General features: G+C 29.9%; 1 protein-coding gene and 1 pseudogene across 3 annotated transcripts; both read left to right on the forward strand.

Annotated features, from left to right (window-relative positions):
• Window positions 1–23,202: 23,202 nt before the first annotated feature.
• LOC112693886 (synaptic vesicle glycoprotein 2B) lies at window positions 23,203–52,845 on the forward strand. Of its 3 annotated transcripts, none has more exons than XM_025569141.1 (14): window positions 23,203–23,862; window positions 44,518–44,704; window positions 50,320–50,379; window positions 50,473–50,577; window positions 50,670–50,831; window positions 50,891–51,053; window positions 51,127–51,248; window positions 51,307–51,545; window positions 51,635–51,804; window positions 51,867–51,963; window positions 52,037–52,205; window positions 52,279–52,438; window positions 52,532–52,659; window positions 52,722–52,845. In XM_025569141.1, the coding sequence occupies exons 2-14, from the start codon at window positions 44,668–44,670 to the stop codon at window positions 52,775–52,777; spliced, it is 1,668 nt and encodes a 555-aa protein (XP_025424926.1). In that variant the 5' UTR covers window positions 23,203–23,862; window positions 44,518–44,667; the 3' UTR covers window positions 52,778–52,845. The 3 variants fall into 3 exon arrangements, with proteins under 3 accessions (XP_025424926.1, XP_025424927.1, XP_025424928.1); XM_025569142.1 differs by lacking the exon at window positions 23,203–23,862 and adding an exon at window positions 44,017–44,103; XM_025569143.1 differs by lacking the exons at window positions 23,203–23,862; window positions 44,518–44,704 and adding an exon at window positions 45,926–45,999.
• A 4,433-nt stretch (window positions 52,846–57,278) lies between these two features.
• Window positions 57,279–60,632, forward strand: LOC112693905 (annotated as a pseudogene).
• Window positions 60,633–60,948: the final 316 nt, after the last annotated feature.

The following is a 60,948-nucleotide window of genomic DNA, read 5'->3' on the forward strand; positions in this document are numbered from 1 at the left end:
TTAACAAACCAGGCATAATTCAAACGCTGTCGTCATTTTAAATCGGATACAGCAATAAAAAATCGTTGTATTCACTATTTGGTATTTTGACTAAAATAACATTTTAAATTTATTTCCGTCATTAAATTCGCATTATTTTCGACAAAAATAATTCTGCCTTGTAGAAGGCTAGAACTGAATTTAATCATTTATTTGGAAATATCAAATTTTATTTTCGCGTTTGAAAAATAAAATGATAAAACCACTTAGTTGAAAATTTGAAGCGTTATTTAAAAATGTAAAAATGAATTGCGTTAAATCTGTATAAATTCGATGCTGAACCATTGCATACAACTTTTTGGAATTATATTACTGCTCTTAAAGTGTGAATCGACTTATAATGGAATTCAGTAAGAGCTGCTGAATAAAGGTCAGGATGATGGTTGTCAATAACGAGGAACCCTTCAATCACATTATTCAATTTATGCGAATCAGTTGTAGCTGCTTGGTAAAGTGATTCCAAATTATGGGTAACGTAAAAGAATGTCCCTTGTGGTTTATATCGGTAATGCCTCAGTATTTAGGTATGTGGCAACATAATTAAGTATGATACACTATTGTTAGGTCGTTCATTGTAGAGATTGTTGTAGCGTAATATAGAAAAATTCTGCATACTGCCCACCATGGAACATAATATTTTATTTGTTTATGAATTATGAATCTAAATTTTTAAAAAAAAACGTTATCAACAACTTAAATGGCTTCGCATTTTAGAACTAACTGTATCTTAAACAAATATGTGGTATGTTAATAATAATAATAATAATAATATGCATTGTGCCCGTATATAATATTCTATTAAAAGCATAACACTGTGTATATTTTTATGAAATAATTGTATAATGTCATACATTAATGTCAGTTTGGGATAAAATAATATTAATTGAAATAACGTCAAACACGGTTTGGTATAAAACACCACCAACGTTTTTTGAACAAGGACAAAACAATTACATGCATTTGTCAACATAAGTATTAGATCTGCGAAGAATAATATATGCTAATATAAAAGATTAAAAAGTATGTGTTTACAACATTTAAAAGACTGTATTAAAAACCACTTGTACATTCATTCCTATTAAATGTTATATGAGTCCATTCTCACATTAAGGTGTTACTTCAATAGAAGGACAATCCAATCTAAATGTTTACTTTAATATGAGTTTAATAGCCTTAGGACACTCAAAATAATATACGCACTAACTCCTTTACTTATAGTTGCAAAGCTACACGGTATAATTGATATTATAGCTTCCAAGTGTATAATAAGTAATAACGGTAAACTACTAATTTCTATAATATTATATGGAAATTAATACTAATTAAGAATTTATTATTAAATGTATTTCACTTCATGTGCAAGCAATGATAGGCCCTTGATTATTGAACTAATTAAAAATCAATATAAAACATGTGGTACCACAGACCTCAACTATTTTTTATGTTATGCATACGGTAATTTTCTGCACTGACATAAAAAAAAACCCTGTAAAATAGTATGAGACTAAGATGATATATAATGGAGCTATAATTTAAATCTTCTAAAACATTTTGTATTATAAAATATATTTGTATGCATTACATATAATATTTATATGCCTACCAACACTTTTTCAAAGTGATTTTTATAAGGTCTTTCTTATTGATATAAGCAATCAAAATATAAATAATATATTTATTTATTAGGTATTAAATACTTACATTTGATAAAGTCCACATGTCCAAATATGTACAATATATAATTACAAACATATAATAAACAAGTGATACAAAAATATTTATATAAAAAATAAATAGTAATTATTACATTCACTTTTATAGAATTAGTTATACAATATTTATATTAATTGTTTGTTCAAATAAAAAAACTAATCTGGTGAAAAGTTTGTTAGTATATAGTATTATTTTCACAAAAGACTAAATCAAATAAAACAAATTTATAGTAATTTTTTATAATACATATTGTTATGATATTTTTATTGCAAAATAAATCAACAGTAATTGTTGATAATTTTTTTCTCGTTAATCAGTTCAATATTATTATAGAGGTCTTAACTTAATCGAAAGATGAAAAAAAAAAGCAAAACTAATCGTTTTAAAACATCATATTTGTTATCAGCTATCAAATATATGTATTATGAATTAAATTTTAGAACTCCATTTTAGGTAGATAACAACAGTTCTTGATAAGCAGTTCATTAAATATTTTCAACTTATGGGTTACTTATTTATGGGTACTCATTGGTATTTTTTTAAAAAAATGGAGTATTCATATTCTGGGTAACTTTTTGTGTTTATAAAAACTCATTTTGCACAATTTGAATTTATTTATTCACTATTATACATAGTTGCAACAAATTTTATTATTTTCAAATAGGAACATACATTTTTGGTATTCAGCAATTTTAATTGAATTTATAATATTAAACCAGAACCTATATACAAATTTTTAAGTATAAAAAGTTTTGATGAATTTTACGAAACATCTTCTGCTACTATATTCTGTTCATTTAGTTTTTGAATGTTTGTTATGTCAGTGATCTAATGGTTAGATTTATGATTTTTTTTTATCGATATTTTTCAAAAAAATATTTTATTTTAGAATTTGAAATTCAAAATATTTTTTGCTTTTTTAAAATAAGTTAGCATTTTAAAATTATTAATATAAAAAATAAATAAGTTATGCAAAAATATTGTGTTGTAATGATTTTAAATGTATAAAAGTATTATTTTTTCAAAATTATATCAATTGACGAAAAAAATGAGTATAAAAAACAACACTTGACGTATATATATAAAGTTATTATGTTAATGCTAAAATATTTAAGTAGGTTTTCGCTAGAATTTAGAGATGCACATCAGCAGTAAGTGGAAAAGTAAGTTTTGTAGTTTTTTGTTATAGAACATTTCATTTTTATAACCTTTATAATATTTCCTTAAATATTGTACGTCAGCAAATGAGTACCATTGTATTATATACCAACGTTACCGGGAATTTTCATGAGCACGAAATGTGATGATTCTTCCGGTATGACCCCGGGTACCCTTCTCCCTAACTACGAACAAGGGTTTCTTCTCCGTTGACCGCACAAGCAGCAACCGTGGGAACTAGGTCCACAACACTTTCCCTTCGCATCTCACACTGTTTACAAATCCTGAGTTTGTAGTCCTAGTACAACAAAATATTTTCGTATCGTTTATATATTTTTCTACATGCTATAATATTATATGTTTATGTATGTTAGTATAATATTCATAATTCAAAATTTAAAACGTTCAGCGTTTTTTTTTTGTTTTTTTATTTTATTTATTTATTTTTTTTTTTATGGTAACGTACATACGAATTTGGAATTCGAAAAGAAAAACATTTTTCTATGAAATCATCAATCTTGTTTTTCAACAAAAAACATGCACACCTTCAATCGTAATTGCATGCGCGCATTTGTGCGCCAAAGTAACAGCATCATATCTGGCCGTTAATAACACGGATATGTGTTATGCAATTCCTAAAGTCCAAACAACCACTAATAGTTAAGTATAACCAATAGTCGTCCAAGCAATAACTAGGTAGTACCACTAATTTCAAATGCTACTCACTGAGTATCCAAGTACTTATAATTAATGGTAATACTATAAATGCCACGGGCATACTATATTATATTCGTTTGCGGTTCAATCAATTTATTAATGTAAAATAATATTACACTTATAGAATTTGAATTAATGGCCCTTGATTGGTCAAGTGGGGTTGGTGTGCATGAAAGAGATGAACATGTGCATAAGTCGTCAAAAAATATAGTTTCTTTTTTTTTTATCGAAAATTATATAGCCTACCCTTATTTGGCTCATTGACTTTATCAATATGGTTAAAATCAAGGTCGTAATTAAGAGAGGAGATGAACAAGGCATGCTTCTGCACCTTTAAAGTACTTATCCATCCTGCAAAAAATATAACTTAATATAACTTTTTGGTAATACATTTTTTCTAACATTCGATTCCATTAAAACACTGATAAATAAATATATATAGTTTTAACTTCTACATTAATTTTTAATTTTTTTGCAGATTTATTTTAGAAAACTTGATCGAAATCTCATTTTATTTATTAAATATACATCAAATGAATTAGAATAATTAAAGGAAAATATTTTATTTTTTGTTTCTTAAGTGCCTAATAAAAATATTAATTAGTCTTTTTACTTTTATTTCTATGTCTACTTCGACCTAAAAAAATACATAAATTCGTAACCGATCATGTTTTAAGAAAATTAATTTCTAAAAGAAAAAAATAATAATAAAACAATTTTAAACTGCATTACAATATAATATATTATCACTTAACATTCCGACCGAATTATGAAACACACCTATCTTCTTGTACTCCTAATAACCTATAGATATATTATTTTTTACTAAAATATTTGCTACAGTCTCATACGTAAGATATTATTTTTATTTTTAATATTTACAACAGAGTAAGATAACATACAGGTATATTAAACTATTTTGACGACATTATTCAAACACAAATATGTTTTTTCTGTATCCCACTAAAATATTAAATATTATTAAATAATATTTTTTAAATACCTTATCTTACTGTCGACATTTTACGTATTCACGAATATTTTTATTTTAGATGAAAATCCTAATTTAAAAAATAATTTATTATATTATTCATGAAAATAATATATGACCCAGATTAAATTAATTACAAATTTTTAAGGTCATCGACCGAATATTTTATCAATCCGAAACCATAATTTTTATAAAAACATAAGCTATAGCCGCTATAGGTAGGTATTTAAATATTATCAAAACCTGTTTCATTAAACAATGACATCAGAAAACATGAATAAAGTTTATTTATTAATTATTTATTTATTTATTTATTTATTTATTAATTTTATTTATTATTATTATATTTGTTAATTATTTATACTGTACGAAATTGTACTTCCATCTAGATTTTCGTTTTTTACCGTTATATGTATTTTACACAATTTAAATACTGCTGAGACTCATTATTACAAGTATTGATTATTCATACACATAGCCGTTAGGTAAATACATCATAATATGATAATTTATTGTTAATAAAAACTTGTATTCGTTCAATAGTTAAATGAGATTTAGGTGAGATTCTATTCACATGAATTCAAGTTCACGGAAATATGGAAATTAAACTGTTGATAAAGTAAAAGGAGAATTTATATTTTTTACAAATAAATTGAGAAATGTATTTAATGTATTAAAATACTTATAAAATTACTTTAAACGTTTCCAGTACTTAAGTGTATATGGGTTGGGCATATCCCGTTTCCACCAAAATGTATTTTTGTGAAAAGACGTTTGGGAACCATGTACAATTTTTACATATTCTTTCATTATAAATTTTAATACAAGTATATAACAATAATATATTAGTCGAATATAGGCACATTTATATTAGAGTTTTTATAATATTACATATTTTCACATTATAATATGTCTATTCTATTTAACAAGTATAAACAAATATAAGTCAGATATTGTCTCGAAAGAGTTTTGAAAAAACACATATCGTCATTTTTAAATATTTAAAAATTTCATAAAAATATAAATTATAATACAAGTACATGTCAAATTTTAAAAAATTACATTTGTAAGTATAGGTCAGGTTTTAAAAAATCTTATAATTAAAGGAAACAGTTTTGACAAAAGTGTACCTACTAATTTCATTGGAATTTTTTTTTATAATTGCGTCTTCTGTAGTTTTTAAACAATTTAATATTTTTTTGTTTTTTGGAATTTTTTTTATATTATTTTGAACACTTAATTTTTATATATTTATATATAAATATATATATATATATATTTTGATAATATAATATTTAAACCGTTATTATGGACGATTATTATATATATTATATTATCGACATTACATTTATCGAAGATTATCAGTGTACTTATACATTACAAATATCTTTTACACATATCATAACATATATTAATATTGTTTAAAAATTAAAACCAATGGTTTCCAAACTTTTATTGACGAAAACCTTTTTCGTTTTTTGCAGAAAAAGGCTATGGCGGAAACGGTCAATATTATTTTGGCGGAAACGGGTAACTCCCTATGAGTTTAAGTAAGCTTTATCAAGAAAAAATAATCGTATATGTATGAAACTTTGATTATTAATAAAATTACACGTTTCACACGCATACGAGAAAGAAAGAATAAGAAAAAGCGTGATTCATATCATATAAGATTCTCGTATAATTAGTAAGTTGTATATTTATTTTTTATTTTTTTTTATTTATTTTATAGTTAAGAAAAATTAATTTGCCTGTGGTAAAATTATTCTTATAACTGCTTTCAACATGATCGTGTTTAATTCAGTGATAATTTCAGGGAGTGACCAAGAGGGGGGTATTATTTCGGGTATTACTTCCGAAGAAAAATGTATACTCCCTACTCCAAAAAAATATATTTATTTACTGATTTTTCATTCCTATGACATACCATAATTGTATGTAAACAAATAAATTAGACATAACACTTGAAAATATTACACTTCCATAGACTTGGTTTACTTTAAAAATTTAAAAATAATTTAAAGTTGACGTGTCCGTTAGAATATAATTATTTTTGTACGGTATATCTTAAAATTGAACGCAATACAGTTGAGAGAACATACTAGACATTTCAAATTTAACATTTATATAATAATACGTTCGTACATTTTATTAATACACGTGTAGTTAAAGTTTGTGTACACAGACGACAATGAACTTTAATGCCTTGGTACCTGTTTACTATTTAGCATGTAGTCATACCCAACGTTAGCACTTATCACTCATATTCCTAATGAATAAAAAATATATAATTAAAACAGTAACTTAGAATTTTGATTGGCACGCCACTGTTCATCTATCAATAAATTGCAACTGTTGGGTGATAAGTATACATAATGATCTGATAATAAACAGAATTAAAAACCTCATGTTATAATATTTTTTCGTTTTTTTTTCATCGTATTAATAAAAAAAACGAGAAAAATAATATTAATTTTCATGTTCAATTGATAGCCACTTAATTTATATATTATTATATGTATAATATATAATAATTAATTCATTGTATTCCATGCATTAGTTTTCTATGACTCGGAGTTGTTATAAGATATTAATCCAAGATTGTTTTATATAGTGGTAAAAGAATAGAATATTTAGTGCAGTAAATTTCTTATACAATGTATACATTATTTCTTCCGTAAGTATTAATAGTTAATTTAATCTTTATAATATTCAATACCTATTGTCTATACATACATAAATGTATGTTATATTATACTAACCTTGGCTTAAAATCGTTTTTGAAATATAATGATGAGGGCCTACACTTAGAAAAAGTATTTTACCGGTTTTTTCTCTTTGGTGGATGATTACACTTAAATAAATTATACTTGTGAGCAGTAATATAATACTATTCAGATACCAAGGCAATATACATTTTTCAATACCTTAAATTAATTCAGCTAACTAATATATTTATTTTTGTAATTTCCATCTCTATGAAGATTTATTAACCAAAAATATGGACCAACAGTACACACTAGCGATTCTTAAAGTGTGTTCCGTAGAACATAAGAGTTCCACAAGATATGAATGTGGTTATTGAGAGTAGTGGCGTGTGCAGAGGGGGGGATGATGGGGGATGTGCCCCCCTCTATGGGCTATTTTTAATCTTAAATGTTTAAAAACGTATTTAAGAAATACGATAGAGCAGTCACGGATACATGGATTAACATTAATGAACATACATCGAGACATTCCATTATCTATAGAAAAAATAATTGATGAATTTAGTGTAAAAGCCAAAAGAATGAATTTCCACCTAGATTTGATTTTTTTTTTTTGTATAATAATAAAGAATAAAGATTGAAAATAATACATTTTTATTTGACATCCCCCTCCTCCATACCGAATTCCTGCGCACGCCATTGATTGAGAACAGTATTTGTAGTAAACAATAATCATGAACTATCTTTAAAACATTTTTTGGAGTATTAGTTTTTCAGTAAATAATTGAAAAATTGGGATTAAGTAGGAGTCCGATACATTGGGGTTCCACGAAATACAATTTATTTGGTAAGTGTTCCGCAGTCACAAAAATATAGGAACCGCTGATAAACACTATGTGTAGAGAACATAATATTAGTGTTGACTTTTTTTCAACGGCTTTTTTTAAAAGATACTGTAACAATTTAAAATCGAATAAAAAATTTGATTACACATTTCTACACTTACTCTTACTTTAATATATTACTATAACGATGTAAACTTAAAACTCACATTATTGAAAGTATCATAGTCATTATTGAGAGTACATTATTATTGAAAGTACAATAATCATTATTGAGAGTACAATAATCATTATTGATAGTAATAATCATTATTGATCGTAAAATACAAATAACGAATTATACAGCTGTTGCGTCTATATTATGTAGGTAAATTTACAAAAAAAACAACAAAACGTCCTTTATATGAAGTTTATAAAATTATTGTTTCACGAAACTTATAAATGGGACTTAATTTCTAAGCTTTTTGAAAGCCCAGATTGTACTGATGCATTGGATATTTATAAAAACACAAACAAACCATAAAATATAATATGATTATTTTTCGTTGTATTCAAAGTTCTAGACATGATTTGATTTACTGTAACAATAATCTTTCGTCATCTGTGTAAAACTGCAGTAGAGTAGACACGGTTGACAAATATTTACTTTGTTGTTAAAATGCGTTGTAATGTTGAAATTTTAATAATTAATTAATTGTTTGCATATATAATCATCTATATTCTCTAAGGTATATTATTTAATATTTATTAATTATTTAGTTAATATTCATAAAGAATGATAGTATATAACTTTTGAATGTGTTTTATTATATATCTGTCGTTTTCAAGTAAATTGCAATATGTCTATATAGTGGCATGGCAATAAATAAAGGACAATGAAAAATATCTTTTATTTTTAATAAAAATGATCTGTTAGAGACCGAAACCTTCATGAATTCTACAGTTCCAGTTCCGGTTCGGTTCAAGAAAAAAAAAATCGGTTCCGGTTTTGATGCCGATTCTGAAATTACTAAAATTTTGGTTTCAGTTATTAAAATAACAAAAACTTAGGTTTCGGTTTATTTTCGGTTCTTAAAAAATGAAAAATTAGTTTCAAGTTTGGTAATATACTAATGTGAGAAAAATTTGGTTCTGTTTCGATTATTTTAAAAATATTACTAATGTAAATTAGCGTAAATTATAGCGGTTAATACCAATTTTCAACCAGATATCCTATCATCACTTAAGTGGACTTAGGACTAATTAAGTAAAAGTTTATTCATCACCGTCACGACTACCTTGTTTCAAATATCGTCTCATGTTTTTTCATAGTTTAAACATTGATTTGTGAATCACCACTTATTATATCATTATTCAGTATTGAAATTTTTAAAATATAGCTCAGGCGTGCTGTACATCAGATAAAGATAGTCACAATCATAACATGCCTACAAAAAAGTTATTTGTAGACATAATTTTAGAATTTCTCGTTATTATGGGAATTATAAAACACATATACATTAAATAATGACTAATTTTGTTGCAATATCTATTACCGTATTACATTATTATCAGTTGTTACATAGAACTATTGTATACTTTCATAATTTAATGACACGTCTAAACTCTGTAAGTACTTGCATGATTACTTTTTAATATTATTAATCCCGATAATAATTATAATAGATCTACGTATTTGTGTATTTCTTATTACCTATCAATGACAGATATAAATAAAAATAATACAATTATAACTATACCGAAATCAATCGTAAAAAACCTTTAAAAAAAATTATCGGTTCCGGTGAGGTTCCGATTTTCAAATAAATACAAATAAAGGTTCCAGTGGGGTTCCGGTTTTAAAATTAATTTTAATTAGGATTTCGGTGAGGTTTCGGTTCCCAATATTCAAAGGGTTTCGGTTCCAAAACCGGTTCTTTTAGGTACGGTTCTAGTCTCTGAGATCTGTACCATTTGTAATTATATTACCGACTAAATAATTATTTACCTAGATGATTGATAATAACGCGTGTACAAAATTGTGTCAACAAATCTCCGGTATTTTTAATTTTCATTAAACATTTTTAATAGTAATAATTAAATATGTAATTACTTGATAAAATACGATTATTTTTTTGTTTTTATTAAATACGAACAAGAATTTCTAAGTGTTTTGCTTTTTATATTTATTAGTGTTAAATATAATAAAAAATTTTATTAAACATGTGGTTTGTCAAAAAATTATGTTTAACACACGCGTTATTTACAATTTCATCAGTGTATAAACATAAAACTGCGTAAAGTATCTAAGAGAATCATTTTGATTATTTAATTTTTTATCAAAGTTTTAAGGAAAATTATACATTTTTATCGTTTGTATTTTAATTAAAATTAGTTAATGATTAAACTAAATCTTGAAAAAAATTAGTTTAGATTACATTTTTAATGAACTGAATCGTTATTATTCAGTAATCCTTGCTATTTTTAAAGAAAATAAAATCATTCAAAATACTTTGATAATTTTTTTATTTTTTTATTTTTATCGGAGTACATACAATCTGTAAATTTATTTTTACAATGAGCATGCTTGCTTTAATAGTATAATGACATGAATAATTTGAATAAAGGAGTTACCCAGTAGTAACATTTTGACTTGGTTTATATTTATTTTGTTTTGTTATATATTTTAGATCAAGTCCCGACACCAATTTCTCTTTAGCCTTCTCGGTGTGTTTCCTGGAATGGTATTTGAATTTAGGGTAAGTATTAGGGGATTTAGATGGTTTGCAAGGCGTGCACGAAAGAGTTTGTATGATGAATTGGCAGTTTCAGTAATTTTTGGTACGTTTAATACTGTATGTAATGTATAGTTTGTGACATAGAAGGGAGCTTTAGTAATGATTCGTAATGTAGTGGATTGGAAAGATAGTATTTTATAAATATTTGATTTTTTAGAGGCACCCCATTGCTGAATCCCGAAGGGTAGTTTACCCGGTTTCGGAATTAGGATTATAACTGATACTTTCCAGCGAAGAGGAAAATAGGAGAGTCTTAGAATAGAATTTATTATGTGATTGAGGTGTATTAGTACTTTATTTGATAGCTGTCGCGCCACTTTAGAGGTAATTAAGTCTAGTCCGGGTGATTTTTTGAGGGGGAAAGATTTTATAAGGTGTTGGATTTCACCTTGAGTGAATGGTTTAAGAGCAAGGTATAGCGGAAGTGAAGATGTAAGTGAGCTTTCTATATGATTGGAGAAATTTTGATTTCCAATATTTTAATGGGATTGGAAAAAATCCGAGAGATGAGATCGAAAGGTTTCTGCTTTTTCCAGATCAGATTTACACCAATTTCCATTGATATTTTTCAATGGTGATTGTGGAAACCTTTGCTTAAGGCAACTTCGTGTGGCTCTCCACAGGGAGCTGTCCTTTGTGGTGAATGATGAGATCCAGTCGTTGAAGGAATCGTTCCTAAGTTTGTTTAAGGTGCGTTTAAGAGAAGAGGTGAGATAGTTGTAAATGTTTTTGTCAGAAGGAAGTCTAGTGTGCTGCCATCGAGCCTTAGCACGACATTTTTGCGTGATTAGCTCATTAATATGAGCGGGAACTGTTAGGGAATTTATTTGGCGTTTGAGAGGCACAAATAATGATTTCCATGCTGCTGTTTGAACGATTTTGGTGAATTTTTGGACAGCGTCATCGATGCCGTTTTGGGTCTTTAAACGGGTGTTTAGATTTATGTTTTGGTCGATACTTTCACGAAATTGGTCCCAGTTCATAATGCCATTTGTAAGACTTGCTCTGTCAGATTGGAGAGTAGGTTGAGTGTTAAGAGACAAGAAAACTGGGGAGTGATCTGAACATGGGCCAAGAAGTTTTTTTTATCAGGTGGTCTAAGTTGGTTGAAATTTTTTAATAAATATATCTAATATGTCGGGTCGTTTACGTGGTGATGTTGGCCAGTAGGTTGGATTTTGGGGGGGGGGCAAGGATAGTATATTGTTTTTCATTTATTACTTGCAATAAGGGGTGACCTTTTGGATTTGTCGAGTAATAGCCCCAAATTTGATTTTTTGCATTCAGGTCGCAGCCTACAATGAAATTTTGGTTTAGAAAGTTAAAGAAGGCATTGTATTGGGTAGGTAAGATTTTATATTTAGGAAGACAATACATAGCTGCTATAGATATTGGTACTTGTTTAAGCTTAATGTTTATTATTGCTGCTTGGATGTAGTTTTCATTTACTGTGGGACATGGAGTAAATTGAAGTGATTATATAATAATGATCGCGGCGCCTGCATGAGAAGTGTTGTCAGGGTGGTAAGAGGGAAATATACTATATCCAGATTTTTGAAAATTTTGAATTAGGAGTAAAATGTGTCTCAGATATCAATGCGATGTCAATTCTTTTTTCAGTTAAGGTTGTAATAAGTTCATTTTTGTGGTTGATTAGACCATTTGCGTTCCATAAGAGGATGGCTAATGACTGTGTTGTAAACGAGTTATTTATCATTTTGAGCGAGAAGACGGTTGAGTACTGAAGTGAGGAGGGATAAATGGGGATTTATTAGTGCTTTAAAATCGTTTAGAAAATTTGCCAATGAGTTTTCGTTAGTTTGATTTGTTGAAATTGGATTTTGGTTAGATGCTGCTTGAGCATAATAACTAGGGAAGAGATTTGTTTTTGGTGGTTGCTCCTGGGTAACTTTACAGTAGTTATTATTTACATTGTTTATATGACTATCGTTATTGTTAAAACTATTATTGTTTACATTGTTTGTATGACTATCGTTGTTCTTATTAATATTATTATTGTTTAGATTAGTACCATGTTTTTTTGAGGTGGGCTTATGGAAGTTTTGAAGGTCCTTGTAGACTTGGCAGCCTTTATAATTTGAAGGGTGGTCACCTTTGCAGAGAGCACATTTGGCGGGCAAAGAGTTGGGCTTACTGCAAGTGGTGGATGGGTGGTTTTCTCCACAGCGGACGCATCTTGGTGTGTATGAGCAATATTTTTTTGTGTGGTCGTAGTCTTGGCAGTTAAGACACTGTAAAATGTCTTTGCGTCTATGTAGTTTTTCTACTTTAATTTTTGTATTGAGCAATGATATCAGTGTAAATACTTCCTTATTGATTATTGCTGGTTCAAGATCAATAAAAAATATTGGTAGCTTGTTTTTTGTTTCACGTTGAAGAACGTTTGCCACTTGGTGGACTGTGAATCCTTTGTCTTCTATTGCTACACCAATTTCTGCGGTTGGCGTAGACGAGTGAGATTGCGAATGACTACGCGAAAAGCTTTTTCTTCTTGCGGCTGGTATGTGTGATATTATTGATTTTTTAGAAAATGAATTACTTTACGGCAATATTCGGGCTTAATTGTTTGGACTTCAAATTATTCGTAGATGATTTGAATTGAAAATTGTTAAGCCCGATTAGATTTATCAATTCGTTTCGGAATCCTATGAAATCTAACATACCACGTACGATTATTGGCGGTGGTGGTTTTATTTTTATCTCGCTGTCTTCTTGTGAGTTGTTTTCATTGCAGGTAGATTCATAGTTTATGGCGACAGAGGAAAATCTGTTTATCGTCGTAAATACTGGTTTGGTTTTTTTTGATTCAAGTGTATCTGTTATAGAAAGATTACGTTTTGAAGTTATCTTTTGCTTTTACGTAACATAGTTAACGTCATTATCTTCCATTTCAATTGATGAATTAAATACATCGCTTGCTAAACTTAATGTGCGAGTTTCACGCAAATTATTTTGAGTGTTCGATGACCCAGATATCGATTGTTTTGATTTAGTGTTGGTGATTGTTACTGTTTCATTTTGTTATCTGTATGGATTGCGTTGCCGACTAATGACCCCACGCTGGCTGATAGTCGGGCCGTTCTAGTGGTGTGCACTTTTTCTTAATTAACAGTTTATTAATTAAATTTTAAGACTTTGTTTAAATAAGTATAAGATTTTAGTTTTTTTTTTGTTATAGTATATCAGCACTAGATGTGTTTTTTTTCTGCATACGATAGAATAAAAATTGAAAAAAAAATTGAACCATTTATAATAGATATATGTTATAACGTATAGCAGACGTATTACAGACGTGTGTTGGGGACGATGTTCGCGATGAGACTTAGTTTGATAATTTGAAAATAAATGAGACATGGAAGTTATTACATTAGTATGATAGTTCAACGTTTATTGTCCATAATTATATCAACACAACATAGACGAAATTTCAATTTTTCACTGAGGGAGCTTGAAAAATGTTTATCAAACATATCCGGGGGGGGCTTTATCCCCTACGCACCCTTATAAATCTTACTCCCATCATCATACAAAATATTTATGTTTTAAAATATAAAATTTTAAAATGTAATGTCTTGGATTTTGGGGATTGGGCTATGGCTAAGTTTTATGGGGCTAACCCCCCAAATCTCCCTGATACACGTTTAAGCAACGCAATCCGTATAATTTTTCAGTAGCCATTTCATTATATTGTTGATTAATTTAAATTCATTAAATTTCAAATAAATCATAGACAAATGTTTATTTATTATTCCTTGAATGAAATTCACAGTTAGTATATTCATCGTTAATTCACCATGTGAAAATAGTCTGTTCCATAGTTATGATTAGTTACGACCAACTGCTTCATAAAAAAGTATCATTACAAACACATAACAAGTCTATGCATTAAATGTGTCTTAACAGTCAGAGTATTCTTTTATTTACTAAGTATCAGGGACAAAAATGAGGTGCAATGCCAAAAAGCAATGATTTAAAAAATTACCAATGATATGAAGTAGTTTTTTCTAATTAAAAGTTGACTCAGGAAAAAAATTATATTTTAAACAAGTTGAAGCGAGGAATATATAGATTTTAGAAAATTAATTTTCTTTGTGCTTAAACTTTCAATTTTCTGTGTAAACTATTTCATATCTAAAAATGAATCGAATATGAGGACCTATGACCCGCAAAGAGAAAATGTAATAAAGTTGGTACTCTTATAAGTCATTTTTTTTAATTTCTTTTATATTTTTCTAAATGAGTAATAAAAATTAATCTTAAAATTACGGTAAAATGTACGGGCTACAATTTATTGACAAATTTGATTTTTATCTATTGTAGCTCAAAATATTACTATCGTAAGAACTTAAAATTGTTGGTATTATTTCCAAAAGATTTTAATTTAATTGTATTATGAGTAGATTTGAAATATTCATGTTTTTTTTATCTTTTTTATTGAAGTATATAAGGCTTGAAAATTGAATACAAGATTATTCATAAGTATATCTTTGTAGTTAACAAAAAATTTTTTTATTTAAATTACACAAAAAAAAAAAAAATATTGAAGTATAAAATTATTATAAAATATTAAATTATAACGAAATCCAATATTTTAAAGAAAATTGTTTTCCAATTATTCAAAAGAATTTCAAATAAAACCATATTAATTATTTTGTTGTTCAAAATATTAACAGTAGAAATTAAAAACATACACTGCAAAATATTTATATTAGTAATTTTAACTGTAAATATTAAATTAATTAAATCCAAAAGTTATCCTAAAATGTGATTTTTTTTTTTTTTAAGCAACCTAATACTGAAATGATTGAGTACTTTTACCCAGTTACCCAAAAAAATGTAGAATATCTTTAAATACAATGACCACCTGATTCAAATGTCCTTTGCTTAGTATCGTTTTAAAATATCAATGGTACGTTGATTTCAAATGTATGGTATAAGAAAAATTCACCCATATCAGTCACTCATTCATGTATCTCGTCCGATTCATGATAAAGTTCTTCGATTTGTAAATAATTTTATGTAGAATATGGGGCACATTATCTTTTCTGAAGAATAAAATAAAAATAAACAAAATAAATAAATAAATCTCAAATATATGTTTGCTGTTTATAAATGAGTTCCTATGATTCGAAATTATCTCCTCTTTGAAAATCATGATTTTCCCGTTTCCGCTTAACACCTTGAGAAAGAGACTAGAAATGGTAAATATTGAGTACTTATAATAGTGTAGCCGTAAAAATGATAAATTGTACTCTGAATTAATATTTGGATACACAATTTATTAACACTCCAGAATAATTTATTTACAATATTTCTGGGTATAGAAACTTTTTCTTCTCATTCAGTTGTTTATCAAAGTATTACAGTGTTTATGATATAACCATTTGCTATGTACCTATACAACATAATACGGAGATAAAATATTGTATAATATTGAAATTTATTTTTTACAAAAAAAGCTGTTATAGCAGTGAGACTATTTAATGTTCTTCACACTCCAGTAACCTATATCATATCAAATAATGTTTTACTAAATAAATAAATAAATATCGTAGTTTAGGTACTATACTTAGGTTTAGATAACTGTCAGACCTTGTTGGCTCAGTTTATGAGTCCTTTTTGTGATAAAGAATTTCTAAGCACTTCAGTTATTTAAGGCACTTTCGATTCGGTACACATCACTGTTTTGAGCTGTCTTGCTGTCCCTCAATTTTTCTCCACTCTATACTGGATCTCACAAGGATTCATTCCGTGATTTCAACTACATCATTTTTATTTGTCCTTCCATTTTTCCTAGCAGACTATTTCTTTTTAAATTCTTATCTTTCTTTGATTGTATCAGTCCTAAATCTAATCTTCTCCTTAACTCTCATCCCATTCCAATCATTCATTCCATTATCAATTTTATCAATTCCTCTGGCTTCCTTATTTAAATTTATATTTATATTTGTTGCATAATAGTTATGCTGCTTAAATTATTACACGTAAACTTAATCTAATCTCATTGGTGTAATGTTTAAAGACAAAGACAAAATAATTTTTAAAAAAATAAATAAATATAAATTTGTCTTGAACATATTTATTATTTAATATAAAAGAGCTAATACTAATCCCATTAGGTCACATCCACATGCATATAGGTGTGTATCGAAATAAATCCTTATGAAATATGCACGTATATTCGTGGTTTGCAATTTAACTCGCACTTATTATGTAATTGAGAACTGTATGTTTTATAAAAATGGAAGAATATGAAATGTAATGATTTTTATAACATTCATGAAACAAAATATGTCAATATATTAACTTACATTTTTTGGATATTTAATTTTGTAATTTGATTTTTCCAATGTTTCTCAAAATATAAAACTTTTATGTAATAACATAGAAAAATACTTTATAGTTCCGAAATAATATTTAACCGACAATACGAGATTTTTTTTAACTTGAAATTTTTTACTACAGCCGAATCCTTTTTTTTTTTAAGTCTTATTGCATAAATTATTTATTTTATTGGTTGAATTTAAAATATTTCTGTAATGTAAAATAGAGTAAAATAAAATAAAATAAAAAACATATCAAAATATAGGATGATTATAATGATTATATTTTATAATATAATATAATATAATTTTATTATAATAATTATATTTTTTTTTTTTTTAACTAAATAAGATATGTTAATATGTGTAATTTTAAGTAAGGTACTCAATAGTATTATTATATTTATGCAAAATATTAAAATTATATGACCATTGCAACAGTGAATAACCTAACAACTACAGTAAGAACCGATTAATTTGAGTACTATGTACGAAATATATATTATCGGTTTTCAATAATATTTAAATAAATCGATCAACAATAAATATTCCATATACCTATGTGTTCGGTCATGCGTTAACTATTAAGTACACATTAATAAGTATACAGAGAACATTTATTCAAATTATTTTTAATTCGCTTTGATATCATCGCAGTGTTTTAGTGCCATGCGTAGGAAAAATTATAATAAATGTGACCCAGAAAAAAAATCGTTCGAGTTTCGGATCTCGTTGAGCATGTTATAAACGTAAATGTGTGTGGAGAGCAGGATGAATAACCCAAAGAAAAGTTTGATACATAATAGCCAATCATAGTCTATTACACGTATACGTCACAACTATAACTCGGTCTCCCGGCTAAAGGGTTTCGTTAAATGGAGTGCACGTGGACCCCGCCGACTCCTCGTCCATGAGTGGTTCACCGGGTGAGCCCTAACAAACCGCTACGGTACCTACTGCACCGGGTTAACAAGCGTCCATTCATGACACCCTATACGCACAAATTACATCCGCTGACAATCAACATACATACTGTTGTTGAAATTACGATTACGCACGAAATACGACGACGGACTTGTAAAGAATACATTATTGTTTGTTCACGTTTAAATTACGTAGAATTTATAGTGTTTGTAATAACTGTTCAAAACGTTATAGAATTCAATTGGGGAGCAACAAAATACGTCCTATTTCTCAAAAATACAATCGCAAAAAAGAGCAGAATTCACGCAAAACATTATTTAAAAATATTTGAATATTCAACATCTGTATCATACATGGTCTCAAATTTGAACACGATTGTTTAAAATGATCTCTTTTTATAAACGTCAATAGAAATAGATCAGCAGAATATTTTATATATTACAATCAATTAAATCCGTTGAAACATATTGCGGTGTAATGATTTTATAATTTTGACGATTGTATACCTGCTCTATACACACGTCGCGGTGTACACGTTAATTTTCCCGTCGAAATGCAGACACCAAGTATTCTATTAGTCAAAAAAATCAAGATTTTCAAGTCCCAGAAGTCCGTCCCGGTCATGGGACCTGTTGGTCGGAAATGGATTCCGAGGACTAGTCGATAAGGTATTTTTTAATAATAAATTCTTACTGCACTAAAAAAAAATGAAAAAACCTCGTCGTAAAAATGTTATGTTTTTCAAATATTTATTGCTATTGAAGTTAAAAAAAAAAAACTACACTCGCTATTCGCTTCAGAATCGTATTCGAATAAAATCGTGTGCTGTTTATTTTGTTTACGGATCGTTTGCCGATGAAGTCTTCGAAACGTTTTGACAATTTGCAGGAACGAGTGGGTCATCAAACGCGCTACCGAAGATTCGAGTAAACTTAAACGGGGCAATGCGCACGGTACAGAATGCGCTTGAACGGTGTGGTCGGACAATGGTGCGCGATCGCAGCGGCTCTAATGTAGATTGATACCTAATCATTATAAAACATCAGAAAAATATTGAAAAATTGACGAATGATGGATGGATCTTGGTTCTTCCCTGCAATGGAATTGAAAAGGCAATAACTTATTTAAAATAAAAGCTTGATGATATCACGGATAGTTTCTCTGAAAAAATATTTTGCCTTAAAAATTTCGTTGACAAACAGAAAATCGATGAAGATTTGAATAAAAAACATACATGACAAACGGTTACATTTCTTTCGAAAAACTGGTACATTGAAAAAAAAACATATTTGATTTTGATGTGCCAATACTTATATGCCATTTCTGGCCATAACGCCAATCTTGAGAAAATATTTTCACAGATTATGGCCAAATGCACCGAATAACGCAACTTCAAGTATAAACTAAAGAAAGTAACATTCAATTCAAATTTAATTTCAGAATGACTTGTTCGGAATTGCATACGTATGTCACGGGGAAACCAGATTAAGAAACAGGTGAAAAAGTCAGAAAAATATTATATTTCAATCAATCGACCAAATGTATGCTTTATTTAATTCCTGTAAGAATGTGAACCTCAATCTTATAAAGACGCTGTAAAATAAGTATATAATCGTGTATAGTATATTATTACAATGTTCTGTCAGCGGTTCTCAAACTGTGTACAACGGTGCCCTAGGGGCACCACGACCACTTTCTAAGGGCATCGCCATCTACGGTTCATAACAAATAGTTTAAAATGTATAAAATTGTTTTATCTTATTGTTTTCGTAAAAACTTTATAGAAAATAATGTAATATTTTCTATTGTATAATCGGTTATTCTCATTTTAACCTTATAATATTTTTATATAATAATTATAATCAGTGACGTCATTGTGGGGAGGAGGGGGGCAAGTGTCCCCCTGACAATTTTTTGAGAGATAAAGGTATAATTTTGCCCCCCCCCCCCAGATAATCCAACAGTACAAACAGCACCTTTTATCAATGAACTCTTATGAGTATTATTTAACAATATTGGTACCTAGTACCTGCTACCTACAATTTATGTTAATCTAAACCACAAAATGAGTTAAAAACCTTATGTAAAATCAAACAATTAGATATACTGTGTAAAATACATACAATAAAAATATGTTTTAAATATTGAAGGGAGGGGTGTCAGGGTTTTGGTAATAATAAATATACTATATGGCCCCCCTAGATTTTTTCCCAGTTACGCCACTGATTATAATCATAATAACAATCATTTTTATTTATCTAATATTTAAGTTAAAAAATGCATTAATTTATAACCAAGTTAAATTTTATTATAATTAATAAAATCGGCTATCAATAGATCTTTTTTTGTTTCTGTCTTTAATGTTATTCACAGCCAGGGCACCGTGGCTAAATTAGGTCCAAAAAAAGTTTGGAAACCGCTGTTCTATGCTTTTATTATTTTTCTATGCAAATTACATTGTGTTCTGAATTTTATAATTCAAAATAATTTAATAAAAACAAAAATGTTGTAGATATTGTTTTAATAACTGTCCCGGTCAACACTTAAACTTCAATGGCAACCCTACGTTACGCGCGCACACGCCTAACGGTTCGCGCGTCTAACGGCGGCCACCGGATGGATTGAATTCGACGCCAAGGTCGGACACACGGAAACATTACGGGTGCACCCTCCTCCGCCGGCCCGTTCAGGTGCTATTCCCCTCTACCCTCAGGGGGGGGGGACACGACAGTTTTTTTCGTCGCGGTCGGCATTATTTCGTCGGTGCGCGTTCTCAGGTGTCCACCGTAAACGCAAATGCGCGCGCGTCAAACCGCACCGTGTACCAGGCACGTGGCAGAATTTTATTTCGGGAGGGGCTGATCGAAATTTATAAACAGTCATATAGTAAAACAAAAAAAAAAAAAATAAATAAAATTTAACGATTTAAATATATATTACAACCTACACAGTGTATGTATTAGCTATTAAGTACTAAATAATAAGTTTTAAACGTTTGGCTCGTCTACTATTAGCAAACCTGTCTAAAATCATATCATCAGTTATAAAAATATTTCTATGAATATTTAATAATGCTAAACCGACGAGACGATACTCTGATGTTGAGTCTTTCGAATACGCTTTTAATCTTCGCAGCATTGAAAAAATGCGTTCAGTATTCGACACAGGAAGTATGGCAAGTATTTTCAGCAGTTGGTAGAGATTAGGGTACAATGTTTTATCACAAGAAATTAAAGCGTCTGAGGAGGTAGAAGGTCTTGATGATGGTACTATTAAGGTCCATTTAGAAATCCATAAATCGTGTAATATTGTTTGTTGAACTGCAGCTCTATGCTGCTCGGTGATTGTTAGCGACAGGTTTATAAATAGTAGAGGAAGTTATTTATGTAATTATAATAATATGTTTAAGTGATGAGTGGAGTGACAAGAGAATATGGAATGAGGAACGAATATGTGAAATGTAGTATTGAAGTAGCGTCTAGAGTGGACAAGACGAGAAAAAGTAGACCGATATGGTTTGGGCATGTGATGGGACGAGAGGAGGATGTAGCGTGTTTTCAACTTTTCCTGTGGGGATTTTAAAATGTTTAATAGAACAACTGAATTATATTTTATTTTTTAGTATAAATCCAAGTTAAAATATGATATACGAAAAAAACATAGATGATTATATCAAACTCATAAAACCACGAAAGGGATTTTAAATAAAAAAATTTTCTAACTTACTAAATTTTGAACGAAAAATGTATTCATACATTTTCAAAAACGTAGATAAATCATTATTCCGATATAATGTTTTAAAAAAAAAAGGTATTTCTTAATTGATGTTTATTAATGAGATTTTATGAATAAGCAACAAACCGAGTTTTTCACTTTTAAATAAACCGTTTGCAGTGTCACGGACAATATCGGCAATAAAAATATAAATACATAAACAAACGATTGGAACACGATGTTTACACGAACTAGTGGAAAGCAATATTTTTCAGAACGCTTGTGTCTCGAAACGCAATATGTTTCCCATTAATTGGTCAGCGTCGACCGGTACGTAATACGTATTGCGTAAGACAAAACGTTTCTATTTCACGATTGTCAATTAGGGTTTTAACAACATAATGAATTAAGACACGCGTCCAAGTCGTCTCGCACAACACACACACACACACACACACGCGCATAGAATTGTTTTGTTATCAGCCAAACACACGCACACACACACACACACGCACGTATGCACAATGTTCAATCGTTATCTGAACGGCGAATGGTTACAATCGCAATTTTTTTCTGATACAATAATACTATTGTTCGTGCCGCGGTACGGCAATCGAAAACGGATCGTATTCGACCGGCGCACGTGTAGCGTTCACGGGTTACAATGCGGTCGCGTTCATCCCGTCGTCCGCGTTTCGCGCTTAAAAAATCACGTACGGCGGATTCCGTTGGTCTCTTTTGGCCGTTCGTTCGTTTATTTCCATCCATCGTTCCCCTCTCGGCCGACGACGGACCCGGGGGTTCGCGCTCGTCAACGAGTCGGCGGCCGATCCCTCGGACCCGACGGGGCACCGACGACTGACGGGAGGGGGCGGATGAAGCCGAAGATCGGCCGGTACCGAGTTCGTCTCGGTTTCGTGGAAAAACCGGCGGTCGCCGCGCGGAGAGGGGGCGATATCATTGTTACGGGTGGACGGAGGGGGCGGGCGAGCATGGTTTGGGGTTTTCGGGGAATTCCGACGGCCTAGGGTGCAAGCAGTTCACGACGGGGATATAAACAGACCGGGATGATGTGACGCGGCGACAGAGAAACACCGAGAGGGAGGGCGGGAGAGAAAGATGGTAATACGACGGAGAGAGAGAGAGAGAGAGAGAGAGAGAGAGAGAGAGAGAGAGAGAGAGAGCGAGCGAGATAGGCGGAGAGAGAAAAAAAATAATCCAAATATTTCTAATCGAAAAAATAGTGGGGAACATTGGGCCGCGGTCGCGATACGCCCGGACGTCCACAGTGCGACGTTCTCGGTTGTCCGGACACTTACATCACGTCGTACGCCGTTCGAATCGTCAGCACAACGCGACAGTTTCCGTCTCGCAGTCGCAATCGCGATTGTAGCAATCACTCGTCTCGCTATCAGTATTATTTGAACCATTATCGCTGCGAGATTGCCCCGATGGACTGCGCGCGCGATGCTCGCGTTTCGTGCAACGCGGACATGACACAGTAGCCGTGTACTGCGCGATCGTCAATCGTCGGACATCTGACCACGTTATCGGCGACCGTTGATCGGAATCGATTTCCGCACACAGTCGTCTCTCAGCTGTCGACGCGTGTCCGCCGGCGCCGCCCGTCCGCGATTCGATTCATACGTGATAATAATTTTGGGCGCACGAACGGTTTTACGTAGGATTTGTTATCCGACAGACGCGTTTCGAAACGTTATCGTTTTCTGGTTTGCGACTTGTGCGACTCGACCCGACCGACGACGACGACGACGACGACGACGCATTTTAATAAGCGTTCGGATTCAAATCCGTAACCGGGTTTTCGTTCCCCGATCGTGCTCGTGCGCGCGTGTCGTTTTCTCGTGTGCCGCGTGTGCGTGCAAAGTGTTTGCGGGCGCGCGAGCGCCGGAGGACTCGGACGACGGTGCACTGGTAAGCTTAAAACCCCATTTTTGTTCCGTGTAAGATTAAACGCTGGTCGCCGCCGGAAAGTGCATCCGCTTTCGGCCGCGTTCGCTGTGCACTACGCGTATTAAGTGTGTGTGTGTGTGTGTGTTGCAATTATGTCGTTCCGGCTCGGGAAATTCAAAGCAATTCGACCAGCGCTGTAGAGCAAAACGATTCGACCGTTCGGGGGTTTCGTTCGAAACGGTTCGATGCGATTTTTCTCGACGCGCTTAACTTTCGGGTTCGTGGTCACCGCAATCGGCGTTCACCGGCATTATATTATTTCGTGAAACTTTTTCACCTCGAACCGGCGTCACATCTGCGCGATCCGGTGTAACGTTACAGCGCGCGTTGACTGCTACCGCGCGAGTGTGTGTGTGTGTGTGTGCAGCAGTGTGTCGCCGTAACGTTTTGTTGTGGCGCGCGGTCGTTCCGAAATCCTCCTGTGGGTTTTTCGACAAACCTCAACGAACCGTTCGGTTCGATTGTTGGCCCAGTGTGTCCACCAGCCTCCGAACAGCTGTGGGAACTTCAACTGAATATCGATTGAAGTCAACAGATATCGATTTATCTATGTTTTAAAATATTGTATTTACATGTTTATGCGATACGACGTTTCTCGTAAATAATTTGTGTGTAATATGACTGGGGCGAGAGAAATATGTTTGCGAAACAAATAACTACGTACCCTATCCAATAGTTTAAGTTTATCGATCAGAAAATAATTTTATTATTTTGCTACCGTTTTATAATATCAAGTATGTGTTCTCGTCTACTATAATCATTGTTTCTTTGCTATCAGTCACCGTTCTAAGAATCATCGGTTGATAATCAATCACCTTCATTTTTTTTTTTTTTTTTTTTTTCGTACCGCATATGAAAATATCGGGTATTGGATACATGCCGATGACGCGTGGTGTGCGCTCCGAGAGTAGACGAGTTGTCGTCGTCGTGGACCAAGGACAAATATCCTACAGCGTTCAAGGTCGTGTTTTCTACCCGTTCGTTTTTGTTTTTTCCCGTTTTTGTTTACATCTCAACACGATTACACGTGAGACATGATCTGTTCCTTCCATTACCGTCGCAGCGTTTTCGACATTCGCGCGCTCTAAACCCCATGTTTTTGTTCGGATTTTATGTCTTTTCTGCTCCTCGTCTTTCTGCTGACCCTTCCCCTCCCCCTTACGTCGCAATTCGACTCACCAATGTTCCCTACGTGCTGCCGAAAAATTATTATTATTATGATTGTTTCGCGCTTTTTATCTGCTGACCCGAGACAAATAATTATGATAATGTTATGGATGTACTCCATACACACAAGTTGTTATGTACTGTGTTAATACACTACAATATTTATGTAACATTTAATTTTTACACACGCTATATACTTAGGATGTATACTATAGGACGTTTGTTTAATAACATTATTGGTAGATTTCAGTTTTTTTTTTTTTTACATTTTTATCGATTTTTTCGTACTTAACAATATCTTCATCTATGATTGTTTTTCGTATATTTTATGTCCTAAACTTTATTTTTCCCGGATACTGTAATATTCACCTGAAACGAATTGCTCTGAGCATACATGAGGTTTCGTTTGATAGCCATTTTTTGCTTTTATTAATTTTTCAATGAGACCACCTCCTGATGTTCAATGAATTACGATACAATTTCGGGCTATTCATATGTAATTTTGTCCGTGCTCATTTTCATATGCATTTATACATGTTTATTTATGCTTCCGTTCGTTACCATTGGACTTGAACGATTTGACTGGCCAATTAGGGTGTTCGATGATTGATCTAGTAAATTGTAGTTTCCCAGACAAAAGCTAAAGGTATAGGATTTTGTTCGGTTGTCATAAAATTAAATTTATTTTTTGTATTATTTAAACATTTCAAAAATTTGATTCACAATGGATGGAATTGCATTATTTGTCACTGCATAATATACGTTCCATTGAAACGGTCTACGATAATATTTACTAATAATCATCACATTGTGGTCGTTCGAATCGATTGCGTGAGATTCCGGAAGACCACCAACATTAAATACCGATGTTCGTGCCTTTTATCAGTCTTTGTCCGAGTATTAAGTCGATATAATTATTTGATTTTGAATTTTATCGAGTCCTGAAGTAATAGATGGTTTTTCTTTAACGTAATTTGAAAAAATTAATTTGTTTTTTGTATGTTATCATGTAGAATAATTGTTATCACGTGCAATTCGAATGTTAGTTCATAATCCTTTATTGGAAAACAATCCGATAATCGTGTGACCTATAAATCACCATTTTAGAAGATTTTATTAATTTTGTTGCGACTTTGAAATAAAACGTAAGACAAATCAAATTTTTAACAATACTGTTATTACTTATTTGGAAAATTAGTGCATATTTTATTGCATAATCTATTCTATAAAAGTGTTGACCGAAGCCGATTCGAATTATACGACGCAGAGCCATAATTATTAGTGCGGGTTACAAGGACACACCGGGGTTTCCTCAAGTGGTAAATAATATTATTTTAAAATACCGTTGTCAAGTGTATGACACGGCGAATCCGTCGTGCTTATGTTGATCATTCAGTGACCCGTATGGGTACGGTTTCGTTGACGGTTAGAGGTTTCCGTTAATTTTAGTGACATTTTACTTTGTAAATAAAGTAAAGTGCCTCTTCTATTGTAACAATAATATTACAATATATGAGGCGCTTTTAATTTTCTAAACATATTAAGTTTAAAATATTAACACCTATGTGTCTTTAAAATGTATTAATTTCATAATATCTTAATATTAATATAGTTTTATGATTCAACAATTAAAATATTAATGTTTATATTTTACATTTGGCAGCTTGAAAATGTTAATACACATATTTATAATACAAATACAAATATGTAATACAATTGAAACCGAGGATTTCATCATTGTCTATGTTCCTGAGCTTTGATGATTTAATTTTTGATATAAAACGTCTATCTAAGGTTATTATTTTTGGAATTATTATGATTTACGAACTATAAATATATATATGAAATAAAATCACGTCGACCAATAATAATAAATATTATTTGACTGTATATGGTAGGGTAGGGGGGTATTATTAGAGCTGAGACGATATTTTTACTACGCAGTAGTGTGTGGTTTATTGTGTAGTACGAGACGAATTTTTTATATTACACCTTTACGCCGTACCTGCATTTTACAGTAATATTCGTGTACGGTTCAAACATTTCGAGTAATCTCAGACACCCCCAGAAACGTTTTACGCAGTTGAGTATACATTACGTATTTCACTACGGTAGGGTAGATAGGCGGTAGGTAGGTAGGTACGTACTCGCACCGCGGAGAGCTGGTCAGGCCACCTCGCCACCACCACTACCATCACCATTACCACCACCGACACTTGGTAACACGCGCGTTCACTGCAACCTACCTACCTCACACCACTATTACTTAATGCCTAGCACGAGTAAAAATATTATGTTCCTCCTGTGTTGTTGTGCATCATCGTCGTGCTCGTGTTTATTTATATTCCTCGTCTCTCGAAGAGGAAAAAACTAGTTCTCATGTCTTTATGCACCCAATATAAAACAAAAGTCTGTCCACCGCCATCGACACTGCCCTTATTAGTAATGGAGTAGTAGTGTTGCTGCTACGACATTGTCGGAATATTATGTCTGCCGTTTTTTTTTTTCCGTAGTATTATTTTGTTTTATAACATAATTGTTGTTTTGGTATTGGAAAACAAAATTCGCAGACAAAAATATATTGTTGTTTATTTCGGACGAGAATGTTAGATTTTTATTACCGGGCGAGCGCGCGCACGTTCGTTATGATTTCGTCATTGTCTGACCAGAACACAAAAAACGAGTGTACTTATGCGATTTTCCTGAATCATCTATTGCCGACCATCAAACTACGTAAGACTGGTAGATATACCAATAACAACCGCGGTTCTGCGGTGTGTGTTTCTACGTTTTTTCCTGTTGTTTTCGTTTTCAAGGACGTCCCTCCGCCGAACGACCATTACTTTTTCCTTTTGTTCCTTTGATGTTTTTTGTAAATAACTGCTGCAGGACGATTGCCGTCGACGGCCTGTTGCGTCGTTTATCATCGCGCAACAAGTGTCGCAAATCGTGTACCATACATGTCATACATATTTTTATTTTTTTTTGTATACCTATGGAATATTATGTGTCGTCGTAAATTGGGGTTTGTTGTTGTTATTGTTTTTTGTTTTCGTCGAGTGACTGAAAAAATTTTTTTTTATTTATTAATTTTTTTCTGTATGTATGAAAGATATTTCAACTCTTGTGGAGTACTTTGTGCTGGTGGTTGATACATATTTAGTTATTTTTTATGTTAAAAATAGATTTTAAAAGAATACACATAAAATATAAAATGTACTGAACATTTAATTCTATAAATTCGTGGGTGACATGTATTATAATATTATACTTATGGTGATGATGTCGAATCGATTAAAATAAACAATATTTTACAGTTGTTTTGAACCCGTATTCCAACGTAAAATTTTATTCTTACAATCATTTTATGAGTTACAGCTGGTTTTAAATCGGCGATGAAATAATAATTTATAATCTTGTCCAAAAGTCGGACGATTTATAAAATACACACAATACATATAATTCGTAGATATAATATTATTATCTACAACGGAACATCATACACGTATTGGTATGTTTTCGTTTGATTACTCAAATATTAGTATCATTTTGTGTTGAGATATAAAATGTTATCTTTATTCAACAGTAGGTATTCGCTATTTATTTGAAGTAAATTAATGCTCCATTGATATTTTAATAATAATTGAAATCGTGGTTTTCCAAGATCTTGGTAAATAATAAAACTACTATAAAAATACATTTTTATTAGTTTTACATTTAGGAAGTTCATACAAATTGTTCTACATTAACCTAACCGTAGTTGAACAATATTTTATATTAGATATTTATACATCAGATAAAAGTAAAGCTATATGTTACAATTGTTGGAGATAAGACGTATTACATAATCGGCTTTATTAATGTAGAACCACAGAATAAAAACTTATACAATGCACTATTATTAATTAACCAGTAAACATGTACAGCATATGTATGTATTATCAACTTATTTAATTTTAAATCCAATTGCAATTCATTCAATTGATCCGAGTTTAGTTCAAAATTCTAAGTTATTCTTATACATATTACTATATTTTTTACAGGTGAAATGTCTATTTTATTTTCCCATAGTATGTTGATTGAATTTTATAGGATCAACCCAATTTATAATGATTTTTTTTAATATATATTCGTACGGTTTTTTATTACATTTTAAGAATTGTAAGACGTACCTAATTGACATACGTTTATTTATGCCATTTAAAATTCTCAAAATATTGTAATATTATTATTACCCAACATTATTAATTGGAACAGCAGATTTTATATTATTATAAATTAATTAAAAAATGCACGTCGATACATATAATAGTATTGCATTATAAATGGTGCTATAACTGATATAGATAGTAAATTTAGTTGTATATTTCAATTTTTTTTAATTTTTCTCCTGTGACGTTAAAAAATGATGTAATTTAGTTTTGATTTGTGCAAAAATACTCTTAAAATATTAGTATTTTATTTTAATTCATTTCAATTACATTTGTCTATCTTAATTCTAACGACCTGTGTTTCTTATGTTTCATATATAATATAAAATTCAAGTGTAAATATTTTATGCGTCAATTACGCAGTTTGGAAAGTTTTGTTTTCTTACATTTCTGATTATACATTTCTAAGAATATTAAATCATTATCTATTTTGAATTCTTGGGTGTCATGTTTTAGGTGCACGTTGTCCAGAGTTCATAATTTGTCGAAAACAATAATTTCAAGTTCTCTCTTTTAAATATATTAACCAAAAACTGATTTTATATATTTAAAAAAATATTTTCATGTGGATTTTATAGTGAATTCCAATGCACAAATTTATTTTGGTATGAACATTTGCAATGTACTAGTTTTCTGATATTTTTTTCTTAAACCAGGAAAATTTACTATCTGTTATCTACAAGTACCGCACAGTAAATTGGATTGGTATACTTTAACTTTAACTGGATTAATGCCTTTGAGTAGCCACAAGAAGACTTGTGGAGGGAAATCTTGCCAATTGGTCAAATTCATATGACTGTAGACTGTTTTTTAGAAAACTGCTGTAGCTCGTTTATACTTCGGTTTGTGTAACAATGAAATTATTTTTAAGAATTTGCAAAAAAATCCGCCCTAGTGACCTTGGATTTTTACCATTTTTTACCCATTAATTTTTGTCGTTGAAAAAAATCTACATTGTTTTCATTTTTGGATATACCTTGATTTGGGCGGGTCCTTGGGTGTACGACACGTGGCCCATTCAGTAAAAATATAGCGATCGGAAGTAATGACGGTTTTTTTTTAATTTTATTTTTTGTGACAACCTACGCAGACGGGAAGTAGATGAAGGGTAATCTGGGACCGTTGTTGTTTGTGTTAACTGGAAAAAACGGACGTCCTCATAATGCGCGCGCAATTAATGTTTATGTACACATATTGTTGCTCAATTTGTGGGATTTAATGTAGTTTACATGGCGGATAAATAGCGCTTCCAAAGTGTAATTTACGTACATCTAATCATCAGGCTCTGTTGTGTCTACTTTTTCACGTTCTCATCCAATACCCATTAAATTATTGCATTGTGCCATTGTGTATTCAAAAGTACCCCAAGTTATAAATGTATAATGGTTTATTAATTTGAAAGTTGTCTCATTTGTTATATTATTTCACCATTGTGAAAAAGTTAATGACAAAATGATTGGTTACGATCAGTGCTTATCACTAGGGTAGAGGAATTGTAGCTTTAAAAATTCATCAAATATGCACTTAAATATACAAAATACGCATTAAAAATATGCCTTTAAATATGTAAAATATACTTTTAAAATATGCATTTTAAAATTAATTTTTTTGAACAAAAAGTAAGAATTTTTCTGTAGGTACTTACTATAATGAATAAATGTTATTTACAACTTTATGTAACAACTTACAAGTTACAATTAATTAATTGGGTTTATTTTATGGATTTTCTTATCTGGTTACTAACTTTAGGCATTTTTTATAATAAATAGTAAATAGAACGTGTTTGGACATATGGTCGACTGTCAACCGTTAAGAAACACGGCGATTATTGAAATATGAATACGTCCGATGTCGGCGACAGGCGTCCCCGTGGCCCGTATGAATATTTTGTGCGTTGAACATTATCTCATCTGTCTATAAATAAAATTAATAACCCTACAATCAATCTAATCGGCAACTTTCGAGACGTGTTTTTAGAAAAACCATGATGGGTCTGGGAAAAGTCAAAAAACCGTATTAATATTTTGATCAAAATTTAAAATAATTTTAAATTCAACGTTATTTTGGTTGTATAAATAAATAAATAAAAACTTCAATGGAAAAATATTGATAAAATGATAAATTATTTAAAATATGCATCTAAAAGTATAAAATGGAAGAAATATGCCCTAAAAACCAAAAAAACGCAAAATATGCATTTATATGCACAATGAAATTTCAAAACTAGCTTTGTGGAAGCATGAAACGTATTTGTTTCGCACTCTGCTATTTTTGTGACTGCGCAAAAAAAATATGCAAATGCTACAAGTCCTCTGCTCTACTTATCACGTATGTAAGTAATATTTGGAATATGTACTTACATATATTGTTTGACATTGACTGTCATTATTTAAAAATATTTAGTCTGTCTATATCTGTGTACATCACGTATTTACTCATCATGACAATGTTGAGTATCGAAGAAAAATGTAATTTCCTAAAATTGTTGGTCTAGCTTTGTAATTTTTAAATTTATACCGCAATATTTGGACCTATTTTTTTTTCAAATTTAGCATATAGATACATATTAGACATATATATAGTACTAAAATATATTTTAATGATTATTTTGAGTGTAGGCATTTTCATGATCGAAATGATCATTTTTTGAGCAATAGCTTATAACCTTTTTATTTGTTTCATATTTCTATTACAAAATCCTACTTAATTTGCTCAGTCAAAGTTATCGACTGAACTGATGAAAAAGACATCTATAATGTTACTCAACATATTTTCTCTTCAAATAATATAAAATTCTGTTGGTCACGCATTTGATGACGTACATAAATATGTGTACATTAATACATCAGTTTTTTTCAGTTTAGTATTATTTGATTAATTGATTGAAGTCTCGTTTTCTTTTTTTTTTTTTTAATTCTTTTGTGAATTATCTATTAATTTATATTAGACTTTGATTTTTAATAATTATCTTGTACGGCTTCGTTTTAAATTTACATTACACGCGTTTAGTTGATAATTATGTCAAAATATAAAAAAATAGTTTAAAATTATTTATTAACAACCGATAATAATCAATACAGTACAAACAAATTATTTCTCTATTTTTACTTATTTTTGATTTATACCAAATGTTAATAAATAATATTAATAATAATATATTTTTTTGATTATGTTGTTTATGGAGAAATTAAATATAATTAAATTAATTGAAATTCGATATGATTGTTATTGTTGTTAATTAATTTAATTAAAATATAATTTTTATAAACTTCATTGTGTGTGCTTTACTGGTGACTTTTATGTTAGATTTCTATTATCCTATAACGATAAACGTGTATTTCATTTTGAACCAGAAATTGAATAATTCTTTTTTTTTTTTGGCCTTCAAAATAAAATGTAGTGATTAACGAAAAATTAACTACTAGGTAAAGTATTATATTTTTATTGATTTGCTGTCTAGTGTGTTATCTGTGGTGGAGTAGTAATTGTTAACAATTCTTTATTGTAGGTGTTTGATGTTTTAATTAGTTCCATAAAAATTGTTAAAAATTGTTTTTCCGGTGGTTGGGAACACCTAGATAAATCAAATCAAATAAATAAATATGTTTTTTGACAATGTCCGCATAATATAATTTGGATTTTTGTTATGGTAAATGTTATAGGTCCGTTAGATATTTTCAATTCCACTGCATTGAAAATTAAATCTCATCGTTAAGTTGTTGATTTTAGTTCAACCGTAACCAAACATAGATATTTAGGTTTTTAACGCTTTGCAGTTTTGATCATATCGCCATATATTATTATTCATGTAGGACTTCCCAGTATTTTTTTAAAGGTAAAAACAATTAACAACCCAATTAATTACATCCGGAGAATAGATTTATGTATTGATGTGATTGTGTGTGTTTGTGAGAACGAGTGATAATATTAATCACACAAACGATGAATATTAATGCGACATTGAGGAAAGTCATTCAGTTGCGTCATTATTAAATCCTTGGTCAGGGATGATGTATTTTCTATTTAAAAATCTATGGTCAGTGTTGTGAAATAAAATTCAAGAATTAATGTATGAATGGTTTTCACGTTTTTAACTAATGAAAGTGAATATACGTAGGTTTATGGATTTATGACTAAATTAGATATCCTTTAAACAATCGCAATGAAAAATATTTAAAAACCTTAACATTCAAATATAAAATTATCAAAGCTATGAAGTAATAAAAAAAAAAAAAACCGAAACAAGAATTTCGTTATATTTGTTGAAACCACTTGGTCGTTGATATAGGAATTCCAAACAGTCCTATAATATTTCCATTTAAATTAAGTACCAACGGTTATTTTTGAATGTTTTTAAAGAACGTGGTATTGGTATAAAATTTAAAGATACTAATGACTCGATTCACCCATAAATAAACTTTTATTTCCTGTTGTCATTACATTGATTTTATCCGTGCCGTTATATATATACGTAAAATATACGATAAATTGATAATTGAAACTGTGGGCAATGAATTAAATACCAAAATATATATTTAACCTTCTATAAGCAAATATAAATAGCAATATTATCAACTAAATGTATTAATATAATATACTACTTTTGGAAACTCCCTTTTTTGGATTGTTGAAATGTCTGAGAGTACTAATGATACTTTTAATTTCTATTGTTTTTAAGTTAAAATATTATTGCAGTGATTTGATAGGTCTTTTTTCGATATTCAACGAATAACTGATATTGTTGTTTGTATATTATTGTATTGTATTATTGTTTGTACAATTATTGTAGTATACCATGATTTTTCGGCGAAGTTCGTTTAGGTTAAACGTCTAAACGACTAATCCTCCGAAGAATATTCTCATGAAGTCGTTGGTCCGTAAATTAGCAACACGTGGAAAGACAACAAATTAGTGGGATGGCAATGAATAAAAACCATTAAGTGTGTCCAATTGTACATAAGGTGTATGCGGTGTATGCATTACACTTCAAAATTTAATATTTATACAGTTTTGAAATGGTTTTAGTAAATGTGTTACCATTAATTGTATTTTATTATTGTTCGACTCTCAATTTTTACGATTTCGGAGGAAAACAATTACACTCGACGAGATTGTTAATAGTGTTGTCGCTGCATACGCTAGAATCGTTCGATAGTCATTACCAGGGTTAGAGTTTTATAGCATTTGCTAATTGTTATACGATACAGATAAAAATAGTCGAGTGAGGTATACATTTGTTTTATGCTCCAGGAACTTCAAAAATTTAATTTTGCATGTTTGGAGTATTTTAGATTTGTAGTCTTTTTTTTTTTTTTTTAGAAGTTTTAATGCTGTTTTTATTAATATACACTACAGTATGTTTATTATGTTCTAATTTAAATATTATTTAAATTGAATGAAAAATTGTATTAATTTTTGTATATTAAGAAAAATTCCCATATTTTGGTTTTTGCCACACATTTTTTAAAATTTTTCAGTAGGTAATATTAGTTTTTTTATAACTGTACTTATTCATAAGATTACATTGGCTGTCAGTAAAATATAATTATAAATTAAATTACATTTTTATTTACTTTTTTTCTTTTTTTATTTTTCGTTTTTTTTTAAGCTTTTAAGTCATATTTTAAGGTTTTTTGGATCATATTTTAGTGCATATATTTTAGTAATTTTAAATTCTATAGAATCTGGACCCTAGTTACTCTAATAAAATGTTCAAGCTTATTTTACCATCATGAATTTTCTATATCGTTAAAATTTGTTACATTTTTCATTTATAAGTGATTAATAACCTAACCGATAAATGATACTTAGCATGTTATAGATTAATTAAGTTTTTTTTATTAAATCCATTTAAATCAATCCAAATTTCATGTGACTGTTATGAAAATATCTTAAATTGATAAATTTGGTTTAATTTATAGCACTTAAAATTAATTTTATTTAAGTTTTATTTTTTAGTGAAGTGTGATATTTGACGATTTCGACATGTTTCGTTCTACTTTTTTGACAGTTAATTATTTATTTTTGAGTACGTTAAGTAATTTGAACTGAAGGAGTAAACATGGATTTCAATCCGGTTTTGTAACCCGAGAAAAATTCGAATCCGGAGACAAACCGAAATCTAAACCTGACAAACATATGAACTAGATCTTTCTCCAAAATCTAATTCTGGAGTATTATTAAACCAGGTTTAATCTCAAAATTGGTTTTCAAATTTATTTAAATTATTTTCAAATGTTTCGTACGACTGATTTTGATTTATACTTATCATTTATTTTAAAGCTTTATTTTTGGGGAACAAAAACTGGAAATTTAAATGTGTATTTTTAATAACTGTTATCTCCGATGATGTCGGTAGCCAGTAATATTTAGAAGTTTGAATATCTATTTTGAATAGTCGTCAGTTCCAGCGTGTTATTTTATTTTTTTCTGTTTATTTGAAAAAAGAATTATTCCTGGTGTATTTTTGTACATATTGTTACTATTTGTTGCTATCCTTCGTTGTGGTCTTTACTCTACTGATTGACAAAAATTTACTAGTACCACCAATATACTTTTTATTTTTATATTTACTTTTCTAATTTACGTCAATTTATTTACGGTTTTTATTTTATACATTCAAGCACTAAACCTATTCTAACTTAATCCGAAAAAACATAAAACCCAGGTTTAACCCTTTTATGAAACTCGAGAAAAATTAACTCGTTTTGACTCTTGATTTTGATAATTTGATAGTTGAATTTTAATTCAGTTACATATTTAAAAGGCTTATAACTTAATTATTTACCACTAAAATTTCCTTTTAAGAATTTCGTTGAGTTGAAATTGTTTAAAATCTGTGTAATATAAAATGCTATCAAGAAAATATTACTTTTATTTCCATGAGTGTAATATTATTTTTATTGAAGTTTTACTAGACTTAATAATCTATTTTATAGATTTTTGAAGTAGGGTGTATTTAAAATTAAAAAAAAATGTAATGTATTCTCGTTATTTGACATGCTATTTATTATTATATTTAGCCTATCGCTTAATCTAAAGGAAAACGATGTATTTCAATGTACTTGAACACAATACATGAAAAAATATTAATATATAACGTATATACAGGCCTGTATTTAAAAATTTGACGCTCACGGGCATATAATTTATGCCCCCCCCCAAAAAAAAAAAAAATAAATAAATAATAATTACGTAACACTTAGTGTTTCGTCCATAATCGAGATTCTTAAATATTAAAATATAACTTATAAATGAAAAATGTTTAATACTTTTTTAATTAACAAATTAAACAAATTATTACATAATAAAAAATACTATTTTCTTTTTTTATTGTTTTGTTTTTTTTTCATTAGGTACATCATTTTTAAAATTAATTTTGCTAAAATATTTTGTCGCCCCTGAGACTTGACACCCCTGGGCATGTGCCTACCTGTGCCTCTCTCTAAATACGAGCCTGCTTATACAATCTGTAAACGCTAACTGAGAACACTCAATATCTTTGCGTAGAGACCTGCAATTTGAATTCTGATTTTTTTTTTGTTTCGGTTTTTATGACCTAAAAATGTGTATTTTTAGCAGTTTTTAATATTTTTTATTTAAATAGACACGTGCATGTCCAGTACAACTTTTTTTCTTAAATGGCAACCAACTTTTTTAACCACTAATCATTTTTCACCTATTTTTTTTTTTTAATGAATTTTGGTAGCTAAACCAACTTTCTAAGTTCAAATTTGACCAAGATATAGCAATTTAACCAAAAGACTGTAAAACGCGCGCGATTTTGAATTTTTTTGACTGTAACTATGAAAATAATTATTCTAGAATTGTTAAGGCTTGATATTTACATTCAAATTTATTCAAATGACATTTGCACGTTATGATTTTATCTACTGTATAATTTTCACTTTAATTTGGGTATGTATTATAACTTATAGCAGAAAAAACGTAAATAAGCAGACATGTTATTTATTTCGTGCCATTTAATGGATTTATTGGAATTTATAAATAATTAACAATAAGTTTAATTTTTATTCAAGTTACAAGTTTATTTATTAATTAATTTAACGTATAAATTGTTCAAATTGTTGTCCTCATTGAACAAAACATGATTCAGCACGCCACATGAATTCTTTATTTGTTGCAGCAGTAATTTCTTCATCAGTCAGTTGATTGCATGTTTCTGTTTTTTGTCTTTTAAATGTTGAAGATTTATAGGAGGGTCGGCATACACTACTGTTTTTAAGTGACTCTATAAAAAGAAATCTAGTGGCGTAAGATCAGGTGATCGTGGTGGCAACTCAATGGGCCCGTATGTTCTTATCCATCGATTTTGAAACTTAAACATTTAAATAGTCACAAACTATGTGAGCATTGTCAGCTGGAGCACCGTCATGTTGAAAAATAATATTTTCTCTTATAGCTAAAGAAATATCATCAAATATCATCGGTAATTCATTTAATAAAAAGTTATAATATCGTCTACTGTTGAGAGTTCCATCATAAAAATATTCATCTTTTAATAGAAATCTAAAATAAAAAATTATTTCTGCCTACTGTTGGACCTGATCAGAGTTTTGAAAAGTAAAAATTTATACCCTTATGTAAAAAAGTAAAAATTAAAACCAGCCTTTGCTTGATTTTTGCAATTTGGAACCACAAAGCAACAAGGCATTTCAAATATTGTTTATATAGTAATTATATAATCATTTTTACTATGTTTTTACAGTCACAGAATTACGGAATAGAATACTTTAAATAATCATTTACATAATTGAACACTATAAATTAATATTATATTTTATTATGATGATCATTCATGACAAATTAAATTTATTTATTACACAGATATGTAATAATATTATATGTATATATTACATATTTGTGATTTATTATGATTATGTTTGATAACATTTGTTTACCGACATTTCCACTTTGCTTATGGCATTGTGTTTTAAACATTTTCCCATGTTAAATGGCAAGACGGCTATCTAGTATTGTTATTTATCTGCGAGAATACCAAACTAAAATTAATAATTTAATATGTAGCAATATCTCAATAATACATTTGTTAAATGAAATTAGTGATTCTAAATTAATATTTATTTATTTTGTATAATTTAATTTCTGAGTCATGTTTGTATTCCTGAATTTGTTATGTGTAGGTGTTTGATATTAGACGAGTTGCTAACATAGTAAATTAAATTTTGTACTAAGAATGAGTGTATATTTTTATAACAATTTTTTCATTTTTATATAATTTCAATGAAATATTAGAATTTTTTTTTCTGGTAGAAATTTAAATATAAATTATAATTTTATTTTTATACATTTGTTTAATAAGTAAATTATTTATGAACTTTCAGTTCACCTATGCGCTGTAGTTATACTTAGTATTAATATTGTTAATATCAAGTTAAATTTACTTGAAAGCGATGATGAATAGGTAGACTAAAATTTAGTCAACTATTTAATAGCCAAAACTATCTGAATACTAACTTTTTAGTAAAACGCTAATTCAAATTCTAAACGTTTCACACATGAAATAACATATTGATAATAAATTTATTTGTTTACTTTTTGAATTTGTGTGACAGGCAAGACTTGACAAGTTAATTACAGGAAATATAGGAATTACTTTTTTTACAATGATTGATTATTTTTTATAAAAATTCATTTCGTTACACCTTTTTTTTTGACAGGTTAGTTCACAAAGCGCCAATGAAAAACAAATTGCAGGAAATTTGAAACATGTTTATGAATAACGTTTTTGCCAGTTTGATTAGGCTTTAGAATTAAATTAGTTATTTCAGGGACAATTTTTGATTTTTTTTTTCAATGTAAGGTCGTTTTTTTTTTTTTTACTTAGACTCAAATTATTGGCGTATATGATTGTGTACATTTCAGTGATATTGATTTGTTTATTTGTCGTTAGATTTACGACTGTGTTAATTCGCATTAAAATTATATTGGAAATATTCTATTTTAGAATTTTCTTGAATTCAATGTTTTATTGATTTATTTAAAAGTTTGTAGAAAATAAAGAAAAGTAATTTATTGTGGTGCTTAATTAAGCATAATGATTATAAGTGGCACCGGTCGTGACTGAGTACTTAATATTTTGTTGCGATTTCTTAATTTATCTGTCTATTGTATTTATTTTTATTTTTTCTATGTATTTCACTTTATTTTTCTGATATTCACATGAATTATTTATCGACTGTAAAATTTAGTGACTAGAATGTGTTTTAACTAAAATAGTAAAATATTTTTTATTATATAGTTAATTGGAAAGTTATAGAGATCAATGCACCATAATTATTGTTATGTATATATATATTTGTTATATTTAGTAATTTTCAATGATTTTATTTAAATTATTAAATTAAATGTAATCGGCACACTCTAATTATTTTTAGAACAAAATACAGTAATCATAATGTATTCGAGTTAAACAAATTTCGTTATTAAACCTAGTTTGATTCTATTGGATTGAAAATAAGGAATAATTTCACTTATACAATTTAAATTTACAAAATTTAGTAAACAATTTATTATTTATTTATCTACTCAACAACTATTAAGACGTGTGTGTATGTTTATATGTATAAATTTAAAATGTAAGTTAAAATATTTTGTAAGTATGAATCGTATAACTAAGTCCAATCTTCTATTTGATTAAGCAAATATATCTACAACTAACGTCATTTATAATGACATCTCACTAAAGATGTAATAATGTCTGTCCATTTAATTGTTTTTATGGTATTCTCTACCTTAGCGGTTTCCAACCCATGGGCCGCAAGCAGGGTGCTACTGGGCCGTGAACCATATAATATTAACGTTACTAACGATTATGAGTTTTTTAAGATGATACATTAAAAAATCTCTGATTCATTAAAATCCTTTCCTCCCTCCACTGTCAACAACTTTTTTCTCGATTACATTAATGATAATTTTCCTCTTTTCACTTTAGTTTACACTGATGGTTCAGTCTCTCCTATTTCTGCAGGTTATTCTTTTTATATACATATATCTATTTCCTTTTCTAACAATCTTCTCCCCACTTCTTCATCATTTTCTGCCGAATGTTTCGCTATCATTGAAGCCCTCACACTCATATCTTCCCTTCCCCCCAACAGATTTTTAATTATATCTGACTCAATGTCAAGTATTCAATCGTTAGTTATCCTTTCAATCCCTGCTTTTCTCCTCTTATTCTCCGCATAAAAAATATTATTTTTTCTCTCAATCAAGCTAACTTAACTATTAAATTTCTCAGGGCTCCCAAGGTCCATTTCCATCTCTCTGCCCTCTTGTAAAATCCCTTCTTTTGACTTCATCCCAATTCTGCGATAACATATCAATCGTCTTTGGTCATCCTATTGGAATACTCTTCCGGCTAATTTCGCCTCAAAATATAAAATTGTTGTTCCCGTCATCTTAAAAAAAAACTTGGTTCTCTAATCTAAAATTATCCAGAAACTCGATTACACAATTTGACCGTTTACGGGTCGGTCATTATCTACTTCCTTCCCATTCCTACAAACTTTCTCTAAACGATTCCCCTTTTCTGTTCTAAACACTCTGAAGAGATTACTTGCGACCTCTCCCATATTATCTTGAACTGCCTTTCTTTATTCTCTAATTGTTTAACTCTTTTTAATTTTTTAAAATCTCAAAATATCCAACTTTATCTTCTATTCTTAATTCCAATTCTGAATTTGTTATAATCCGATTATTATCATTTATCCGTGATACTGATCTATCCGTTTAATTATAACTAAATTATTTTAAATGAAATGTATGTCTTAATGTTCAAGCTTACACAAACTTTATTCTGTAAATGTTGAAATAAATTGTAAACCTACAAAGTTTCAATAAAAATAAAAATAAAAAACATTACTAACGTATATTTTTAAAATATTAAATATCAGCAAGTGAAGAAGATTTGTTGATTGAACTTTCATGTGATCATACTGTTAAATCTTTTTTTTTAAACCATTTATGCCATCCTGGTTAAGTATTCAGCAAGACTATCCAGCAATCTCTAAAATTGCACTAAGAAATTTGATGGATTATATTTCGACAATCTATACTTGTATGGACGAGCTTTTACTACTTTGATATTTTTTTTAAATAAATATAGGAATACATTTAATATTAAAATTGATTTAAGATTAAAACTATTCAGTTTTAATTCAAACACTGATTTTCTCGTAGAGGACAAGTAATATCAAAAGTCACAACAAATGATTTAGCTCTTGAATAATCTGATTCTATAAAGTTTTTTTTTTAATAAACAATTATTTTTTAATTATTTTTGTAGTAACTGATATATATATAACTATTGGTGGGCCTCAAAGATTTTTTACAAAATTGGTGGTCCGCACTACTAAGAAGGTTAAAAATCGCTTCTTTACCTCATCGATGTTTTGATTGCCGTAGTGATGAAAAATTTCGTTTAGCTGTTACATCTGTAGTAACCTGGTAATATGATAAGTATTTTTAACAATAAATAAATTCTAGAAAAATACAGCTCTGGTCACATCGTTTGAGATTTTCTAAAGGCGATGAAGTTAATTGTTTATCTTGCAACTAATAATTATAACAAATTTCAAATTAATATCGATTAATTTAGATTCAAAGATATCTCTAGGTTTGTTTATTTTACTAGCTACTGATTTATTAATCAGTTTTATATTTTATTTTCATATTAGTATTTTTCATCAAAAATAGATTGCCACCCAACCAGATCATAAACTGGCATCCAATCTTAATCGAGAAAGGGAATAAAGAGCGTTATTCTAAAATATTTTTCAGAAGATTTAGCATGAGAATATTTTTTGTTTTTCATTACGTTAAACAATCTTGTTAATTCCGCCAGAAATTCCCAAGTCAGCTGCTTGGCTTTCAATGGTTTTAAGTATTTTATTGAAAAAGTTTATTTTTTTTATTTTTTATTTTTTTAATATAAGTTCCAGTAACATAAAATATTACACTTTATCATACAACAAATCAAGTAATACATTTTAATATGGCCAAAAGGGGGGGGGCTCTTACTGCCCCCTCCAAATTCGTGCCTGATAGTTGTCTAGTTGTTTAGATTGACTTTCGAATTTTATTGGATTCTATGAAATACATTGCATATGTGTACATTTAAATGTAGTATAAATATTGAAAATAATTTTATCTTATTTTCTATATTGTGATATGAGTATTTTTATCATAATATATTTCTAATGAAATGTACTCGTTAAAACGTTTAGTAGTTTATCAGTGTTCGGGTTTGTCGCATAAAGCAATAGTGCACCAAATAAGTTGTACAGATTTGATAACAATATCAGTAACGTCAGACGTTGTACATATAAATTATCAATTTCATTAGTACATTGAAAATATATATGTAATCATTAATGTTGTGATTGTATATTTGTGATATTTGTGATTGTATGTTTGAAGATTACAATTCTTCGTATGTTTTGTATAATCATTTATCTGTTGATTCAGGTCACATATTATGGTAATCACTGTGGACATGTTATATTTTATAATTTTTATTGTCTTTTAATGTTTACAAGGAAACAAAAAAAAAAGTATTGACATCGTCACATAGAATAAAGAAATTGCATTTATAAATATTTAATTTGTCATTTAGTCAATAAACGTAATATTTTTTTAATAATGAGACTGCAAATAATTTTCAAATAAATGGCCTATGAGTATGTGTATTTTAATTATATCTCATTTTGGGTCATTTATAGTAGGCTTTACTTATTTATAACGCTGACCATTTCAAAGATATTAAATCCTAATTAATTTTTAGTCAGATGTTAACATCAATCCATTTTTCACCACTTATATTTTGTTTATTTCAATTGTATTATATTGTTTTACAAACAGTTATTTTGTATGGATTAGATTTTAAAATTTCCTTGAAAAACGAAAAAAAGCAACAAAATATGGCATTGGTTCTTACCGGTTTTTTATTCTGTAACTTGTTGCTTCTTTGTACGTGTTATTCCGTTACCGGTAGCAAACAGTTTTTTTAGGTGTAAAGTTAGGGAAAGGATTCGTTTGCAGTTATGAAGGAGCCGAATTTCTCCCTGGAAAATCGTTATCACACATTGTTGTTAAGTCAAAAAAGTAATTTGTTAATTCGGTTTACTTTTTGAAAAATCGATGTTTTCGCGTACCCTCGCATCTCTGACAATACATTTACGTATGTCCGCAATTCCGTATACACCCCAAAAGCCGGTGGTGCTTTTTATTATTCGATCGTCGAGCTTTTCTGCTCGCGTGAACACCGCCGCCGAACGGTGCGTTGCAGCGTACCACTACCGCACCCGTTCGGAGGAGAAGGGACGTTATTCATCGTTGTGCGTCTGTATACGTACGGGAGTTCATCCGAAATTCGGCCGGTAGCGTGATAAATACCCGGTAAATACCATTAGCGCTGTTATGATTATTAATTGTACGTGCACGCGGAGTTCGATTGACAATCTCATTTTCGTACGTGGCCCGAGGCGGTTGCTGTCCATTTCAAGGTCTGCATACGCACACATATACACACACGCACAAACGCGCGCCACTCGCACACGCGCGTACACACACACACACACGCGCGCGCGCGCGCGCGCACACAAATGAACTATCCACTCTCCGAGTTGAAAATAAAAAAAAAAAACAACAAATCTCGTTCCGCAGCAGCTCTTCGCCACAGCCTTTCATTCCACATTCTAATGAACCCGGCCGACGGACGCGTGTCGTTCAGATATACTCTCGCCACTCGTACGCAACGTGTTGTGCCGTACGACAGCGAAACGTACGTACGTGCACTCCAGAAGTACGCGCGCACGCACGGTGCAACTAAATAGTTCTGTGCTTTAAAAACGCATCGCGACCCGGTCCTCTCACGAGGCGGTCACGTTCGGGAGTATCGTTTTTTATCTTTTATTCTTCCGTTACGCTTCGACCGTCCGAAAACCGTGTACAAATCTTGTGTCGTCTGCTCTGCGCCGCGTTTTTTTTTTGTTTTTCGTGCTCGTCCTGAAGATCGCGAACGCACGCCACACACGCGCCTGTTCGCCGGACAACCCTTTCGCGTCGACGCGACTTTGGGCGCGCGCGTAACTGCGGAACAAAACACGTTTTCGCAGCAGGACCAGCCCAGCGGTGCGCGCGCGCGCGTGTGTGTCCGCCGATGTAATCCAATGTTGTCGTTGTGATCGTTTTGCAGATGAAATCGAAGTCGTCGCATCCCGAATACCTCTCATCTACACGACCGGTTAGAGATAAGTTATGATACCAGTTTTATGATATCCGACGGATACTACCAACCACCACGTCCTGAGTCTCGGCCCGGTTTGCGCTGACCAATAACACTACAATGGTGGTAGATCATAGTGGACCTAACAACAGTCCAGGTAATAACCATTATTTCATTTTATACCTACGATTATATATAGCATTAAGCAACTTTTTCTTCCGTGTATTGGATTCTCCGAGGCTCGTTCCGTGTACTAGGCACGCGGTTAGAATCCCGATGTCATTGCTAACGATTGTTCTTATACACTTTTTTTTTTCATTCGTTATTATTTGATGTGCCATGTTTTTCAACGTTACATTTCATACATTTAACACGAGACGCAGTAATTGTATTGTTAAAAAATAATAGGTACGGGTTTGTGTTTATTGGTGATTATGATACTTTCGTACACAAATGAGTCGATTCGAAACATAAATAAAATTCAAATATGTATACGTTTTTAATCGATGAAGACTATCATGTTTCGAGTTTAAAACCTGATTTGTAATCCCGGTTATAACGTACGTTGTCTATTTTTCTATTGCTCAGTTTTATTTTATAGTTACATCGAAAATTTGATCAATTACATACCCATTTAATTACGGTGTAGTAAAATGAAATAATATTCTACTTTACCGTTTTTACCTAATACATTTCAATTACACACAGGTACGCCAATTTTCGTTGTACAATGTTTGACGTTCGGCCAACGAGATTATTTTTTTTTTTAATAAATTTAATTCATATACCTTAAAATAAATTTAATCACGATTACCATTTTATGTGTGCGTATTATAATCGATACTGTGTAGGTACACAAACGCGTCGTGATAACCTCGCGAATATCAAAATAGCGTTTTCCATCCTTCGCAAATGTCTTTCGGATTACAATTGTTATGTTTGTTGTTGAAACGATTCTCCAGAAGACCATCGACGAAACAACAATAATATTACGATAATAATACGAACGGCGGCGGTTCAGGAATTTCTGCCGCGATCCGCGCGCCTGTTGTTCCATCCGCATGTGCGCAGCGCATTTCTCGAGGAGTTTTTTTTTTCCCCCCGAAATCCATTGTGGCAGGTAGGTGGTAACTTGTTATTCCGAAATGCGCAGTAGTAGTCGTAGTATTATTTAGTAGTAGTAGTCGGTAGTTACCATATAGGTAGTGTTGGTAGTGGTGTGTTCTCCATTCATGATTGTGTATTGTAATAAAGTCTCTCTTCAGGACCACTATCGCAGTCACCACGTGAACCGTGAGCACACGTTTGTATACATACGTTCGATTATAATCGAGAGAAAAAAAACAAAATGTGTGTGTGTGTGTGTGTGTGAGTATGTGTGTACACATAACATGTAGTGAGGAAAACAATGCTATTGTATGGGTTCTTCTCTACCACTCTGCTCTTTCTATGGTATGTATTTGCTCTCCGTCCGCCGTCACCCCAGACATTATATTATGTATTATTATATCGTATTTGTAGTTAGTGTACCATGTCAGAGTCAAAACGCTTTTTTTTTCTCCGTCGATCACACAATATCCATATCTGTACGATATTTGTCTGCTTGCGTTCATTACTTTCTTATCAATACGTTATAAGTATGATCGCGTAACTAAAAGTCACAGCGAGGGTGTCATAGTATTTTTGATAAGAGGAGGAGGACAACCAGAATAAACTGAACTTAAAATTACACGAATTTTTTGTGTATAATTTTTGTTTGTACAATTTCCTTTTTCTTTTACATAAACATTTCTAGAGAAATCCAGAATTTATTTATTAATAAATTATACAATTTTATTATATTTATTAATTTTAAATTATGCACTCTGTATCTGAATTTTCTATTTTAAAATGTTTCAGTGAAAGCAATGATTTGCAAATAGATATAGGTAGTTATGGAGCTCGAACGAAAAATCCACTTGGTGATGGAGTAGTGCGGGTAGATTGAACTATTTTATATTTCTTGTAATCGTGTTTTTTTTTCTTGCTCTGAAACAAGCGCAAACGATAGTTATGAAAGAGACCTTTTCCACCCCTCTCATATTATTACGAGTGTGTTGGTACTTTGCGCATGTTTCAGTGTTTGTCCGTGGCCGGATATCGGAAACAACGGGGTAGAGAACAATATGTATTCGATGTTTGACGACTTAACGTGGCGGCGGCCATCTTAAATGTGACAAACTTCTAGACTCGTTCCCCGCTTCGACAGATTTCCTCTGCCATGAGCCGCGAACGTAAGGATGAGTTTCGACCGATTTCCAAGCATATAAATATCTGTCGTGCCGGGAATATTGAACTGCTGCGACCGCGGACTTCAGCTCCAGCGAGCTTGTCGGCTGCGACGGCGGTGGTCACACTCTATATAAATAGTTACACCCCCCGCGTACCGTACAAGTACGTCTATCGTGTCCATGTAGGCAGTGCTCGACTTGGCAAAATTTAAGATGGGGGACTCTGTTTACTTTAAAAAAAATAGCGTTCCAAAAATTTGTTAAGCGTTATAATTATAACGTAATATAGTAGGGAGGAGACGCTAAAATTTCTGAAAATTAGTTGGGGTACTCCGTCCCCCCTCAAATCAAGCATTGCGTGTCGGGGCACGTATGCGCGCTGGGTTAGAACGCGTCGTTGGGTCGTGTCGCCGCACCCTCGCGACCGTGCGCCGTTGATGAATTCGGCCTTTGACGTGCAACACAAAACGATCGCGGGAGGTGAAAAAAAGAAACAAAAATTATACGGAAAATATGACTTGATAAAATATATTTTATACGTTGTGTGTGCATATCGTGCATCATTGTCTTCCGACGAAATCCCGGGATCTTTAATCGTTTTGTCTTTCCGTTAAAAAATGTCTCGTCAAAAAGCAGTGTTACAGAGATCGAAATTCGTTGACATCGTTTATATTGTGGTTAAACCATTATTTTTTGTTTTATGGTTTTTTTATTTACGGCTCCGTTTAAGTATAAACCCTAGTGCTTATACCATGCGTTATTTTTTCGTCGATTTCCTCACGTCTATTTTCACGTCTCCACAGATATGTATTTGAAATTGAAATTATTAGTAGATTTATCCATGTTCATATCGTAAAACATTTACCAAAAGAACGACCAAACGCCTTCCATTATTGGTGAATACACCTGAACCATGTTGCTATAGTTGGTAAATTATGAATTTTAAAAACTCAGTTATCAAATTATTTTTTAACCCCCATTATTTCTCTTACATCTCTCATTAATTCGATGGATTATTAATTGACTTATTTAGAAATAATTATGTCGGTCAACCATGATGATTTTTGATAAGAATAATGTTTAAAATTTATTTATGATTTATGCAATAGCATATAAAAATTAACCCTTTTTTCATATTTATATGACAATATTAGTTATAATTTATGGTTTCAGTTTGGGAAAACTTGTAACTATTGGCTTTCGAAATCGAGTTATACAGAGAGTATCTCTCAATTATTTAAAAATTATTTAAAATAACCTTATCAACGTGTAATAACGTAAAAAATACCAAAAGAGCTATGGATAATAATAAAAAAATATAAATTAATGGTTAGTTCCGTATTATTTAGAAAAATATTTTTAGCCTATACATAAAAAAAAGTCAACATCTGAACCCCAATTAGTAATTATTATGCTTTATTTTAAATTTAAATTTTTAAATCCTCCTTTGGTTAGGATCTTGTCCAAACTTATTTGAAAATAAATCTCTATTACATATAAATTCATAAATATTAACACCGTTAAGTGAAAAGTTTAAATGAGATTAAATTGTGTTTTTATTTTAATATATTTTAGTTTAAAAAAAAAAAATCCGTTTCATAACCTACTTATTTTCATATTAAAACCAGTTTAACTAGTGTTTTTTAATTTGATTATATTTATGTTGTTTTGTTATTTGTTTTGACGACAATCAAAGTTAACTACATTTTAGAGGAAATTGTTTTTTATTTATTTATTAAGTAAAGTTTTAAAATTAAAATTTGGATATTTATTTATGTACTTTACTGGATTATTCTTGTAAGAAATAAATAACTGTGAAATTTTCTTTTTTTTTTTTCTATTTCTGAAATACGACTTGAAAAATTATACATTCCTTTCGTTGTTTACTGAGAAAATTATTCAATTATAACAGATAAAGAAGGCCAATAAAAATCGATACGTTATACTTTTGTACATCCAAGAACCAAACATACTCTAAATAAAATACATCTGAATTAACTGATGTTATTCCCGACGTGATAACATTAGAATGTCTTCGGTCGTCGGTCGTCATCAAATTGTCAGAATATTATTATTTATTAAGTCTGAGTAGTAACTTCGCGATGTTACATGATTGACATGGTTGGAATAAGTTTTCATACTTTCGTACGAACTGAGAAATTAATAGTTTTAGTCGCGTAACAAACGAAGCACAAATGTATTTCAAAAAATAAAATTAAGCATATTTCATCGGTCTTAAGATATAAATGTTTAAATGTTTGTGTAGTATTTTTTTAGATTCTGAATGAAGGAAATATATGTTTTTTTTATTATTATTATTTTGGCATTAAAGGATTATATGTATTTATAAATATACCGTTATATTTTTGACATTTTTATATTATTGCTGGTATACTAGCAAAACATTAAGTACCTGGATATTTTCAAAATTATTTTCGTAGCGAAGAAATGTATCATATGGTTAAGAGTAATTTAAGGGATGTTCAAATCTCATGTCGTTTATATAAGTACGACCTTAGATAGTATAAATTCCATATTCGCAATTTATTCGTATTCGAAATATTTAATTATTTTTCGAATTGATATCTTATTAAACGTATAATGATTACGTGTTCATATGTTTATAAATGTATAAACTAAGGAAAATATAATCAGTTTTATTTTTAACATTTTTTCGACTCGGACTTATACATAATTTATATATGGTTCTCTATTTAAATTCCTATTAATAAATATTATGTCATTTTTTTGGTATTTGTCGTCTTCCTAAAAAGTACCTCGTTTTCTATATATATATATATATATATATATATATATATATATATATATATATATATATATTTAAATCCATGCTGATAGGAAGTACTAGCAAAATCGAGCATGGCTGTTTTCGACCAAAACAAACATTTATATAATAAATGGTTTGCATTTTTTTTTTCGAAAAATCGGAATTTAATTAATTTAAAAATGTTAAGACTTCGCTCGTTACGCCTACCGGCTCCACTCACGAACTCGAGTGCCACTGCGTGTCACTTTTTGGGGGGATGGGTTTTCGCCCCAAGGGGAATTATAGTCAAAGTCTAACCTAGTTTTTATACAAACTTTGATACTATTGCAAATGGGATTATGATCTATATGTGAACCTAAAAGATCGCTACTCGAGTAAAACTCTGAATCGTCATTAATATATTATTATAGTTTCTATCATAATCAAACATTGTATATCATTTTTTTATTATTTTAAATTTATTATATAAATTTTTGTTTTGGTCGAAAAGGAAAAAAGGATACGGTCTTGGTCGAAAACGGACTCTCCCTAAAAATCGGGTGTGCAGAGCGTGCATTGCACGCGAGCCTAGTATTACCATATTATAGGGCCTCAAAATTTTGATTTGCACATGGTGCAAATCAATCTCGATTTCAGTTACGGCACTGTGTACTGTATTGGCAAATGTAAAATATTTTGACATTTTTAATGAACTTGCATTTTATTTGTTTTTAGATTTGAAGTTTAACAATGGCAGGGTGAAAAATCAAGAAAATATCGATCTCAATATTAAAAGTAAGTTTGAATTTGTCGATTTTGGTATTAGTTATTAATTGTTAAGTTTTATCTATCAATACTTCTATAATTTTTGTTTAATTTAAATTTCAGGCGGGTCGTTAGATAATTATGAAAAGAAACTTGATGCCATCGAAAATGGTTCTTTCCCCCCTTCTAAGGAGGTGGCAGATTTTGAACAAGCTATTGAACTCACGGGTAATTATTAACAAAATTGTTGAGTTTCAATGTTCCGTCGTCACACAACCATTTGTTTAATAATTACTATAGTTTATTTTTTTTTTCATTAGGGTATGGAAAATTCCATTATTTACTGTTGGTTGTGTGCGGTTTCGTCAGCACCAGTGAGGAAATGGATGTTATATGTATGTCCTTCATATTACCCTCAGCCCAATGTGATCTTAAGCTAAATACGTCATCCAAAGGATGGTTAAACTCAATAATATTCATTGGTAAATATAAAAAATTACACAAATCGACTACTTACTTATTGATCTTATATGTTTCACAGGCATGATGGCCGGTGCATACATTTGGGGTTCTCTGGCTGATGCATTGGGTCGCCGTAAAGTATTAATTGTTATCAGTTTTATGAATGCACTGTGTATTGTGGCGTCTACATTTGCTCAGTCTTATGGTGTATTCATGTTCTTTAGATTTTTAAATGGAGCAGCGTAAGTAGAAAGGAATTAAAACTTTTATAAAACTGTACAACTGTTATAATACATTACGTAAAATATATTATAGATTGGGTGGTAGCGGTCCAGTTATATGGTCATATTTTGCTGAATTCCAGCCCAAAAACAAACGTGGTTCAATGCTGAGTTCAATGGCAGCGTTTTGGACTCTTGGAAATTTATTTGTTGCTAGTAAGTAAAATACGATAATCATAATAACTACATATTTTACTACATTGTGTTTTTATAGCTCTAGCATGGATTATCATACCTCTAGACATTGGCTATAGGTCTTCTTGGTTTTTATATAATTCTTGGAGAATATTTTTGGCCATTTGTTCTATTCCTAGTGTACTTGTTGCTGTGTTCCTGTTTTTTTTACCAGAAAGTCCTAAATTTCTATTGACTCGTAATGATCACAAAAAAGCATTGGAAGTATTCAAACAAATTTATGCTACTAATACAGGGAATGATCCTGAAATGTATCCAGTAAGTTATTTTTGTTATACTCTGAACTCCAGAGTCTAGTTAATAATATATCTTTATAAATATGGGTATGTATTATTTTAAAATTGTAGGTTAAGACATTGGTAACCAAATCAAATGCTGTTGAACATGATAGTTCGAAAAAAAAATCTTTTAAAAGTATGGCTACAGATGTGGGTCAAAATACAAAGATGATATTTATGCCTCCAATTTTAAAATATACATGGATATCTATAGTAATCAATCTCAGTTTCCATATTGGGTATGTATGTTTGTTTATGATAATAAATGCTTATTATATTTAATGGTATTTTTTTTTTCCAGTTATTATGGTCTCATGATGTGGTTCCCAGAGCTGTTCAATAGGTTTGATGAATTTGCACGAGCTCATAACGGAAGTGAACAAGCACTAGTGTGTGAAGTATGTACATAGTATCGATAGATAATCTATTGGTTAATTAATAATTGTTTGTTTTTAAATTTTAATTGAATAGGTGACTGAATTTGTTGTCAAAACTGGATCACATTCACATGTGGATTTATGTTCTGACAAAATTGAGAGTGGCGTTTTCCTTGAATCGTTTATAACAGTGGCAGCTGCCATTCCTAGTAATATATTTGCAGTCTTAGGAATGGACACATTAGGCAGGAAATTCTTTTTAGGTGATTATTTTAATCGCATGATAATGATGTATAAAAATATTTAAATTTTCTATTTTTTATTTTTAAAATTCAGTATTTAGTACAATGGCATCTGGAATATGTGCAGTTGGTTTGTCATTAATCACAAACAAAAGACAAAATTTAGTTGTATCTGCCATATTTAGTAGTGCAATTAGTTGTGGTAATGCTGCTTTGGATTGTTTAATTACTGAAATTTTTCCTACAAATTTAAGGTAATTATTAATAAAAGTACTATTAAAAATATTTTAGTAAAACATATTTTTTGTTGGTTAGAAAAATAAAATATTAAATTTGAATGTTTATAGAGCTACTGGAATGGCTATATCTATGGTAGCTGCTAGACTTGGAGGTATAATTGGTAATATTGTTATCGCTGCACTGTTAGATCTCTATTGTCCATTACCTACTTATATAGTAGCTGTACTTCTCATAGGTCAGTAGTTTTTATTTAAATAAATATGAGGTGTGTTTATTTAATTCTTATTTGCATTCCAGGTGGAGGACTTTTGTGTCTATTGTTGCCCAACACCACAAGAGAGCCGTTAACGTGACCTAGTAATAAAAAATATTAGAATAGAAGTCTACATTTAGTAATTTACTTTCATTTATTGACATGAAATATTGTTAGTTTTAACTCTCCTTCGTTATAGACCACATTATATGCACTTTTATTTATATATATATATACATATATATAAAAAAAGAAAAAAAGAAAAAAAAATCATTAATTAATATAATTGCATTAATTTGTTGTTAACTGTATATTTATAATATGTGTACACAAGTATGCATAGGTTTGTATAGATATTTTCTAGACAAAATTCTTAATATAATGTTTATTTTTCTTTTTTTTCTACTGTGAATTTCTTGTGAATATTCCTGTTTACCTTAATATTTAGATGCAGGTGTTTAGTTAAGTTACTTTTAAACTTTTAAATAGTTTTAAAACTATATTTATATTTAAAATAGACACTATTCTTAATTTTTTTTTATGTTTGTTTAGCCATAGTAAAAAAAAATTTATTTAATACCAAATATATAAGTATAAACAGTTTCTTGTGTTGTATATTATTAAGATAACTCCTCAATCTTAGTAATTAGATATTACATATTTTTGAGCCATGACCATAAAAATAAAAATATGTCCATAATGCTATTGAAAAAATGATGATTTATATTAATTTAACAAAATTATATTTATTAAATAACTGGACTATTAAATCCAGATTAAAACTTTTATTTTTAAAACTCAATATTTCAGTCAGGTATTTTACAGTTGTTTTTATTCATAATGTCATTATTACTGTTAAAATTTCAATATTAAAAATAATAAATAATTTGCAAGTTGCGTTCAAGTCATTTAAAAAATTAGGCAAGATTTCTGAACCTTTTATCATCTATGAAATAGTTTGAGTACATTATTATATTAACCAACAAATTGTTATAAAAAGTTGGTATTTATTTGTTATTGTTTGTAGTGATTAATATTTGAATATCCGAAGGGGTGGTGGATATCGTTATGCAGATATTGTAATACCAATTTTAACTGAATTTCACACCCTGCTAGATATGTTTAAAATTTAAGGAAAATAAAGAATGACTTACAATTAATAACCATCTTACTTGCACATTAATTTACTTGGTTAATTTAATAAATGAATTGAGTATTGAATAGAAAATTGATGACTGTTAAATATATATTACAGCTAGTGTCCGAAGGCTGGCTAATATTAAGATTAGCCGGCTATACTTGAGTTTAGCCATACTCCTAACACTAGCTGTAACATATATATTATACTATACTAAATATCGTTCATCATCTCTGTAATAAATATAAATGTTACTGATAATGATAGTTTTAGGAGTTTGGACCGCAGCCAAATGTTACAGTAAATTTTTATATTTTTTAGGTAAGATAGTTCTTAGTAAATATTTCATATACTTCAGTTGTAATTTTTTTTCAACTCACATTAACGAGAGCGAAAATATCAGCATTTTTTTTATGATTTTTATCATCGTTAACCGTTGTTGAAAAGGTATATGTAAAAAAAAAAATCCGAAGCAAGTTTGTTTTGCAATTTTTTCGTGTATCGCGTTACGAGAACATCATTCATTGTCATTTTACCGCTTGCAGTTTGGAGAAACAAAACATTTTTTTTTCCCATTCTAACGTAATGTCCTGAATTATCGATTTTAAACTTTTAGAACACTCCCACTCAAAAGCGTGACGAAGGACAAAAAAAAAAAAAAACGAATAATCGTTGAAAAATCAAAAATATCTAAGCTCAAGCGAACAACATAAATTTCCGACACGAAACTCATATCGAGAATTATACGTGCAGTGAAAACCGGCAGTAAGGCTATACGCCACATAATCCGTCACGTTTTCCGCCATAGCGGCGTTTTCATTACGCGCGATACTCGTTTACAATAATTTTGTTGTGCCAACAAAAGGGATTTTTGAAAATTTTAAAAGTGCGTTTAAAAGCAATGTATTTAGGTGGATTTGAAGGAATTGTAGCGGATTTATTGCCGCAAAACGTATGTTACTTCTAATTTGATTTATTCGACACGATGTTATCTCGAAAACCCAGAACCCGAGACCATAATTTAATTTGAAATTGAATTTATCTTAATATTAATTAAATGTCTTTTTAACCAAATCATGTATCGATGATCATCGTTGTATAAGCAAACAGGTAATGAGTTTATTACTGTCTACATTAAGTACAAAATATAATTTCCCGTTAATTACAGATTAAATTAAATTTCAAATAAGTGTTCCTAATGATAAACGTGCTGAGAACTGAAAATAGTTCAAATATAAATGTTTTAATTTTTTATTTTATTATGAACCAATAAATCAAACAAATCAATAACAAACGAATACGCATGGTTAAAGCCAAATTACCTGTATTTCTAGACGGTGAACAATTTTATCTTTATTTTATACTTCGCTGCAGTTGAAAGAAAATTATGAACAAATTTGTGTCTACGTTTTACTAAAAAGTTTGAATTAAAGTTATAGTTTGATATGGCCGCACAGCAGGTACGGAATTAATTTAGTTATTATAGGGCAATGCATTCAAGAACCCGTATTCTGGATTCAGCCGTACGCCATAAAATGTAGTAATTACTTGGAATTATCTGGTGCGGAGAGATAAGTCCACTTAAGTCCCTTTTCCAATATCGAAAAATAATAGATGTATTATTTTCGCTTTACTTTTATAATATAATGTGGTTCAAGTCAAGTTAATAAGAATATGGATCACAGACAGAAACATCCAGCCAACGTTCACACGATGCTCTAGACAAAAATTGTTCGAAATCGATTTTGGTAAAATATTTATTTATTTAAATCACCTAATACTAAAACCTAACCTAAGACTTGTGCTAAATGCAATTGGTTCGGCGTGTACTAAGTATTAAATACAAGTTTCTTACAAGGAACCTTAATGTATTTCGTATAGTAGGGGCAGTTAACTCACGAAAATCATGCATTAACCACTGTTTGCGTTACAGGAGAAGTGAATGTTGGAAAAATTTAATATATGTTATATAATAACACATGGGTTAATGAGTGTACAGTGTATTCGATTAATGTTACTGTGCACTTAATTGAAATATTAAGTACATGCATGGAAAACGGTCCCATAAAATGTTTAAACTCTTGCTCGAACCTTTTACCTATCATAAAAAAATTATTTAAAATCAACAACAGCAAAAAAGTCATTAAATTTAAAAAATATTAAAATTTAAATCATTTTTATTGTTTTTTTTTCTATTAATTTACGTTAATCGACTTTTATAATATACCTTTTTTTTTTTTTTTGTAAAATGTGTACACAAATAAATACAATAATAACAGTTTGTACAATATTTCAATGCATACATTAAAAAAGGGTCGTTAGAGATATTGGTAATATTATAGGGGTGGCAAACTCAAAAAGGTTGAGAATCGCTGGTCTATAACGTACGGGAAATACGTGTGATGTGATGATTTCTTACTACTCACAATTATGTAAGCTCTAAAATTATTGCCTATACTGAACTCCTTAAAAACTAACCATTTGCAATCCCCATATGTAATATACAAGTTTTTTTTATTCAATTAGTTCGAATAACTTAAATGTATTAAAAAATAGAGTGATCATGGGCATTTTTTTTTGTACATAATGATGGCTAACTATAAATATGTAAAATATAATCTATAAAACTTTATATATTATTTTATCAATGAATCCGAAAAAAAAACATAATTGGAAAATCTACTTAATAGTTGGTGGTGATATTCAATGGGCTAAAATACAGTGTGTAATCGATAGTTGGAAATACTTTGTAACTCTGCCCATATTAAATATATTTAAATTATGTTTTTTTGGATGCCTAACAAACTTTGTCATACACTTATTACACAAATTAAACTAATTTTAGGCCATTTTTTTTTTTTAAATGACAACCCCCCTTTTTTTTTAGTAATTATTTTGACAGGTATTTTTTATAAATTTTAATGGTCAAACCAACTTCTTAAGTTAAAAATTAGCTGAATTATGGATTTTTAAATGTTTGATATTAGTTGAAATAGATAGTTGCATCACGTCAAGGTGATACTGAACGTAGGATTACGTTTATTTCTTGACTAATTACTCAATTAGAAAACAGTCCTATAATTTTAAATTACATATTGTGGACAGATAAGTCTAAATTTACTAACAATTGGATTATAAATAAACAAAATATATATGACATAATATGTGTAATGACAATTGATGAATTTCGCCAAGTATAAACTATAATATAATACACATATAAATACAATAATGTACACTCTAAATTCTTTTTATCTTTGGATATCTTTTTTTTGACTAATGATTTGCTACCAGCATGTTTTTTTGCTAATAACCATCACGTTTCGGTTGTTTGTTATTTCACTCTCATTCGTCGTTCAGTGTATCCATAGAGAATGTAGTGTAATGCGATCATAATACATTTCATTTATTTTTTGTGTGTACCGACCATTTTGTTGTTTAACGCTCTCCTAACAGGGTCTCGTACATTTTCGTTTCTCAATCTGCTCGTATTATCCATATCCTACGTAAACAAACGTCGTACGATCTGTTTGCAAATTTGTTATTTGGTATTTCATATCTGTTCAAAATGGACGTGAGTTTGGATGAATTGATTGAGAACAGAAGATTCCACGGTGGACGTCGTGAGGAAGGAAGACATAGCGGCTCCAGAGGTTTCAGTGGCAGTAAACGCGGAAGCGGAACATCGAATTTTCGATCAAATGGCGCTGGTGGAAGCGGTGGTGGGCCTATGCGCAGAGGCAGATCCATAGCAAGGCGTTCTAATGGATTTATTCCTTATTCGAAGGTGAAAAATACGTGAATTTGCTTTGTCAAATTTGGTTCTTCAGTATTACGGATTATCCGTTATAAGTTGTATACAATTATTTTTATTTGCAGTAACTAGTGTTTGAACCCCATCCTTAGTAATTACTTGTTTGCTATTTGAATCTTTAGCAAAATTCGTGCTAATTTTGATCAGGCTCTTCTAATGTAGGATTTCTATTTTTAGACTAATACTTTTTTATATATTATCTACTCATGAACCTTGGAATGCAGTTATCATATTATGGTACGATTTACAAATTGTGGCTGGGTGCAACAACTGGCCACTGCATATTGTCTGGTCTTCAAAGTGTTCAATGTCTTCAATACAAAACACCGCATTGCAGCGGAAAGTTCAGTGGGTTCCCGTGCAATGTTCAGATGTATTTAATAATTTATTTAACTATATTTGTATAAACATAAATAATTAAAATTAATTATTACATACTTAATACTACTAACTAGTACTATACTGAGACTACAAATTATTAATAATAACAATATTATTCAACTGTTATTGAAAAATAGCAAAAAGATGAATTACAAAATAATCTTTTAATAGAAATTCAGTTAATAAAACTATGAAAAGAAGTTTTTTTTTTTGAAGTGTTAATTTATGGATATTTAAATCTCAATAAACAAAAAATTTAGTTTCAGTTTAGCTAGTTTTTCCATTTAAATTATGACCAATTTTCATGTACTTACATTGACATCGTAAAACTAAAAAAAAAAATGAAAAATTTGAGCACAGCGCGACTAGTCCTAGACCAGTGTAATTGACAGTTATTGATATGAGTATGATAACTATTGTTCACACCCACACGTCAATCACTTTGGAAACTATGCTAGGGTATTTATTTAAGTAACAGCCAATTGTACGATTGTTGCAATGGGTCGTAGCTCGGAAACCTTACTTTTACACAATCTCTATGTAACTATACAAATTATTATTCTTTATTATATTTATAAAAGATGTATAGGTACTTATATAAGTATATTGATACAGTATATATATTTATATATTAATTACAAATAATTTGTTAATATTGATGATTATCTTTTCACCAAGGTTTATAACAATGTTGGTGAAATTTCAACTTTTTGGAGGAATTTTTATAAAAAATAGGTACTACATTTATAACTCGTCAAGTAATTAAAAATATTATTGATATACATGAATGTCTATTCTGTTAGGTTGATTACTATTATATATTACCACCCTTGTAATTAGTTGATTATTTGTATATATATATATATATTTTTTAATATATTTTTCTATTTAGTATTGAACCATAATAAAATTGGGTAACTAATTTATAAGTTATACAGTCCATAACAAGGTGCTTGTTCTACATTTTTATATTCTTTTGTAAAAATGTTTTGTAAAATCAATGAATTAAAAAAAAAAAAAATGCCTCTAAAACAATGGTAAATTTATAGTTATTAATATTACTTTTTTATCCTTAAATTGATCAAGACTAATGTATTTACTGGTAGCATTGTGAGGACCAACGATAAAATATATTTTAAGTATGTTCATGAATTTGAACACATGTATTGTATATAATTTTTTGTTATACTACTATTTAAACGTTGTTATTTATACATTGTTAATTTAAATTAATGAATAGGTTCAGTAGTACTTCATTTTATATAGATACCATATATATGAATTTTATATAATAAAAAAATATATAATGCTTAATTTTTATTTTACTTAGACCGATGTAAATTCATCATGGACCAATGATATGTATGAAGGACCTAAAAGACATCAAATTAGAGGTGGTATTTCAACTACTAATATTCATAAAATTGTTTTATCAAACTTGGACTTTGGAGTTACATCTACAGATATACAGGTTTGAATAAAAAATTTAGGGTTTTTTAAATTAATGTATTTTATGTATGAAATATTAGTATAATAGTATAATATAAGGATGAAATATTAAAACAAAAAAAAAACTGCATAATATTCTTAATAATATATATTTTCTAATATCATTGTCTATAATAGTGTTTGGGTTAGTGAACAAGATATTTTAAGAAGAAAAAAAGAGTTTTATTATTGAATGATTTCTATATTAATTGTTAATAAATTATAGTATATGCTATAAAAAACTGGTATGTTAATTTTTCAATTCATCAAAATATAAATAAAACTATTTTATGTTGATAGGTTAAAATAGAAGTAGATAGATTTCCTGAAATGTGTTATACTAAAAAAAACTAGGTTTCATTTTATTATCAATGTGAAATTCTTCTCAGTAACTTGTGACTTTAGAAAAGTAATCTATACTTGTATATTCCTTGATAAATTTCTGGATTTAAGAATATTTTAACTTTTGTCTTGTGAATGAATGTTTTGAGTTAGCTTGGATGTTATAATTTGATTAATTTGTGTGTTATATATTAGTTTTAGTCCTTTTGTTTTTTTTTATAGGTGCTATTCGATGAGATTGGTCCATTGAAATCTGCAGCAGTTCACTATGATAGATCTGGTAGATCTTTGGGAACAGCTAATGTTGTATTTGGCAGAAAAAATGCCGCATTAAAAGTCGTATGTCAATACAACAATATACCGCTTAATGGTATGTATTTCAAATATTTTGTAATTTTATAATTTTATTGTTAATTAATTTTATTGATTATTTAAGGTCGCCCTATGAAAATTTAACTTGCAACTTATTTTTCAACTGCTGTCAACCTTGCTACTTGTCTCAGAAGACCAACACCATTGCCTGTACAAGGTATTCATGGTGGTATGTTCCTATTTTGTACTATGGAATATATTTATTTATATATTTTAAATTAAATTATAATAGTTATAGTTCAAATTCTTCTCTTTATAGGAGTAAGAGGTAACCGGGGCAAACGTGGAAATATCCATGGTAACTCCAGAAGACGTGGCGGTAGAGGTAGCAGGAATAGCGAAAAGAAAATGCCAAACAAAGATGAATTAGATGCACAACTTGATAGATATATAAAATTTAACAAAAGCAAGAATAATTGATTTCATGTTTATATTTTTGACTTTTTTCTAATATTTTTAAGTAAACTAATGTTCAACAGTTCAAACAGTGTTACTAAGTTATTTGTCAGATGACTTAATAATTTCTTGATAGGTTGATAGTAATTTTGACCTGTTGATCTCCATATTTGGTCTTTAAATGTATATTATGTAATTTTGTACTGCATTATGATTTTTATTATATTTTTTTATTCAGTTCCAGACATTTTTGTTTATTTTTGAAAATCAAATTATATACTATAATAACTATTCAATGTGTTAATGAAATTAAGAAGTAGGTACTATGCTTCAAAAGAGA

This window comes from Sipha flava, unplaced genomic scaffold (genome assembly GCF_003268045.1).
Source record: "Sipha flava isolate LNK unplaced genomic scaffold, YSA_version1 119_pilon_pilon, whole genome shotgun sequence".
Taxonomy (NCBI): Eukaryota; Metazoa; Arthropoda; class Insecta; order Hemiptera; family Aphididae; genus Sipha; species Sipha flava.

Coding starts and splice junctions, on each gene's coding strand:
- LOC112693886 (XM_025569141.1), top strand. CDS start 44,668: ATGGTGGTAGATCATAGTGGACCTAACAACAGTCCAG. Junction 50,578..50,669: donor ACAAGCTATTGAACTCACGG/GTAATTATTAAC, acceptor TTTTTTCATTAG/GGTATGGAAAATTCCATTAT. Junction 52,206..52,278: donor AGGCAGGAAATTCTTTTTAG/GTGATTATTTTA, acceptor TTTAAAATTCAG/TATTTAGTACAATGGCATCT.